This window comes from Odocoileus virginianus, chromosome 11, assembly GCF_023699985.2.
Source record: "Odocoileus virginianus isolate 20LAN1187 ecotype Illinois chromosome 11, Ovbor_1.2, whole genome shotgun sequence".
Taxonomy (NCBI): Eukaryota; Metazoa; Chordata; class Mammalia; order Artiodactyla; family Cervidae; genus Odocoileus; species Odocoileus virginianus.
Window position 1 is genome coordinate 38,168,748 of NC_069684.1, and position 72,089 is coordinate 38,240,836.

A 72,089-nucleotide genomic window follows, 5' to 3' on the forward strand; every position below is an offset into this window, starting at 1 on the left:
GTTGACCCAGCATCACTTCCAATGAAGTTCTTATGGAAGTTTCTCCCCTCCCACCCACCAACTGACCCTTCTCCCCTTTTTGAACCTATAGGAACACTAATAGCTGTTATTTATTAGGTATATATTATATGCTGTTTTTCCCCCAGTATTTATCAATAAAACTCATTTGTCAAAGAGAAAACCACAGACCTCAGGTTTCATCACTTGTGCTAAAGCCTGTGATGCTAAACCTAGACTTAAAATCTGACTTAGTTGCAGTTCTGACCTTCCCAAGAGATGTAACCTTAATTGATCAGCTTGAAATCTTCTGGACAGGACCAATGAGGTAATCTGTCATATGGGCCCGCTCTACTCCCTGCCCCCAACCAAGATCAGACAATCTATACAATAAAGACCCTGCTTCCCAAAAAGATGTCTTGACCCCAAATATAACTTTTTTTCCTTTTTAAAAATATATTTTGAACACATTTATTTATTTGTTCTTGGCTGTACTGGGTCTTCGTTGCTACATGGGCTTTTCTCTAGTTGCAGAGAGCTGGGGCTTCTCTCTAGTTTGAGTGTGCAGGCTTCTCATTATGGTGGCTTCTCTTGTTGTGGGGCACAGGCTCTAGGGCCCATGGTCCAGGGATTGAACCCATGTCTCCTTCATTGGCAGGCAGATTCTTTACCACTGAGCATCCAGGGAAGCTCCTTTCCTTTCCTTTTACTAATGACTTCCTTGCCCCAGCCTTCTCTCTACAAAAGCCTCCCACTTTGTACCACTCCTCAGGAGCCCCTTATAATTTTTATTTTATATTTTAAAACACCTAGTCTTTTTCTTTTGGCTGCACAGTGTGGCATGTGGGATCTTGGTTCCCTGACCAGAGATCGAACCCATGCCACCTGCATTGGAAGTGTGGAGTCTTAACCACTGGACCACCAGGGAAGTCCCCCTTCTAATTTTTAGATGCCTGAATCATGAATCGGTGAAGTAAGTCAATTAGATCTTCAAATTTATTAGGTTCAATTTTGTTCTCATAATAATTTAATGCTTGCAACAACCCAGTGAAAGAGGTGGGCACAAACCCAATTTACAGATATAGAAATGGATGACAGGTGAAATAACTCGTCTAAATCTTCCATCAGATTGAGAGTTTTTCAAGGGTCTGGGTTGGGCTGGCTTCGTGGGCCTGTGACCTGTGCGTCACATGAGGTCCCACACTTGGTTGAATGCTTGACTATTACCATCTTTAAATTCTTAATAGTTTCTAAACAAGGAAAATAAATTTTACATTTTTCACTTAGCCCTCTAAATGATGCAGCCAGTCCTGTGTCTGGCTCCGGACACCTTGTACAACTTCTTCTCTGTGCCCATTGAAGACAGCTATCAGAATACCAGAGACGATTTACTGCATGTGTTCATCTGCACGTTGGGCTCCATCCCCAGCCTGGGGACCACGAACGGCCTAGGTGGTGTCTTAACCACCCAGCACAGGATCTAGCACAGTGGATAAGTGAAGGAAATGTTTGTTGTGCAAACTGACTAATGGTCTAACATAATAGATTCAGCTCTAGAAAAGGAATATACAGAAACTTCAGTTGCATAGAGCCAAGAGACCAGAAGGGGGCGCACTCACGCCCTGCAATGACCGCAGAGCACAATAGGAAGAGGAAACTCTGCTTTCCTGGTGCCAAATCCGCCGGTGAAAAGCCACGGGCTCTTCATTTATAATGCATGTGTGCTAAGTCACTTCAGTGGCCTCTGACTCTTTGTGACCCCATGGACTGTCCATGGGGATTCTCCAGGCAAGAATACTGGAGTGGGTTGCCATGCCCTCCTCCAGAGGATCTTCCCAACCCAGGGATCGAACCTGTGTCTCTTACATCTCCTGCATTGGCAGGTAGGTTCTTTACCACCAGCGCCACCTGGAAAGCCCCACTCCCAGCTTCCTTTTCCCTTCTATGAAAGTATCTCCTTCCCTTGCAGTGGGGGGACCTGCATGTCGCCCACCAAGCTTGCAGGGGTTGACTTGCAGTTCTCTGCTCATCCTGAATAAACCATTTTTGCTGGAGGAATAGCTGATAGTCTGTTTGTTTTGGGTCAACACAACCGAGATGAAAGAGGGCCAGGTGCCCAAGATGGAGGTTTCCCCCAAGGCTGTCCTGGCAGCTGAGGAGCAGCTCATCACGTTCTACCTCCTTCCTGCCCTCAGATTCAGACTTTCAAATTAGCCCCTTGTCTGTGACTGTGGCAGCTTGGGGAGGAGGGGGAGGAGAACCAGCTGGAAAGAAAGGCTTCACCGCTGAAGGAAACAAAGACCTCTGTTGTGGGCAGGGGAAGGTGTGGGGCAGGGAAGTGCCTGCTGCTTTGCGTAAAAACTCAGTTCACCTAAACCAGTCACTCTCCAAAGGCTGCCTGGATTCAGAAAGCCCGGTCATTCCTCAAGGACTCACACAGATGGTCCTTTCAGAAGGTGCAGAAGCCACCTGGAGAATTCCTGGAGAGCAGCCAGTCCCTCCTCATTTCTACCCACCCCTCAAGCCCCAGTTGAATGCCACCTCTTCCCAGAGTCCCTCCTCCACGCTGCCCCCCCAACACCCTGCCGCCCCAGATTGTCCCCAGGCAGAGTAGTTCATCCCAAACTGTGTGTTCACACGTTGGGTTTCTAATGAATTTAAAAGTATGGTTTGGGGTTCCCTTATAAGAACTGATCCTCAAGATTGTGAGAACATAAGGATTATTAATCAACATACTCTATCTGTATTCTCCATCTTTGAAACCTCAGTCCCTCATTCCCTCTGGATTTTTACTCAATGTCACCTCCTCAGTGAGGCCTTCCTGGAAGCCCCTTGACCCTGTGACATCACCTCGCTCTCATTTTGCACCCCCTTCACCCTCTATCTCCCTCTCTTCCTCGTTTTCCTCATTAGCAATTCTCATCTGACTTATTGTATTTAAATTACTGCTTGTTTAGCATCTGTGTCCCTCCTTTGGGTATCAGCTCCCTGACCACGGGAATTTGTCTGCTCATCACTGTTGTGTCTCAGGACCAGAACAGGGCCCAGACCCTAGTAAGTGTTCCATAAATATTTATGGGGTGGGCTTATTCCCATTTTACAGGTAAGAAAACTAAGGCTTGGGAAAGTCAAGTCACCAGGCCATGTGGCTGGTGAGGGGCAGTCAGTCTTTCATTAGAAATCCACAGGGCTTCAAAAGGTTAAAAATGGCATTTCCAGATGACCCAGAAATTCCAGTTCTGGGCATATACCCAAGATAAATGAAAACATACATGCTAAGTTACTTCAGTCCTGTCTGATTCTTTGTGATCCCATGGACCATAGCCCACCAGACTCCTCTGTCCCTGGGATTCTCCAGGCAAGAACACTGGAGTGGGTTGCTATGCCCTCCTCCAGGGGATCTTCCTGACCCAGGGATCAAACCCACATCTCTTATGTCTCCTGCATTGGCAGACAGGTTCTTACCACCAGTGCCACCTATGTCCACACAAAACTTTTATATGAATGTATGTAGCAGCACTATTCGCAATAGCCAAAAAGTAGAAGCTGAAGTCTATCAGTGGATAAATGGATAAAACAAATGTGGTGTGTCCATACAATACAACAGTGTGCAGCTATAAAAAGAAATAAAATACTGATACATAATGCTACAACATAGGTGAATCTTAAAAACATTATGCCAGAGTAAAAGAACCCAGACATTCTTCAAAAGTGACAGTTGGGTTTTTTGGTCTCTTTGTATCTTTTTGTCCAGAATTTGCCCCAATCACACATGTGGGAAGTTATTTTCAGTCCTATACAGTTTCTTCCTATTTTGTTGCTCAAGGAGAGGTGTGTCCAAGTGCAAGCGCTGCAGCAAAGGGTCCCAGGGTCCCACATTCCCAACCTGTCTCATTCCTTGCTGAGAGACTCTGCATCCTTATTCTTATGGGATAAGGCACTGAAGGTCTCTTCTTCTGAGACTTCTTCCTGCTGATCAGGGGTCACAGACTTAGCCTACCCTATGTGTATAGAAGTCCCTTGCTGACTCTTCCAAGGACCTATAGTGACCAGGGTCACTTTCTGCTGGGATGCTCTGAATTCCTTGAGCCACCATGAGCCTTACTTCAAACTGTTGGAGCTGGCCTGATCCCTGGACATACCCATACTCTAACCTGATATAAAGAACAAACTTGCCCCCTGACCGCAGGAAGTGAGCAAGCAAGGGAACCTGTTGTTTACTCTCATTGCCACCTCCCCCAGTAAAGGCTTGTCTGGGGAAAAAAAAGAAGTCAGACACTAAAGACCACATATTATATGATTTCATTTGTATGAAATGTCCGAGGTAAGAAAAACCATACTGATAGAAACTGGCTTAGTGGTTGCTGGAGATGGGGAGGAGGCTGAGTGGAGTGACTGCTAGTGGCACAGGGTTGGTGGTGGCGGCGGGTGATGAAAATGTTCTATAAAGTTGATTGTGTTGATGGTCGCACAACTCTGTGAATATGCTAAACACCACTAAATCATATACTCTAGGTGAGTTAGAGTTAGACCATGGATGTGAGAGTTAGACCATGAAGAAGGCTGAGCACTGAAGAATTGATGCTCTTGAACTGTGGTGCTACAGAAAACTTTTGAGAGTCCCTTGGACTGCAAGAAGATCAAACCAGAAGATCCTAAAGGAAATCAACCGTGAATATTTGTGGGAAGGACTGATGCCTTCAGCATGTACTTTGGCCATCTGATGTGATGAGCCGACTCACCAGAAAAGACCCCAATGCTGGGAAATATTGTGGGCAGAAGGAAAACAGGGAGACAGAGGATGAGATGGTTGGATGGCATCACTGACTCAATGCACATAATTCTGAGCAAACTCTGGGAGATAGTGAAGGACAGAGGAGCCTGACGTCATACAGTCTATGGTTCACAAAGAGTTGGACATGACTTAGCAACTGAACAACAACAACAAGATGAATTGTATGGCATGTGAATAAGTGAAAGTTGCTCAGTCGTGTCCAAGTCTTTGCGACCCTGTGGACTATACATTCCATTGAATTTTCCAGGCCAGAAAATGGAGTGGGTAGCCTTTCCTTTCTCTAGGGGATCTTCCCAACCCAGGGATTGAACCCAGGTAGCCCGCATTGCAGACAGATTCTTTACCAGCTGAGCCACCAGGGAAGCCCAAGAATACTGGAGTGGGTAGCCTATCCCTTCTCCAGCAGATCTTTTTGATCCAGGAATTGAACTGAGGTCTCCTGCACTGCAGGCAGATTCTTTACCAACTGAGTTATCAGGGAAGCCCACATCTCAATAAACTGTTATTTAAAAGAGAAAAACCCCATGGGGGTCTCCATACCGGGTTGTTGGAGGGATAAGCTGTCCAATGAAAGCAGGCATGGATCCTGCCCTCTCTCCTCATTAGCAGTGGGGAGGCAGAAAGAAGTCATTGGTCACAGAAACAAATTCACATTTGTGGAGATGTCCCAAAGGAGGAGGAGATGCAGGGTTCAGAGTGCAGGGCAGGTAAGTGGGAGTTTGCCCAGGGCAAAGTAAGAGTTCCTATGCTTTGGCCACCTGATGTGAAGAGCTGTCTCACTGAAAAAGACCCTGATGCTGGGAAAGATTGAGGGCAGGAGAAGATGGGGGGAACAGAGTCTGAGATGGCTGGATGGCATCGCTGACTCAACAGACATGAGTTTGAGCAAACTCTTGGAGGTAGTGAAGGACAGGGAAGCCTGGCGTGCTACGGTCCATGGGGTCGCAGAGTCGGACGTGACTGAGCAACTGAACAAAAACAAAGTAGGTGAGTTTGGGGAAAGTTTACTGGAGGAGAGGAGAGCACCTAGGCTCCCTGTCCCCAACACTCACAAGGCCTGGGCCATACTGTCACCAGGATACTGTGGAAGCGAGTCTTGTGTACTTGAAGCTCCACCTGGGGCAGGCAGGAGCCCCTCCACAGGGGTTGGTGTTCATGAGGATGTTTTCTTGTATTGTATTGCTTAGTCACTAAGTCGTGTCCGACTCTTTGTGACACTATGGACTGTAGCCTTCCAGGCTTCTCTGTCCACAGGATTTTCCAGGCAAGAATACTGGAATGAGAGGCCATTTCCTTCTCCAGGGGGTCTTCCCGACCCTGGGATGGAACCTGCATCTCCTGTATTGGCAGGCGGATTCTTTACCACAGAGCCACCTGAGGACGCCTTATGCTTTTTAAAACCCTGGGTGGTAGCCAGACTGGTTCAAATTCTGCTGTAGTGAGTTGAAAGGTAGCTCCCTCAAAAGATATGCTGGACTTCCATGGTGGTCCAGTAGATAAGGATCTGCCTGCCCATGCAGGGCACATGGGTTCGATCTCTGGTCCAGGAAGATTCCACATACCATGGAGCAACTAAGCCCGTGTGTCACAACCCCTCAGCCCATGAGCCTAATGAGCCTGTGTGCTGCAGCTACTGAAGCTCAAGTGCCTAGAGCCTGAGCTCGGCAACAAGAGAAGCCATCACAATGAGAAGCCCACACACTGCAACGAGACAGTAGCCCCGGCTTTCCACAACTAGAGAAAGCCTGTTCACAGCTACAAAGACCCAGAGCAACCAAAAATAAAGAAAGAAAGAAAAGAAAAAAATCCAGCACAGCCAAAAGTAAAGAAAGAAAAGCTGTGTTCACATCCTAATGGAGATTACACTAAGAATCTAGATCACTCTAGATTACCCAAAGGACTCTGAATCCAAAGACATGTCGTTATAAGAGAAGAGAGACACAGAGAAGAGGATAAAGGCCTATGAGGGCAGAAGCAGAGACTGGCATGAGATGACCACAGCCAAGGCCCACATGGAGCTTCCAGAAGCTGCAAGAGGTGGGGAGCGAGTCTCCTCTCCAGCCGTCAGAGTGAGGGTGGCCCGGTCCATACCTTGACCTTGGCACTTCTGGCCCCTAGAATGGTGAGAATCAATTTCTGTCATTTTGAGTCATGTTGGTGGGAATTTGTTAGAGCAGCTCCAGGAAATAACTCCACCTGCCTTCTGCATTTTCCAGCTGCCTTACCGGGAACACATTTCCTAATGCTCTGAGGCTTGGGTTCCTCAGTTTTGCAATGGAGACATCAAAAGTGCCTACGCCAGAGGGTGTGTGGGAACTTGGTGAAATGATGTGGGTAAAGTTCCCAGAGAAAGGCTTGGCATTCTCCCTTAGTACCTCTCACTTGGCCGCAACCACACTTCTGTCTCCTTGCAGGGTCACAAAAGAACTTTAGAAGCCCCCGTGCCAGCCTCCATGCATGCCCTGTCATACCTGGCAGAGGACCTGGATTCATTAAGGACCTGGGACTATTAACGTTGTGATGTAGGAAATGCTGCTAATGACCCTTTGTGATATCATTTTTAACACTATTAAAAGGGATAGCAGGATCTCACAAAGGTCAGACCACAGACACTAGATTCAGACTCTCTGAGTTTAGATTCCTGCTCTGTGACCTTGGGCAAATTTCTTAAACTCTCTGTGCCTCAGTTTCCTGACCTGTAAAATGGGTAGGATATTCATCATGCTCCTACCCTTCAGTATTTGTAAATGCCTAGACCGGTGCTAGAAGATGCTGAGTGGTGGTTAACTAAAGGTCAGACTCAATTAGGAGGACATTCCTTTGAATCTGAAAACTAACCAAGTTTCCACTTGAGGCAAAACTGCGTCTTTGCTGCTTTCCCTGACCCTGCCTCCAAGTGGAGGATCGCCTCCAAGTGGAGAGCTCTCAGGCAGCACGTTACTCAGGATTTTCCCAGGCAACACTTCTGAAGGCTGGGAGGGTGGATGCATGCCTTGGCCCTTGGCCCTGTGTGCCTGGGTTTCTCTCTGGAAGACGTATCCAGCTTCGCACTGTGAGCCCTCTCAGGCCACGACAGAAATGCTGCATCAACCCAAATAACACATCACAGGGCCTGTTTTCTCAAGGGCCCTGCCCTCCGAATTCTTGGAATGCTTGGCTAATGGGAGTATCTCCCTAGGGCTCTGGGTCAGCTGGGCTGATTCACCCAGCAGGTGGCTCGGGCTGCAGTCTGATGGGATGTGGACTTTCCCATTGTCTCGTGAGGCTAGGTGCATCCTAGTGGGGCTCAGGCCCTGAGATGGGAGGGGCCCTGAGCCCTTCAGGGGGGCACCTAGTGCCTCTCACATGATCTGGGTACATTTCAGTCTCCCTGAACTCATTTTCTCACTGGTAAAATGGGGTTCCTAGCATTTACCAAAGAGCATGGGGTAGAATTTGGGGCCACTGCCTTGCCGTGCTCGATGTCCCCAAGAGACGGAGTGTGATCCAAGCCCAGTCCAGATGCTGTGTCCTCACGGCTCATGGGAACTTCCGGTGGCTGAGTACTGGAGCCATTGGTTTGCCACTCAGAGTGCCCTCTATTGTTTTTCCTCTCTGGAGTCCTATTTCAGAAACTTGGTTCAAAACTCTGCTGTGACCAGTGATGTTCCACATGCCTCCAGATTTCAAATTCTAGAAAGGCACCCATCCATCTGTTCAGGTGTGTTGAGCAAACCTCTGAGCACACACTGGCCTTGGGAGGCAGGGTGGCCCTGGAGGGTGAGCCTTCTTCTACCTGTCTGTCCATCGGTCCATTTGTCTGCCAGTCTGTCTATCCATGGTGGATTAGATGGGCTGAGTCCTCCTGCTTCCTGGCTCTGTAAACACAGGCAAGTTAGGTAATCTTGTGTTCATCTATATGGGGATGACCCCAGTACCTATCTCTTAGGTGGTGACTGGCATTAATAAAATTTGCACAGGTTAGGGACTTAACAGGCTTCTCCGGTGGCACAGATGGTAAAGAATCCTTCTGCAGCGTGGAGGACCTGGCTTCGATCCCTGGGTTGGGAAGATCCCCTGGAGAAGGGAATGGAGACCCACTCCATATGCTTGCCTGGAGAATCCCATGGACAGAGGAGCTTGACGGGGTATAGTCCATGGGGTTGGAAAGAGTCAGACATGACTGAGCAACTAAGCCCAGCACAGCAAGGGACTTAGCTGTGCCAGCTCACGGTAGGCACTAAACCAGTGTTGGACCGTACTTATTACTGGTTCTGGTATTGCTGTTCTTATTAGGACGTTATTGGAACTTGCACGAAATTAACACCCAGCCTCACATGCTTGGCAGAAACTTCTTCACCTTTGGCAGTGATCCTGGGAAGGTGTTGAAGTCTTGCACCAGAGTCTATTTCATGTTTGTGCACTTATCTCAGTTGGCTTTTCATAGGGCACCAGTTTGGCAGGTCTCAGTAAGTGGCAACGATTTCACAGCTGCATTATTGCCTTGAGCACCTAGAGTTTCAGCCACAAGCAGCTCCACAGAATGTGCCCAACAGCATGTGCTTGTTAATCTCCTCTGCCTTTGGAATTTCAGGATGACTTTGAATACTCACAACATTGTCCTCACAGCTCCCTGGGATCTGAAGCCCTCTTTCTGCCAAGATAAATCCATTGTCTCACTGAAGTCACCTGGGGTGAAGGGCTTGGGAAGAGAATGGTCTGGGAGTTAAAACCCCAAAGCTCTGAGCTCTCCTTGTCCTGTTTGTGCCCCAGAGATCCTCTATCAGGAAGAAGGAATGATACTGGTTAAGCTTGTGGACTCAAGATTAAACTGCTTAAATCAACCCCCTGCTCCAGTGCTTGTTAGTCTAGGGCTTCCCCTTTTTGAGTCTCAGTTTCCTGGTCTGTAAAATGGGGATAATGATGCTACATTAATTGTGGGCTTCGGTTAAAGAGTGAATGTGATAATATTCCTAAAGCACATGGTGTCTGGCACACAGTAGGAGTGCAGCAAATATGATTATTCTCCAGTAAGTTTGACCCCTCCCCTTTCCCCTCTGGGTATATGACCCGGCCGAGGTTTTGCACTCTGTCTGCTGATCCCTCTGGATGTAGTTTCTTCCCTTTTCTACTTCCTGACTTCTCTTCTCTGGGAGGGAGTTTGCCAGATGAGAATCAATACCTGTGCCAGTGTTGTCAAGAGTAGACTCCAGTAGCATTCTCCTCCCGGGCCTTTCACCACCCACAACTGTTAAACCCCTCTGCTTGCACGTTGGAGGTTATTTGTGCGTCTAGTTAACTACATCCAAACTCAAGTGATTGGTACAGGAGCTCAGAAAAGTAGGAGTGTAAGAACAATGTTTCCCATTGCATTTTGCTGTATTTGATACAACAAGGCACCCTTATGCCCACTTTACAGATGAGGAAATTAGGCACAGAGGGGTTTAGCAGCTTGCTCAAAGTCTCAAATAGGGTCAGAGGAGGAGCCCGACACAAACCCCATGCTCTATCCCCAGACCTCTCCTTAATAAACACCAGGTTACACCGAGTGGCCTCTGCTCTCTGACAGCAGGACTGTGGGCCATTATGAGGATTTGCTGGGAGAACCCAAGTCCACTTGTGATTCAGTTCTGGTCACATTAACACATGCTCAGTAGAACTTAACCCTATAATGACAATAATACTGCTTTTGTCTGTTTCCTGACCCACCAACTTGCAATAATGTAGGAGCATCAGTCACAGGACCTGTATATTTTAGATGTTTACTCTTCCTCTCCAACCCACTTCAGTTGATAGTAAAACCCAAGAGAAATGGGCAGGTGTTGGAAGCCTGATTGTAATGCAGAGTTGCAGGTTCCCATTAAGTATAAGAAAATCATAAAATTCTTTTCTTTTTTAAAAAAAAATTATTTACTTATTTATTTTTGGCTGTGCTGGGCCTTGGTTGCTGTGTGGACTTTCTCTAGTTGCGGCAAGTGGGGGCTACTCTCTAGTTGCGAAGCACATGCTCTAGGGTGAGAAGGCTTCCGTAATTGCAGCACATGAGTTCAGTAGTTGCAGCTCCTGGGCCCTAGAGCACAGGCTCAATAGTTGTGGCACATGGGCTTAGTTGTTCCACAGCATGTGGAATTGTCCTGGGCCAGGGATTGAACCCACGTCTCCTGCACTGACAGGTAGAATCTGTACCACTGAGCTACCAGGGAAGCCCCATAAAATTCTTTCTTGATTATAAGAGTTATAATCCTGTGGTTATTGTAGTACAGTCGGAAAGAAACAAAAACAGAAACATGCCATCTGATGGAGTCAGTTTAGGTCCCAGGGTTTCAGAGTCGGAATGGGAGGTCAGGTCCACCTGGTCATTCAGGTCAGAGTGAGGGTTGGAGGCTGGGCATGGAGTGGGTGCATATAGGGGAATGGAAGGGGCTACAGACTGTGGGAGGCCACAGAGGGGGTGGGAGCGGCAGGACCCTCCTCCTCATCCACTGTACTCCAAGAAGTTTCTGAACTCAAAAGATGCTGACAGTGACTGGGTTTCATGTGGCAGAAATCGCTGGAGGCTGAGGCAGAGCTAAGTCTGGACGACACGACCCAACACAGGCAGGAGGACTAGAAAGAAGCAGAAGGAAAAGTCAAGGTTTTAGGAAGTAGGGGTTTTACCCTGAATTGGGTGCTGGCTCTCAGGAAGCTGGGTGATTCTTAATAAACCTTATTATTATTATTATTTTTTAATAAACCTTATTAAGAAGCAGAGAGGCTAGACAGAAACTAAAGCTATACTTGCCTAAGCAGCAGCCGTCACTCATGTGAGCCATGATTGGTCATATTGTGCCTTGGACAATGTTCATATTTTGTCTGTTCAGATGTGATTATGAAAGAGTTTAAAAAATTTTTAATTATTAAAATTTTATTTATTTATTTTTATTAGTCCATCATGGTCACCAAGTGGCTTTGTCTAATGTTGTTTTGTTGTTCAGTTGCTCAGTCATGTCTGACTCTATATGACCCCATAGACAGAATCATGTCAGGCTTCCCTGTCCATCACCAATTGCAGGAGCTTGCTCAAACTCACGACCATAGAGTCGGTGATGCCATCCAGCCATCTCATCCTCTGTCGTCCCTTTCTCCTCCTGCCCTCAATCTTTCCCAGCATCAGGGTCTTTTCGAATCAGTTGGCTCTTTGTATCAGGTGGCAAAGGTACTGGAGCTTCAGCTTCAGCATCAATCCTTCCAATGAATATGTAGGGTTGATTTCCTTTAGGATTGATTGGTTTGATCTCCTTGCAGTCTAAGGGACTAAGACTCTTCTTCAGCACCACAGTTTGAAAGCATCAATTCTTCGGCACTCAGCCTTCTTCATGGTCCAACTCTCACATCGGTATGTGACTACTGGAAAAACCATAGCTTTGACTATATGGACCTTTGTAGGCAAAGTGATTCTGCTTTTTAATACGCTGTCTAGTTTGTCATTTGTGTTAGTTGCTCAGTCATGTCTGGCTCTTTGCAACCCCATGGACTGTAGCCCGCCAGGCTCCTCTGTCCATGGAATTCTCCAGGCAAGAATACTGGAGTGGGTTTCCATTTCCTTCTCCAGGGGATCTTTCCGACCCAGGAGTCGAACCTGGGTCTCCTGCATTGCAGGTAGATTCTTTACTGTCTGAGCTGCCAGGGAGCCCCTGATGCTCTGATGGCATACTGTAGACAGACTGTGGCCAGAGGACGAGGTCAGTGTCCTGGCACTCTTCTGCCACATCCATGCGTCACGCGCTGTGAAGCTCTGGTGGACTCCAGTATTTTGTCCTAAATTTTAAGATCCCATGAAGTCTCTAGTTAATGGCTAGTTGGGAAGAAATGAGGTTTGTCATAGTTTTTATCTAATTTGATGTTCTACTAAATTGTTAATGTTCACCAGGAAAATACCAAGGTGTAGGTGACAGTGCCCAAGGTCAGTTCCCGGAGGTCAGGTCTGGTTTTCTTTCTCAGAAGTGAGGTATAGACACTTCCAGAAATCAGAAGGAGCCTTTGGCACCCACATGCACTGGAAGGTAGATGGCAGCTGGTGGAACCCAGCTCTCCAAGGGGTGGGCCCAGTCTTTACACCTGGATGAGAAGCAGAAGTCTGTAAGGAAAGAAACAGAAATTGGTCCTAAGCCCACCCTGCAGTGGCAAAGGTCTGTGCAAACTCCGAGTCAGCTGCCCTGGATGAAAATCCTAGCTCTTAGTCGCTATGTGCCATCTTTGACGGAGTTACTTAAACCCTTCTATGCTTCAGTTTCTTCATCTGTAAAATGACGATAGGGTTCATAAGACTGTGAAGTTTATCGAGATAGAGTGTATAAAGTGCCTGGTATATGGCGAGCATTGAAGTGAGTGCTCTGTGTAATTCGGTCTCCTGGGGTTTGGCTAAGTGATATATCAAGACTGTCTCATTTGTGGACTTTCATGGTGGTCCAGTGGTTGGTAATCCACTTGCCAACCCAGGGACACAGTTTCGATCCCTGGTCTGGGAAGATTCCATATGCCTTGGGGCCCGTGTGCCGCAACTACTGAAGCCATGCCCTAGAGCCTGTGCTCTGCAACAAGAGAAGCCACTGCAATGAGAAGCCCACGCACGGCAACTAGAGAGTAGTCTCTGCTGGCAACAACTAGAGAAAAGCGTGCACGCAGGAATGAAGACCCAGCACAGCCAAAAATAAATAAAATGAAATGCCTTGTTTGCTCACACATTCCCCAATCCTGGCATGATAGTTGGCACAGAGCAGACACTCAGTAAAATTTTTTTGAATGAGTGAGGGCATTTGCCTAAGTAATACTTCAACCTTTTGAAGAACTTTTGTCTCTTAAATGACATAAATAATAAATTACCATTACTGACAATTTATTATTGTCAGAAAGTGAAGGCATGTATTTAGTTTTTCACTGTTATTGAGCATTTAGGTTATTTCCTATTTCTCTTGTCATACATTACACAGTGCTGTGTGCATCCTTCAAGGACCACATATGCAGTCCAGCTTCCCTGGTCCCCACTGCTTCCTACAGTCTCCAGTGCTGAGGTCATGGACTGCTGCTACTTTCATCATAGGTGTGTTGTGCTTTTTGTTAAATAAATGTTGCTCTGCATCGACTCTGTCAAAAATGGTAACATAAAAGGATGCAGAAAGTTGTCCCTTCCTAGAAATTTGGGAGTTAAGCAAGCTCCTCAATGAAGCTGATGAGCACCTTGCATGCAGAGTATGCAACTGTGCAAAGTGTTCTTGTCCTGTACCCACTCACCTTGCTTGAAGGCATATCACCCTTCTTTATCTGCAGGATTTGAGCAAGCATGCTTCATCTAGTCCGTGTGGGAGCACACCTGTAGAACCAACAGCTGGTTGAAGAAGCAGAACGTGTCCAGCCTTCAGAAGCCAGTGCTGTGCACCTTCAGGGTTTAATATCATAGACTAGTCTCATCTCTTTGAACTTTATGGAAGTGGAAACATACCGTGTGCATTCTTTTGTGTAAATGTGTTTTGGAGGTTCGTCCATATTGTTGTTGTAGTTTTTCCGTTTTCATTGCTGTGTAATATTCTATGGTATGGATCTATGGGAGTTATTCATTTTACTCCGGATAAACACTTTGAATTTTGTTTCTATTTTTGACCTATTACAAGTGATGTCTTTATGGAACATTTTTATGTCATTTGCTCATCACATGGATACTTTCTAATAGTTGTATTTCTAGGAATGTAATTGAGACTGTTCTGCTTTAAAAGATTTTGCCAGATGGTTTTCCAAAGTGCTTAAGTGTCTTTAAAGTTGTTTTTTTTTCTCCCCATACTGCACAGCTTGTAGGATCTCAGTTCCTTAACTAGGGATTGAGCTCAGAATCCTAACTACTGGATTGTGAGGGAACTGTCTGTTAGAAGTCTTTTAACACTGGACATTCACTTAGTTTTGAGTGTTCTTAGTGTGCTTGTTTCATGGATAAGAAAACTGAGGCTCAGAGAGGTGCGTTAATTTATCTTAGGTCACACAGCTGGTCTAGGTTGAAGCTGAACCCAGAGACTTCACTCTTCAACACCACACGATACTGTTTCTCATGGAGTTCCACACCAAACAGTGTAGTGTCTGGGACACAGGAGGAGCTTAGTGAGTGTTGAATAAATGGGTCAATGAAAGAATGAATCCCCCAAAGAAAGGGCTGAGGGGTCCTATTAATCTACTTTTCAGGAGAGTGGTTGATTTTTAGGAGATGACAGTTTAGAGGCCCTGAAGTGCTACCATTGCTTCTGCTTCAAACTTTTGAAGAACTTTTGTCTCTTAAATTGCATAAATAATAAATTGTCATTACTGAAGAATTAGAAAAATTGCTAAGTAAAAAAAATTCCTTTCAAGCTTCACCACCCAGATATAGCTACTGTGAACATATGACTAGTTATTTCCATGTGCTGTTGTTGTTTAGTCCCTCAGTTGTGTCTGACTCCATGGACTATAGCCTATCAGGCTCCTCTGCCCATGGAATTCTCCAGGCAAGATTACTGGAGTGGGTTGATATTTCCTTCTCCAGGGAATCTTCCTGACCCAGGGATCAAACCCAGGTCTCCTGCATTGCAGGCAGGCTCTTTACCCTCTGAGCCACCAGGGAAACCCCTGATTCAGGGGGTGCAGCCTCAGGATGACTTTTTTCCCTAGGGCACTCTGACATCCTCTGATCTCTCTGCTAAGTTATCTGCTTCTGCTGGTGTCATATCTAACTCTTAGCCTAATTACGAGATAGGCTGCTTTGTTTTCAGTAATGTTCTGGGGGCTAAATTGCTCCACAAACTCCTCTAGGCCCAGCTCCTGAGGAGTGCTTGGCTTCCCCAGAGCTCAGATCCTGCGACATGTGTGGTTTTATCAGCTCCAACTCCTGCTGTTCAGAGGGCTTCTCCTGCAGTAGCTTCCCTTTCAGGCCCCTTGGGTGGTTTCATTGCAGAGTGCCTTCTGCCAGACACTTCCCTGTGAACAAAGGCCTTTCCCTGGCACCCAGGAGGATAGAGTTCCAGCAAGATTTTTGGGTGAGGGTTGGGGTAGATGCCAGCCAGTCCTGCTGGTATAGCAGCAGAGCAACTATTAGCCAATTCAACAAGGCCCTCTTGTTAGCAATTTCTGGACCTCAAGCCAAAGCGGCAAGAGGTGGGTTTTTCATTGGGTGTGCTATCTCAGCCCTGGGGTAAGAGTTGTTCCTTATACCTGCAATTATTTTGAGCTTTCTTTACTTCTTGCCCATCAACCTCGTATGACTCCTATACCCTGTTATGGTTCATGCGCATGGGTGCTATTCACTTCAGTCGTGTCTGACTCTTTGTGACCCGCTGGACTGCAGGCCCCTGGGCTCCTCTGTACATGGGATTCTTCAGGCAAGTATACTGGAGTGGGTTGCGATTTCCTTCTCCAGGGGAATCTTCCCAACCCAGGGATCGAACCTGCCAGGCGGTCTGCAGGATACTGCAGTGTGAGTACCTAGAACTAGGAAGCAGAGTCCTTCTCTCCTGAGATGTCTCACAGTACTCTTTCTTGAAAATGCTTTGCTGCCAATGGACAAAGGAAAGATGTTGAAACGTCCAGCCCATTTTCAAAGAGCAGGCAAAAATTGTGAGTTTGGAGCTAAGAGGCAATGCACCGACAACTGGCAAAAACTCAAATGTAATTTAGCAGCAGAAAAGGTAAAAAATTGTGGTATATTCATGCAATGGAATGCTATACCAGAATGAGAATGAATGAACTGATACATACAGCACAAAGATTACACACAACACAGTGTTCAAAGAAAGAAGCTGGATATAAAGGAACACTGCATAATTCCATTTATACAAAATTCAGAAACCAGACAAATGAGTCTTGGCTGTTAAAGAAGGATCGTAGTTACCTCTGTTGGGTGTAGTAACTGGGGGAGGGGGCATGGTGATGGGGAGAAGAGGCTCTTTATCCCGGTGCTGGTTACCTGGGTGTGTTAGTCTTGTAAGAATTCCTCAAGCTGATCCTTATGAATGAAGCACATTTTTGTATGCCTATGTATGCATATATTTATTTATTATAGCTCAGCAAAATTGACTTGACAAATGAGAGGATGTTTACACACCCATGCTTACTGCAGCACTATTCGCAATTCCTCAGTTAGGTTCTCTAATTACCCCTTCTTACAGAAGAAGGGGTTTCCCTGGTAGCTCAGATGGTAAAAGATCTGCCTGTAATGCAGGAGACCAGGGTTCAATATCTGGGTCAGGAAGTTTCTCTGGAGGAGGGCATGGCAAGCCACTCCAGTATTCTTCCCCCGGAGAATCCCCATGGACAGAGGAGCCTGGAGGGCTATAGTCTATAGGGTCACACAGAGTTAGACATGACTGAAGTGACATGCGTGCATGCACAGGAAAGGAAACCGACATGCAGAGAATGGACATAACTGATCTAAGTCTACAGAGCCAATAAGTGGAAAAGTCAGGATTCAACCCAGGAGGGCTTGCCTCTGAGTGGGTCCTTTTACCTTTGGGCTGTGTTGCTTCTCCTAAGGTAAACTGGAACATCAAAGTGGGGCCAGGACAACCAACTGGTGTACGATGCATTTTGCCCACCCTGACCAGATGCCCATGAGGAAGACTGGCCACATGTGTCCTGTTTTATAGTGAAAAGATCAGGCCACAGCCTCCTATGCAGCCTGTAGGAGACCCCTCCCTTGGGACCCAGGTGCTGGTGCTGTTTAAGCCTGATCTTTACTGAGAATTTGGGAAGCGCCTCTCCTAATACTACCGCCCCGATAGGCGGAATTGGTTTTCTTGGTCCCTGTATTCCCTGAGGAAGTCAGTCACTCTGGCTCCCATTGGTCATGCCGTGACTGGCTCAAGTCACAAGTCAAAGTTAATCCAAGAGTGGGATGGAGGACAAGCCCATATGACTGGCTCAGGTCCTGCCGAGCACCAGTCCCAAGCTCCTCACAACCTTGGGAACATGGTTGTCCTATGGCTGGTGCTTCCAGCCGCACTAGGCTCCTTTCTCCTGGGGGTCTTTGTCTGGGCTGTCTTTGAGCACTTCCTCACCACTGATGTCCCCTCTGCTCTACGACATCTTGCCAAGTTCCAATTTCTGCACTGCATATTTGTCTACGTGGTCACTTTGGTGAGTTGGCACTCAGTCCTCTCATGGATTGGAGTGAGCTTTCTCTCTCTCTTTCTTCCTCTCTCTAGGTCCCTTGGAGGGATAGGAGGGCCTGTCCTTCTTTCATTTGCCTTCCCTCTCTGTCTTCAGACTCTCCCTAGAAAGACAGACTTTGCTACACAGTGAGCTCTCCAAGTCTGCAGGTGCTGCATCTGTGGATGGGGGGTCAACTATAAGAGATTGAGCATCTGAAGATGTTGGTATCATGCGGGTCCTGGAACCAATCCTTCATGGACACTGAAGGACAGATGGACGATAGTCCTCTCTTTTGTGTGTGCTATTCTGTTTCTCTCCCTCTTCCCTTCCCGTCCTTCCTCTCACCCACCCTCCCTCTTTTTCCTTCCTCCAGCAGCATTTACTGAATGCCAATCAGCGGGCTCGTTTCTGAGACTTCCCAAACTATCCCAGTCCCAGCCCCTCCCCTGAAATGGCTCGGAGCCTGACAGAATGAACTTGCTTCAGCTTTAGCGTCTTCCACTTCACAGCACACAGGTGTCCCCCACCCCCAGCAAAGATTGCAAGCACCTGGAAGGCAGGGCCCACCTTATCCATCCCAGGACCTGGTGCCTAGCACATGCTTAGTTACTATTTGCTGATCAGTCACCAGGGAATTCACCCAATATTTCAGAGTGGCCACCCCAGCTGGGCTCACTCTGAGCAGGGGTTTGAGATTTGGGATGAAATGGCACATGCCTAGAGCAGCAGATTTGGGAATAGTTTGGCATCTAGTAAGAGGCAGGACGGAGAAGGCAATGGCACCCCACTCCAGTACTCTTGCCTGGAAAATCCCATGGACGGAGGAGCCTGGTAGGCTGCAGTCCATGGGGTCGCTAAGAGTCAGACAAAACTGAGCGACTTCACTTTCACTTTTCCTTTCATGCTTTGGAGAAGGAAATGGCAACCCACTCCAATGTTCTTGCCTGGAGAATCCCAGGGACGGGGAAGCCTGGTGGGCTGCCGTCTATGGGGTCGCACAGAGTTGGACATGACTGAAGCTATTTAGCAGCAGCATCAGCAGCAGCAGCAAGAGGCAGGCAACTTGATTTAATTATGATGTCCCAACCATGGGTGGAGATCAAACAGTTCAGACTGATGACCTGCGGGGAGAACAACTGTTGAAGGAAGTGAGGAGGCCATGCTCAGCTCTGAGAGCTACTCCCTGGCTATGTGATTTTGGGCAATTTACTTCACCCCTCTGTGCCTTAGTTTCATTATCGGTGAAGGGGGAATAATTGTGTTTCTTCCATCATGTTGGTAAGAAGATTAAGATACCAGGTGACAAAGATTTGGTGATATTTGGCAAATAATGGGCTTCCCAGGTGGCCCGATGGTAAAGAATCTGCCTGCCAACCCAGGAGATGTGGGTTTGATCCCTGGGTGGAGAAGGTCCCCTGGAGTAGGAAATGGCAACCCACTCCGGTATTCTTGCCCGGGAAATTCTCTGGACAGAGGATCCTAGCGGGCTACAGTCCATGGGATTGCAAGAGGTCAGACGTGACTGAGCACTGAGCACATTTGGTTAATAAGTAAAGAGTGTTTCTTGTGTTGTTGGACTGTTTCACCAAGGATACAGATGACTTTCAGAGAAATGAACAAGTCTAGTTTATAATTAGGTGAACGCTACTGTCCCAAGGAGACAGGCTGAGGAAGTGGTATGCACATCTCTCTTATTAATCCTGGTCATGCACTTTGCTGGAGGTCAGGTCGTCTCAAGCCAGCAGCTGCAATCTGTATGGAATTTCAGGCTGTTCTGAGGCCCTTGGACTGAAAATGATGTCCAAGTGGCCCAGAAAACCTGCGATCTTTCCAACCTTCAGTGATTCTCCTCAGGCGCAGCCCACAAGCCAAGCATCTTGTGATGACAGCTGCTCCTGGGAGGCTCTGAGATGGGTCTGAGCTTGGCTATGGAGGGTGAATTCAGCTTGTGAAGTTCCATCCTGGTCCCCCTAGCCGTGAGCCCTCCTAGAACAGACTGCTCATCATAGGTGAGAATGATGAGCACGGCAATATCCAAGTGGTTCATTTGATTCCAGAAGACAGATAGATACAGAAGTCACATGAATATTAAGGAGAAGGAGGCAAAAACCTAAAAGACTCTACAGCCCAGAAATCAGGTGCCTAGTTTTGTAGTCAGATAACTTTGGGTCTGAGCACTGAATCTCCACTTGCTAGTTTTGTGGACTAATGTCTTTGAGGCTCTATTTTCTCCTCTAAAGTGGTGAGGGTAGCTGGAAATGCTTTTTATAGGGGTGAGGTGGGGAGTGAGTGAGAAATGCATTTAAGGTGCAGGATAGAGTGCTGGGTGCTTAGAAAGGGCTCTGTAAAAATAGCTTATTAGTAGTATATATATAAAATCTTTGAAGGCAAAGACACAGCATTTGCTAAAATCGTTATCAATTTGAAGGCTGTTATGAATGACTTCATAATATGAATGGAGAAGGAAATGGCAACCCACTCCAGAATTCTTACCTGGAAAAATCCATGGATGAATTTTCCATGGTTGGAGGAGCCTGGTGGGCTACAGTCCATGGGGTCGAAAAGAGTCAGACACCTGCTGCTTGGGCTTCACATTGTGGTGTCTTCTCTTGCTGTGGAGCATGGGCCCCAGGGCTCTCAGGCTTCAGTAGCTGCAGTGTGCAGGCTTAGTTGCCCTGAGGCATGAGGAATCTTCCTGGACCAGGGATTGATCCCGTGTCTCCTGCATTGGCAGGTGGATTTCTATCTACCACACTACCAGGGAAGTCCTGATACATTCTTACAAATAATACTAGAAATAATATTAGATGGGCCAAATATTTGTTTGATTTTTCCAGACAATGTGCAAAAATAATATACAATAATTACAGTATTTATATATACATATAATATATAAAATATATATAATATATAATATATATTATATAATTTTATAATTATATAATATAAATTTATATAAATATATATATATTATACATCATATATTATTATTATATATTATTAGATACATTAGATATATATTATGTATACAATACAATATGTATACTATATATACTATATAATAATATCTAATATATCTAATAATAATAATATGTAATGTATAATAATATATAGCAATATATAATATAATACAATATGCTGTATATAATATATAATAATCATAATATATTAATATTATATAACAATATAATATAATTAATAATATATAATTATCAATTATGTATTGCATTATTATATTATATATTATATATATTATATGATATATACTATATATTATTTACATTATACATATTATATTATATACATTATTATATAACTATTATATAATATATATTATATAATATATATTATATATTATATAATATTATATCATATTAATTTACTTATAATTATTTATTATATTATGTATATTATATATTATATATTATAATATATAATTTATTTATATATATTTATATAATATAGAATTTATATATATTAATATAATATAATGTAATATAATTATAATATATAATACATCATGATATATAAATATATTATATATATACTATAGTATATATGTAATATATAATGTAATATATAATATATAATAATATATGATAATATAATTATATATTATTAAATATAATATAATATTTTATATCAATATATTAATATATATCAATACAAACATATATTATAATATATAATATATAGAAATATATAATATATAATATATTATATATTTTATAAAATATATGAAATATAATATAATATATAATAATATATATATATTATAATATATAATATACATAATATATTAGCATATTATATATATTATGTATATTACATTATATTATATACTATATACTATATTATATATTATGATGTATATGTATTATGATGTACATATACATTTTGATGTATTATATATTATAATTATATTATATTAATAATATTAATATAATATATATTATATTGTATTATATAATATATGTTGTATTATATACTATAATTATTATAAATTATAAATATAATTATAAATTTATATTTTTAAGTGTATATTGTATTTGTTAATTTGTAAATGTGTATATATATATATAACTAAAAAATTTATAAATAAGGTTATAAATTATATAACATAATTATATTATAAATATAATTGTATATGTTATATTATATATAATAATATAAATATAATAATATATCTAATATATATTAATATATAATATTCATATAATATAATAACATGCAAACAATATAATATAAATATAGGATATGTATGCACTTATATATTTATATAAATATAAATTATATAAACATTATATATTTATATAAATATAAAGCCTAATATTAAATATTATATATTCATAATACTATAAATAATAATAGTAATCAATCTTCCTAAATTGCCTCTGTCCTAAATGGCTAGCTCTGGCAAATGTGAACTCATTGTTGGAGAAAACAATTGAAACCAGACTTTCCTGGTAGCCCAGTGGGCTAAGTATCCACCTTATAATGCAGGGGACCTGGTTTTATCCCTGGCAGGATGATCCCACAGCCACAGAGCAACTAAGCCCGTGTGCCACAACTACTGAGCCTGCGCTCAGAGCCCATGCCGCACCACAGGAGGCGTCAGCACAATGAGAAGTCCGCACGGCAACTAGAGAGTAGCCCCTGCTCTCTGCAGCCAGAGAAAGTCCGTGCACAGCAACGAAGACCCAGCACAGCCAAATAAATATTTAAAAAACCCAACAAAAACAATTTAACTTCCTGGCCGTATCTAGTGACCTTTCAGAATGTGGTGCTAAGAGATGTTTATCACCACCTTGCATTGTTCAAAAGTCCTGAACCATTTACACTTCAAGATGTGGAATGGGTTCCTCAGATGTGGGCCAAGGGAAAGGAGGCCCTCCTCACAGCCCTGGTAACCTTGCTCTCCTCCAACTCAAGCAGAAAAGTAGTGGTTTTGATGGGAGTTCCCTTTTGAGAAACCTAAGCCTTGGCAGTGGGGTAGCTGGCGTGGGGGTGGGGATGTCTCCATGGAGGGAATGTACTGGGGCATCCCACAGACCTTGGGCAAGGAGGTCACACCAGTGGGTGTGACCTCACACTTGCCAGAACCCACCAGTGGCGCACTCCCCATGGGTGGTCACATCTGATTCCCAAGCTTCATCCTTGGCGACTGTAGACCTGATTCTTCAATTTTACAAACGAGGAACATTGAAGCTCAGAGAAGGGAACGCTTGAGGTCTCTCAGTGAGATAGCAGTAGGTAGAGCTAAGTCTTGAATTCAAATCTGCTTGATTCCAGAGGCCACACTGTTTCTAGTTTAGTGGTTGAGAACATAACATTCTGTATCTTACTCATTGATGGGCATGGCACTTGACCTTGGTATGCCTCACTTGCCCTATCTGCAAAATGGAGCTGATAATTGTGCTTGACTTGGAAGGGTTGCTGAACAGTTAGAGCCAGTTAATAACCTAAATCCGTTGGACCAGGATGGGCATGTTATAGGTGACTGGTGTCAGCTGTTCTTACTGTGTTCACTATTATCATCCTGTGCTGTTTTCTTCCTGACACAGACACATATTCCATGTGAGGTCCACAGAAGAGATGATGCGACATGGTTGAAATGCATTTATTACGTGTGACACAATACCATGTAACTACAACAACTACATCTCATTAAATATTTCACTGTCTGTTTGCTTATAACCAGTGACCATATTAGTTTAAAAACAATGGACTTCTTTTCACATTTGGCATATAGATGGCCCTTGTGCCATTGATCCCTCCTCCTGAGCCCATGGGCTTCCCTGATAGGTCATTTGGTAAAGAATCCACCTGCAATGCAGGAGATCCCAGTTTGATTCCTGGGTTGGGAAGATCTGCTATAGAAGGAATAGACTACCCACTCCAGTATTCTTGGGCTTTCCTTGTGGCTTGGCTGGTAAAGAAACTGTCTGCAATGTGGGAGATCTGGGTGCGAACCCTAGGTTGGGAAGATCCCCTGGAGAAAGGAAAGGCTACTTACTCCAGTATTCTGGCCTGGAGAATTCAATGGACTGTATAGCCCATGGAGTCTCAAAGAGTCAAACACAACTGAGCGACTTTCACTTCTTTCCTGAACCCATGGCAGACATCCTTAATTGGTCTTATTACTTTTTTCTGTTGAACACAAATGTGGCTTAAGCATCTGTCCTAACCCAGGGAGGCAATGATGGTGTTAACCCAGGTGTTAACCTGTCTCTGCCGTCTCAAGCTGGGGGCCAAAGACAGCAAGGTTGCCAGTCATCTTGCCTTGGACGTTGGCTTTGATGAGCTCAGTGCCCAACCACTCAGCCCAAATGTGGGCGAGCTCTTTGACAAATTCATACCACTCTTCAACCGAGAGCTTTTGGGAGGAAATTCTGCAAACCCAACCCTTTTTCTGGACACACTCTCCAGAGCCTGTCGCTTCCTGATGAGCCCTGGGGCCATGCTTGGAGGCACATGAGAAACTGCAAGAACATTCTAGCAGTTACAAGGAGCAGGAGTCATCTATAATTCAGAGACCCTAACCTCCCTAATCTCTCCCTCTCTTTCTCTTACCTCTAACAGGGGAAAATATTTGAGAAGATAGGGGTTTGCTCCCTGCCCAGATTTCTCCAGTCTTTGCAGAACAGCGTGAGAATCAAGGAGGACCCTGCGCTTGTGGTAACCAACCTGCATTTTGGGACCATACCGGTCAGGCTGTTACAGCCCAAAGCAGCCTCCCCCAACCCCCGGCGAGGCATCATTTTCTTTCACGGAGGAGGTGCCTTAATGGGGAGCCTGGGTAAGATCCTCCACGGTGGCTTTATAAAGGAAGAGCCTCATCCACACACACAGCTTTGCCCCCCACCCCTCCCATGGTAACCTTGTTGGAGTTTCTCCAAGAAATCACAAATGGGTTGCCATTTCCTTCTCCAGAAAGAAATCGGCAGTTGGAGATTTTTATTGGAGTCCAGACTATGGACTTTGGGCTCAAGTCAGCAGACGGTGTGGAAATGTTCTTTTTTATACTGTGATAGTCTAGGTCAAGGAGAGTGTGGTGAAGTGGCTGGGGAGGTGAGGGGGGTGGGATGGCATTTATGGCCCTGCAGTAGTGACTCTGCCCCCTCCCCCTGCTCACCACTCACAGCCATTGCTAGTCCTGTCTGTTCTTCCCCCACAATATTTCTCAAATGCACACGTTTCTCGCAGGCTCTGCAAGATCATTGTGATCTTTCTCTTGCCACATCCCTTTACTCCCACATCTCAGCAACTGCTGTCCCCGTCACTCCTGGCCCTTCACGGTCTCATCCTCACCCAGTAGCCAGAAGGAGCTCATAAAAGTAAAGTTGGAACTTGTCTGTCTTGCACTGAAACCCTTCCTGTGGCTTTCTAGTTTTTTTTTTTTTTTTTAAATAATGTTATTTATTTTTGGCTGTGCTGAGTCTTCTTTGGTGCTCGGGCTTTTCTCTAGCTTTGGTGAGTAGGGGCTACTCTCTAGTTGTGGTGCGTGGGCTTATTGCAGTGGCTTCTTGTTACGGCTCTCTGGCTCTCGAGCACAGGCTCAATGCCTGTGGCACACAGGATTCGTTGCTCAACGACATGCAGGATCTTCCCGGACCAGGGATCGAACCCATATCTCCTGCATTGGCAGGTGGATTCTTTACCACTAAGCCACCAGGGAAGCCCTAGGGTCTTTTCAAAAAATAAATTGATTTATCATTTTTGTCTGTGCTAGGTCTCCATTGCTGTGTGCGGGGCTTTCTCTAGTTGCAGCAAGCGGGGGCCACTCTGCTGCAGTGTGCAGGCTTCTTCCTGAGGTGGCTCCTCTTGTTTCAGAGCACAGACTCTAGGGCACTTGGGCCTCAGTAGTTGTGGCACATGGGCTTAGTTGCCCCGTGGCATGTGGGATGTTGGTTCCCCGACCAGGGCCTGAAGCCACATCCCTGCATTGGAAGGCAGATTCTTACCACTGGACCACTAGGCAAGACCCCTCCAGGGTCTTTAGATGAAACCTGAACTCCCCCCAGAAGCTGGTGCTGGCCCTTCAGACCTCTCCTGCCTGCCCACCTGGGCCTCCTGCCTGCCCAGAGTGATCACTGCGGTAGCCACGCTGCCTATGCTGCTGACACTCCAGGCTCCTTCTCTCTGAATCACCCGCACTTGCTGTTCCCCGGCCTCCAGAGTTGTCTCTCCACATGCCCTCACTTTGCAGGACTGCTGACTCCCTCTTCATTCTTCCAGTTCGATCTCAAAGGTCCCTCCCCAGAGTGGCCTCCTGGACATCTCTGAAAAACTCTCCCTGCCCACTCTAGTGCCCTGCCCTATGCCTGGTGTCCATCCATCCTTGACATCATCCTTTAACATTTTCTTGATGGCAGTTGTCACAATCTGAATGAATCTCCTTCCTCCAGGTGTTTCCTTATTTACTGTCTGCATTCCCCAACTAAGAATGGGAAGTCTGAGAGTGCAAGAAAGACTTTTGTTTGCTTGTTGCAGGACCCCAGGGCCAGACCCATGGTTTTATTTTTTGAATGAATGTATAAGCATGAGATCTCTTTAAGAAAATTGGATACAGTAAGGGAACATTTCATGCAAGGATGGGCACAATAAAGGACAGAAATGATAAGGGCCTAACAGAAGCAGAAGAGATTAAGAAGAAGTGGTTAGAATACAAAGAAGAAGTATATAGAAAAGGTCTTAATGACCTGGATAGCCATGGTGGTATGGTCACTCACCTGGAGCCAAATATCCTGGAGTATGAAGTCAAGTGGGCCCTACAGAGTATTACTACAAACAAAGCTAGTGGAGATGATGGGAAATTCTAGCTGAGTTATTTAAAATTCTAAAAGATGATGCTGTTAAAGTGTTGCATGCAAATTTGGATAATTCAGCAGTGGCCACAGGACTGGAAAATGTCAGTTTTCATTCCAATCCCGAAGAAGGGCCATGCCAAAGAATGTTCAAACTACTAGACAGTTGTGCTCATTTCACATGCTAGCAAGCTATTGCTCAAAATCCTCCAAGCTAGGCTTCGATAGTATGTGAACCAAGAACTTTCAGATGTACAAGCTGTGTTTAAAAAAGGCAGAGTAACCAGAGATCAAACTGCCAACATCCCTTGGATCATAGAAAAAGCAAGAGAATTCCAGAAAGACATCTACTTCTGCTTCATTGACTACACTAAAGCCTTTGACTGTGTGGATCACAACAAACTGTGGAAAATTCTTAAAAAGATGGGAATACCAGACCATCTGGTATTACCTGTCTGGTATTACCTGTCTCTTGAGAAACCTATATGTGGGTCAAGAAGAAACAGAACTGGACATGGAACAATGGACTTGTTCAAAATTGGGAAAGGAGTACATCAAGGCTATATATTGTCACCCTGCTTATTTTACTTATATGCAGAGTATATCTTGGAAAATGTCTGGCTGGATGAATCATAAGCTGGAATCAAGATTGCTGGTAGAAATATCAACAATCTCAGATACACAGATGATACCACTCTAATGGCAGAAAGTGAAGAGGAACTAAAGGGTTTCTTGATGGTAGTGAAAGAAAAGAAGGAAAAAGCTGGCTTAAAACTCAATGTTCAATAAACTAAGATCATGGCATCTGGTCCCATCATTTCATGGCAAGTAGAAGGGGAAGAATTGGAAGCAGTGACAGGTCTTATTTTCCTGGGCTCCAAAATCACTGCAGATGTTGACTGCAGCCATGAAAATAAAAGATGTTTGCTCCTTGGAAGGAAAGTTATGACAAACCTAGATAGTGTATTAAAAAGCAGCAACATCACTTTTCTGACAAGGGTCCATATAGTCAAAACTATGGCTTTTCCAGCCGTCATGCACTGGATGTGAGAGGTGGACCATAAGGAAGGCTGAGTGCTGAAGAACTGATGCTTTCAAATTCTCCAGGTGCTGGAGAAGAGTCTTGAGAATCCTTTGGGCTGCAATGAGATCAAATCAGTTAATCCTGGAGGAAATCAGCCTTGAACACTCACTGGAAAGACTGATGCTGAAGCTGAAGCTCCAATATTTTGACCACTTGATGAGAAGAGCTGACTCACTGGAAAAGACCCTGATGCTGGGAGATTGAAGGCGAGAGAAGGGGGTGACAGAGGATGAGATGGTTATATAGCATCACCAGCTCAGTGGATATGAATTTGAGCAAACTCGGGGAGATAGTGGAGGACAGAAGGGCCTGGTGTATGACAGTCCTTGGGGGTCCCAAAATGTCAAACACAGCTTAGGGACTGAACAACAACAATGAGCACATGAATACATAGATGGATGGATGGGTGAATAACTGGGTAAAGGGATATAAACTAACCAACACTCGGGAGGATGGAGAGATGGTCACACAGGAGAAAACTTGCCCTTGTGAAGAGCTGAGCGGTCCCATTACATGTTCCCTGAGATTAGGCTGTACTGCCACCTGGTGGTAGAATATAATATCTGAACTTGCTGCCTGGATGCTCTCCCCTTCTCTGAAGTTAACTGTATTTACTTTGTGGGACTTCCCTGGTGGCTCAGTGGTAAGGAATCTGCCTGCAATGCAGGAGACACTGGAGATGAGGATTCAGTCCCCGGGTTAGGAAGATCCCCTGAAGGGAACGCAACCTGGCAACCAACGCCAGTGTCCTTGCCCGGAGAATTCCCTGGGCAGAGAAGCCTGGCGGGCTGTAGTCTCTGGTGAGCACACACGCACACATCTTCGTCCTGGCCCTCTTGTCCACGATCACTCCTCCCTTTCAGAGGCCTCTGGGAGCACTCCATTTTTTGTCTGCAACTGTTCCTCTTCCTCTGTGGAGGAATGACATTACTTCCAACAGTAACACCAGGACTCACTCAGCAAATATTTTTTTAAGGACCTACTACGTGTCAGACCCTCTTTGAGGCCCAGGGAACATTGTGGAGCACAAGAAAGGTCCTCACAGAGCTTACCCAAACAATGGGGCTGAGCAGTGAAAGAAAAACAAGCGTATGTGTGCTCAGTCGTGTCCGACTCTTTGTGACCCCATGGGCTGTAGCCCGCTAGGCTCCTCTGTCCATGGGATTCTCCAGGCAAGAATACTGGAGTGGGTTGCTATTTCCTCCTCCAGGGGATCTTTCCCACCCAAGGATCGGACCCTTGTCTCCTGCATTGGCAGGCGGATTCTTTACCGCTGAGACACCTGGGAAGCCCATACATACATACATACATATATATAATTATTAATTATTATTCACATTCCAGAGCAGATGTGCCCACCTTCCCTTATCTTGGCTTTGTCGATTTCAAAGCACCAAGCCTTCCAACTCCAAGGTTTCCCCTCCCATCAAAGGAAACACTGTGGCTGGTGAGCCCCAAGGCATACCTGCTCCCTGACATTCAAGAGACTTGGGTGGATTCAGCTGTCTGATTTTAAGCTTTTTCTGTTGTCCAGGCAGAGGTGGCCAGAGTCACTTCAAGGGAAGCAAGAACAGGAAGAGAGGGAGCTGTCACACCTAGCGCCAGCATTGCTTGCAGCTCTCCCTGTGAGCTGGGGGGCAGCGCTGGGCCCCGTGGGCACCAGGCCTTGTACAGGCTACTCACAGGCAGCTGCTGCTGTGCGGGTTTTTGTCTTGCAGACCTATACCACAGCCTGCGTGGTTCTCTAGTCCGGGAGACTGACTCTGTGTTGCTGGCGGTTGGGTGAGTTGCGGGAAAAAGTTAGTGGGTGGTACCTGGTGGCAGAAGGTAGAGGTGAGGCCCCAGATGATTTGCTGAACAGAGGTCCTAACCCTGGGGAGACATTCTTGCACATGCATCCGTGGAGACCGGCACGTCTCCATGTGAAGACGTAGCATTCAAAACAGCCTAAACTGGAAGCGACCCAAATGCCCATCCACGGGGAGAACACGAATCAACTGTGGCGCTGTTGGTGTTACAGTGCACAGCCATTAAGGTGTTATGGGATGTGGTGTAGCTGTTCAAACAAGGGAACCAGAAGGCACACCCATATGTGGATGAATCTTGGCAGTATAAAATTTAGTGGGAACATTTTCAAAAAATTATGTAAAGCAAGATACTCTGTCTACAGAATGAAAAACAATTAAAATCAGAGCAATACTTTTAAGGAATATGCATAGGCACAATGAAATTATGTAGAAAGGAAAGAAAAAGAATGGTGGTTATGTGATTCAAGGTAACCATTCCCTCAAATGGGGGAGGCAGTGAGATGGGATGGTGGTGGGGGTATTATGGGGTTGGCTGAAGATTCTGAAGGTTCTGGTTAATATCCTGGCTGTTCTTTGGGGCAATGATGCTTCTCGCATTGTTAAAACAAATAACTAACGAACTTGTGAACTAACTAGTTAGCTAATTAACTCCCAGCCATGAAGGGACTAATGTTGGGAGCGTCTCAAGGAAGCCATAACTCTGGGCACCTGGGGTTCTTTGAAAATAGGAGAGGGCTTTTGAGTGAATGGAAGGGGCTGTGGGGACCACTCACCAGAATTCTGGTTCTTAATCCAATAGATCACAAGTCACAGGGAAACAGTTTAGAGAATGCAAGTGAGAGAATCTAAAAACTACCCCTTTAGATTCAACCTCTAAAAAAAGCCCCCTCAAAAAAAGCAACTTCCTCAGCATCTCTGGTTTTCTTGATGAGATGGAGGAAGATAGCATCTTTCCAGTCCTCATCATTGTACCTCCCAAACAGCTGAGCCTCATGTCTGACATTCTACCATTAGAGTTTCCACCAGACTCTACATCTCTGAGGTCTTAGTGATAATAAAAACATCCCTTGAACACATAAAGGTGTTAATAAGCACCTCCGTTAATACCTTGTAGGAAATTGCTGAGGATATTGTTATTCTTGGGCTTCCCAGGTGGCACTAGTGCTAAAGAATCTGCCTGCCAACGCATTTCAGCCCAGTTCAGTTCAGTTGAGTCACTCAATTGTGTCCCACTCTTTGCAACTCCATGGATTGCAACACACCAGGCTTCCCTGTCCATCACCAACTCCTGGAGTTTACTCAAACTCATGTCCATCGAGTTGGTGATGCCATCCAAACATCTCATCCTCTGTTGTCCCCTTCTCCTCCCACTTTCAGTCTTTCCCAGCATCAGGGTCTTTTCAAATGAGTCAGTTCTTTGCATCAGGTGGACAAAGTATTGGAGTTTCAGCTTCAGCATTAGTCCTTCCAATGAATATTCAGGACTGATTTCCTTTAGGATGGACTGGTTGGATCTCCTTGCAGTCCAAGGGACTCTCAAGAGTCTTCTCCAAGACCACAGTTCAAAAGCATCAATTCTTTGGCACTCAGATTTCTTTATAGTTCAACTCTCATATCCATACATGACTACTGGAAAAAACCATTGCCTTGACTAGATGGACCTTTGTTGGCGAAATAATGTCTTTGCTTTTTAATATGCTCTCTAGGTTAGTCATTGTTTTTCTTCCAAGGAGCAAGCGTCTTTTAATTTCATGGCTGCAGTTACCATCTGCAGTAATTTTGGAGCCCAAGAAAATAAAGTCTGTCATTATTCCCATTGTTTCCCCATCTATTTCCCATGAAGGGATGGAACCAGATGCCATGATCTTAGTTTTCTGAAGGTTGAGTTTTAAGCCAACTTTTTCACTCTCCTCATTCACTTTCATCAAGAGGCTTTTTAGTTCTTCACTTTCTGCCATAAGGGTGGTGTCATCTGCATATCTGAGGTTATTGATATAATCTCTGGATTGGGAAGATCCCCTGGAGGAGGAAATGGCAATCCACTCCAGTATTCTTGCCTGGGAAATCCCATGGCCAGAGGAGCCTGGAGGGCTACAGTCTATGTGTTGGAGAATTGGAAATGACTAAGCACACTATTGTACTGTATATTGTATTGTTATTCTAGACAGCTGTAAAGACTTGGCATAAAGGTTTTGATAGCTAGGCTGGTGGAGGAAGAAAGGCAAGCAAGGTTCTTCAGGTTGCCAGGGGCTGCAGGTAGATGGTGCCTGGGGGGAAAAGCCCTGAGAACACTAAGGGAGAAATGATCATGGTCTGGGTGCTCCCTGATTTTTTGTCAAGACATAATGGAATTTCTTAAGTAAGATCCTGGAAAATCTGTATTTGAAAGATCTGTCTTTCAACCATTTGGCTCTGCAGAGCTTTCATACCTGATGGTGGGTGGGCAAGAGAGAGTCCAAGGAGGTGTAGGCATTTCCGTTTCCTACTAGCAGGTCTGGGATTCTGCAAAAGAAAGCATATGCTAGTTCATGACATCAAGTTTGTATGTTTGACATTTGATGAGTTGCATTCACTTCTAGGGGCTTCCCTGGCGGCTCAGTGGTAAAGAATCCGCCTGCAGCGCACGAGACCCAGGTTTGATCCCTGGGTTGGGAAGATCCCCTGGAGGAGAGCATGGCAATCCACTTCAGTACTCTTGCCTAGAGAATCCCATGGACAGAGAAGCCTGACAGGCTGCAGTCCATGGGGTCACATAGATTCAGACACCACTGAAATGACTAAGCAGCTGCAGCATTCACTTCTAGACATGGCAAAGTGGAAGCTGAAGCTTGCGCTTGCTGCTTACAGGTGCTGGCGCCATCTCACCGTGAGGACTCCACAGAGGCGCATGTGTTTTGCCCACATTTAAGTGGGAACCCATGCTGATAACATTGAATTATTGATCACGATATTGCTTATTGCGGAAATGTGGCAAAGTTATAAGCAATCAACCCATCCTACTCTTTCTTTTTTAAAAAAATATATTCATTTATTTGGCTGCACCAGATTCTAGTTGTGGCATGTGGAATCTATTTCCCTGACCAGGGATGGAACCTAGACTCCCTGAACTGGGAGTATGGAGTCTTAACCACTGGACCACGAGGGCAGTCCCCAAATTGTATTCTTAAAAATGATGCTTTAGGAAACCTTTTATAGGAAATAAAATTCAAGGTCAAATAGAAGGCAGTGGTTTTCAAACTGTTCCGTAGAGCAGTAGGGTTTTCCTCATTGTCTCAGAGGTGGGCCCAGAGGTCAAAGAAGAAGAATCAGGGATTCAGGTGTCTTATCTTTGGGCAAAACAGAACAACTGCATTTACCTATTTTATTTGGTGGAGCTCCAGGTATCATTTTAATAAAAAAAATAATATTTTTTTGCTGTTGTTCTAAATAAGTTTGAAAGCCACTAGTCTAAGGTGTCATTTTTCCTTGTGGAATTCTCAATTTAATCTTACAAGTAAAATTTTTTTTTTTTTTTGATGCTTTTAAGTGATAGGTTGCAAGAACTGAAAAGACAACTAGCAACAGCCTCAAATAGAAATTTAAGATAACAACCATATTTTAAATAAGCTTTCTAATCCAAGTTTAGCTAAGCTGTTAACTGGTTTAGCCAAGTTGTTTCAATTTTTAAAATGTATTCCTTTCTGTTATTCCAGTCTTGATTCATACATTAGTTAGCTTGTGTTAGACCCGGGTTCCATCCCTGGGTGAGGAAGATCCCCCGGAGAAGGAAATGGCAACCTACTCCAGTACTCTTGCCTGGAAAATTCCATGGATGAAGGAACCTTGTAGGCTACAGTCCATGGGGTTGCGAAGAGTCAGACACGTCTGAGCAACTTCACTTTCACTTTACTATTTTTAGAAGTTCACCTGCTCTACCAGCTTGATTGAACTATAATGATGTGTGCATTCTGTCAATTTAAGCTGTTCAACATGTTGGTTTGATATACTTACATACTGCAATATGACTGCTACCATCATATCACATAATTAGCATTTCTTTTTATGGTGAGAACCTTTAAGATCTACTCTGTTAGCAACTTTCAATTATATAAAATATTGATGTTAACTATAGTCAGTATCCTGTACCTTAGATCCCCAGGACTTGTTAATCTTATAACTGAAAGTTTGTATTATTTGACCAGCATCTCATTTGCCTCACCACCCCCGGAGTCCCTGGTAACCACTTCTCAGCTCTCTGTCTCTCTGAGTTTTGGTTTCTTTAGATTCTATGTATAAGTGATATCATACAGTGTTTGTCTTTCTCTGTCTGACTTATTTCACTCAATGTAACATCCTGGTTTCATCCAAGTTGTTGCAAATGGCAGGATTTCCTTCTTTCTTACCACTAAACAATGTTTCAATTTATATGGAACATCTAGAAGTTCATTTTAAAGCTCCTTCTCTTTGTCCTTGAATTCCCCTTAGGAGACACACTTTGGGGGCTTAGACAAATCCCCAGGATGCTGATCATCAACTTCTGGCACCTGGGTCTGCCACAGCCCCAGTTATGTCTGTTTTCTGACTGCCTACTTTCTCTACACCTTCACTGTCAGAACACTTCCCAAACCCCTTCTTTCCTTCCTGCAGCCCCAGAAAAAAAGGCAACTCTGAGTCATTGGTGGGAACAAACCTTGGTCCATTAGATTTTTCTTTTTAAAATAATTCTACCTGAAAGAAACTTGCCCTTGACTTTCCTTTTGGTTTCTCCTATCCTTTTCTTTCATGAGTGGCAGCAGCTTCATTGGCCTTTCTTGACACTGCTGGTCGTTTTGCTTCTGATGTGAATAGCTTTCTAAGTTACATGTTTTTTTCCTTGTTGTTCAAATCTTTTATTTTTACATTTTTTTTTTAATTGGAGGAAAATTGCTTTACAGTGTTGTGTTGATTTCTGCCATACAACAACTTGACTCAGTCATAGTTACATACAACCCCTCCGTCTTGAGCCCCCATCCCGCGCCTCTAGGTCATCACGGAGTGCCAGGTGGGCTCTGGCACCGTGTAGCATAAGTTGCACATTCTTGTATGGAGCGTCTCCATCTGTGGAAAGTAGACAGAGCATAGTTGTGGAATCAAGGATCCCTGCCCGTAAGTTAAGGAAAGGTTCTTCACATCCTCAAATGCAAAAAGTGGGGATAAGCACCCTTACCTCAGAGGGCCATTCTGAAGGTTTAATTAGAAACACCATTGCAAGGGGGAGTGGAAAGTAACGTGGCTTCCCAGCGACCCCCGTTCACACGGCTGTGCTTCTGTTCCCCGCTTGCTCAGGTACCGCAAGCTTCCTGATCACCATTACTATACCCTTTCCTATGATTGCCTGAATGCCTCCATTCACTTCCTGAAGACCCTGGAAACATATGGGGTGGATTCCTCCCAGGTTGTGCTCTGTGGAGACAGCCCTGGGGCAGGAATAGTGGCCTTGATTTCCCAGACCTTGGAGGGCAGGTTAGATCTTCCTCAAATCCGGGCCCAGGTCCTGATTTATCCCCTCCTGCAACTCATCAATTTTCAGCTGCCATCCTTTCACCAGAACTCACGCATCCCATTCCTCACCCAGAAGTTAATGATAACTTCTGTGTTTATTTTTTTATTTTTTCCATTTATTTTTATTAGTTGGAGGCTAATTACTTTACATCATTGCAGTGGTTTTTGTCATACACTGAAATGAATTAGCCATGGATTTACATGTATTCCCCATCCCGGTCCCCCCTCCCACAACTTCTGTGTTTAAATACCTGCTTATCGACTTCTCCTGCTGGGATGCCATCATGAGTGGGGCTTTTATTCCCCCTGAAGTCTGGAAGAAGTACCGGAAGTGGCTTAGCACTGACAACCTACCCAACAGGTTCAAGAAGACAGGCTGCCAACCTGTGTTTCCTGCCCCTTTTAATGAGGCTGCCTGTCTAGAAAATAAACACTTGTTGGATGTGGAATATTCACCCCTTTTAAAGGATGATGAGATCATAGCCCATCTTCTGGAGGCCTTCCTGGTGAGCTGTGAGAATGATATCCTCCGTGATGATGCCTTGTTCTATAGGAAGCGCTTGGAGGACCGGGGGTCCCTGTGACGTGGTACCATGTGGAGGATGGCTTTCATGGATCACTGTTATTTTTTGATAAGAAGTCATTCTCTTTCCCATGCTCCCTGAAAATTATGAATGCTGTAGTCTGTTACATAAAGAGCATACTGTAAGGTTGGGGGTCTGAGTAGGGCATAGCCAGTATAGACTCTGCTACAAGCTGAGTCCTTTGATGAATTGCATATTAATTGATTAAGGAGATGCTCAGTGTTTACACTGCAAGGGAAGGATGAGAAGGAAGCTAAGAACAGTCATGCTTAGTATTTGAGAAAATCCCAACTGTTTCCTCTCAGTGCCAACAGTGTTCAATTCTGGATTTAGCAACATTATCTAACCTTCTCATTCAGGTGAAATAAATACTCAATGGAGAAAAAAAAATGCCTTTGAAGTTTCTCAACACTCTTAACACACAAGACCTCTGCTGAATGAATGTTGACAACTGTCCATGATGGGTCTATACCTATAATGCTGAAGTACTGCTTGGGGCTAACATCTCCTTTGGAGGAGGGGGCAACTAATTGTTCCCAGGGCCAAAGGTTCATCAGTCAAATTCCAACAGTTGGTTTACAGATTGATTCCAGTTGGCCTGAGAGATGCTATTGCAACAAAACTGCCCTCAGTGTAACCACATTTGGTCTGGACTAAAGGGACATTTTAGAGGAGCTCATGAGAAAGGGAGAGGTGAGAAGAGACGAGAGGAAGGCAGTGAGGAAAAGGGTGGGCTCTGGGGGTGGGGGGCTTCTCCCGGGCTTAAGTCTTAGATCCAAATTCCAAAATTAGGTCACTAGCTACCAAGAGGCAGGGTCTTAGAGCCAGGGCTGTCTTGGGAATCTCTGAATGCCATGTGAGATATTGAAACTGCATTTCCTAAAGCAGTAAGATGTCAGCCTTCTTTCTCTAGTGAACTTATATCTTGGTCTCACTTTTACAAAGAATCTTGCCTTCACTTAGCCCACACCACTTTTTCTGTTTGCATGGAATAGGAAGATAATATTTGTATTGCATGTTGGGGGCAGTCTACATTAGTTTGGGTCTGTGTTTCTAGCCATATCTGTAATAGCACTGGGCCTCCCTGCTGTCTGCTCCCATCCAAGGGCTAAAGTTGGAGGGTCTCTCTTCTCTGCAGCCATAGCATCTCTTGATGTCAAGGACCTCACCTATGCCTGATGGAGGTAGGAGTCTTATTGGTGTCTTGGATCCTTGCAAAGGGGGCAGATATCTACCTAGGCAGTTTTGGACTAGGCTCCTAGGAGCATGGACAGGTATCATGATCCATGTGCTATATGTAAGCAGCTTTGATGGAGAAGTATGTTAATTACCTACTGCTGTGTAACAACACTACCATGAACTCAGTGGCTTAAACAACACAGATTTATTATCTTACAGTTTCTATGGATCAGGACACTGAGAATGGACACTTAGCTGCAATTAATGTGTCGGGGTTGTCATTTCTTCTGAGGCTCAGGTGGTGAGGAATCTGTTTAAGTTTAGTCAGCTTGTTGGAAGAATTCAGTTCCTCGAAGTTGAAGACAGAGAGCTTTGGTTTCCTGCTAGCTATTGGCTAGAGGCCACTATTGGCTTCTAGAAGCCACTCACAGTTTCTTTTGCACGTGAGTTTTCCCCAAATGGCTGCTTTCTACCTTTTTTTTTTTTAAAGATTTATTTATATATTTTTTGGCTATGAAGGGTCTTTGTTGCTGCATACAGGCTTTCTCTAGTTGTGGCAAGCTACTCTTCATTGCTGTGTGCAGGCCTCTCATTGCGGTGGTTTCTCTTGTTGCAGAGCACAGGCTCTAGGTGCGTGGGTTCAGTACTTGCTGCTCTCGGGCTCCAGATCACAGGCTCAGTATTTGTGGCACATGGGCTTAGTTGCTCCAAGCATGTGGGATCTTGCAGATCAGGGATGGTACCCATGTCCCTTGCATTGCAAAGCAAATTCTTAACCACTGGACCACCAGGGAGGGTCTGCTTTCTTCCTTAAAGTGAGCAAAGGGGAAAGACTTTAGCAAGATAGCCATTAAATTCTAAAGTAATGTAATCACAAAAGTTATCACATGTACGCTGTGACCTTTGCCTCATTCCGTTGTGTGCGTGTCCTCAGTTACTCAGTCATGTCTGACTCTTTGTGGCCCCATGTATTGTAGCCCGTCAGGCTCCTCTGTCCATGGAATCTTTCAGGCAAGAATATTGGAGCAGGTTGACATTTCCTACTCTAGATGATCTTCCTGACCCAGGGATCAAACCTGCGCCTCCTAAGTCTCCTGCACTGGCAGGTGGATCTGCAGCGCTTTGGAACCCCCCACCACTTATTCTGTTGCTCAGTAATGTCCTACTCTTTGACCCCATGGACTGTATCCTGTCAGGCTCCTCTGTCCATGGGGATTCTCCAGGCAAGAATACTGGAGTGGTTTGCCATGCCCTCCTCCAGGGGATCTTCTCAACCCAGGGATTGAACCCAGGTCTCCCACCTTGCAGACGGATTCTTTACTGTCTGAGCCAGCAAGGAAACCCAAGAATACTCAAGTGGGTAGCCTATTTCTTCTCCAGGTGAACTTCCTGACCCAGGAATCAACCAGCGCCTCCTGCATTGCAGGCAGATTCTTTACCAGCTGAGCTACCAGAGAAGCCCCCTTATTCTGTTGCTGCTGCTAAGTCACTTCAGTCGTGTCCGACTCTGTGCGACCCCATCCCTGGGATTCTCCAGGCAAGAATACTGGAGTGGGTTGCCATTTCCTTCTCCAATGCATAAAAGTGAAAAGTGAAAGTGAAGTCGCTCAGTCGTGTCTGACTCGTAGTGACCCCATGGACTGCAGCCTACCAGGCTCCTCCGTCCATGGGATTTTCCAGGCAAGAGTACTGGAGTGGGGTGCCATTGTCTTCTCCGCCTTATTCTGTTAGTTAGAAGCAAATCATAGGTCTTGCCTATACAAGGGGATCACACAAGCATGTGAACACCAGGGGGTAGAGAGCTTGGGGGACCCTGTAGAGTCTGTCTACCACTAAAGGTATATCCCGAAGGGGACGGGAAGAACAGTCAGCACAACTTCTCTGCCTAAGAAATACAGGGTGCTATGCAGCCACTGGCTGAGTTTCTGGCGCTAGTGGTGACAGTCCTGGACTGTATCTTAAGACTCTTCCCCATAGGGTTCCCCAGGAGAGGTCCTCATTTCTCCCTGGTCCTAATTCGCCACCACATAACTATCATTTGGTTCCCTAGTGGGCAATAATTTGGACCTGTCTTTAGTCTATTCCTAGTCTATTTTTATGATGAACTCTATACTCTTGTGTTAATCAGGGTCCAATCAGGAGAAGGAAATCATACCACTAGTATTTTTTTTTTGCAAGTATTTATTAATTAACTTCAAGAAAATAAAATCTTCTGAAGACATTTTGTGCCTTTAAGTATCTACCCCCAAATTACAACCAGGAACACTTAAAGGATATTGTGGGTATACAAAAGATCCAGATAGCTAAACACATAACAACAGAACATTTGATAAGTAAAAAGTCAAAATTATTGATTTTGTCGGGCCAGTTTATTTCTCTTCCTTGGTTCTTGTCTCATTGCAACAAAAATCTAGAGCAGTGGGTTGAAAGGTTTAAAATAACAGACAAGTTACAGCTCAGTTCTGCTCAAGCAGACAAATCTTTTATTAGACAGACACTTCTGAGACATGGGAGCAGGCTGACCCCAACAAGTCCGACTCCTCCCTCTTGGTTTCCCCCTTTTTATAAGTTTCTTTCTCTTGGTTATGCCCTGTGCCTAATAGGGTTTATACCCACTACCAGTCAATGAAAGGGAATGCAAATGGACACACACTCAAGGCCAATTCACAATTGCAAATTATATAGCAGCAGGCGGTGTTGTATATGTCTTCCCATAATTCAGTCTGTTATAATCAGAAGTAGAATATTCATGAGGGCTTCCCTGATACCTCAGTTGGTAAAGAATCTGCCTGCAATGCAGGAGACCTTGGTTCAATTCTTGGGTCGGAAAGACCTGCTGGAGAAGCGATAGGCTACCCACTCCAGTATTCTTGGGTTTCCCTATGGCTCAGTTGGTAAAGAATCTGCCTGCAATGTGGGAGACCTCAGTTCAATCCCTGGGTTGGAAAGATTCCCTGGAGAAGGGAAACGCTACCCATTCCAGAGAATTCCATGGACTATACAGTCCATGGGGTCACAAAGAGGCTGGACACAACTGAGCGACCTTCCCTTAATGGGCTCCTAGATGCCTGAGGTTACTCGAGAAGCTCCTTGGTTATTTTGCATCCACTGTGTGCCTAGAGAGCATATACAGAAGTTGGAAAAGCCTCTGTGGTTATTTTGTAGTTTATCTGTGAGCTCTCCTGGATGTGTCTGGGATGGGTTTTAGAGATCATCCCTTTCAGCCAGGCCACCTCTCATTGTTCTACCTAACAATTTGTTTAGGGGCTGGGCAAAGACACTGCTCTTCTAGTCTAGTGTGAGTGATATTCACTCAGTCATGTTCGACTCTTTATGACCCCATGGACTGGAGCCCATCAGGCTCCTCTGTCCTTGGAATTCTCCATGCAAGAATACTGGAGTGGGCTTCCATTTCCTTCTAGTCTAACCAGATCATTAAAAAGAAAATTTGTTGTTGTTCTTGGAGTATAGTTGATTTACAATGTAGTGTTATTTTCTGTGTGTGTGTGTGTTTGTGTGTGTGCTCAATCGTGTTTGTCTCTTTGTGACCCCACAGACTGTAGCCGACCAGGCTCCTCTGTCCATGAAATTATCCAGCAAGAATACTGGAGTGGGTTGCCATTTTCTTCTCCAAGGGATCTTCCCGACCCAGGGGTCAAATCCACGTCTCTTTTGTCTCCTGCATTGGCAGGCAGATTCTTTACCAACTGCGTTTCTGTTGTGCAGCAAAGTAAATCAGTTATTCATGTAAATATAGCCACTCTTTTGCAGATTCTTTTCCCATGTAGGTCGTTACAGAATATTTGGTAGAGTTCCTGTGCTGTATGCTGTTAAGTCACTTCAGTCGTGTCCAACTTTGTGTGACCCCATAGACGGCAGCCCACGAGGCTCCCCCGTCCCTGGGATTCTCCAGGCAAGAACACCGGAGTGGGTTGCCATTTCCTTCTCCAATGCATGAAAGTGAAAAGTGAAAGTGAAGTTGCTCAGTTGTGTCCCACTCTTAGCGACCCCATGGACTGCAGTATAGTAGGACCTTATTAATTATCTGTTTTATATGTAGAGTGTATATATGTCAATCCCAGTCTCCCAATTTATCCCTCTCTCTTTTTCCCCCTGGTAACCATAAGGTTGTTTTCTACATCTGTGACTCTATTTCTATTTTGTAGATAAATTTATTTATAGCATTAAAAAAAAGATTCCACATATAAGTGATATCATATGATATTTGTCTCTCTCTGTCTGACTTTCTTCACTCAGTATGACAATCTCTAGGTCAAGCCTTGTTGCGGCAAATGGTATTATTTCATTCTTTTTTTATGGCTCAGTAATATTCCTTTGTATACATGTACCACACCTTCTTAATCTACTCTTCTGTTGATGGGTATTTAAGTTGCTTCCATGTCCTGGCTATTATAAATAGTGCTGCAATGAACATTGGGGTTCATGTATTTTTTGAATTATATTTTTCTCAGGATATCAAAAAAGAAAGAATATATAAAAATTGTGGGACAACTATAAAAAGTATAACATATATGTAACAGGAATACCAGAAGGATAAGAAAGAAAGGAAGAAACACAATAGTTGAAAAAAAAATTTTCCCCAAATATGTCAGACACCAAACCACAGATCCAGCAAGATTAGAGAACACCAAGCAGGATAAATGCCCCAAACATACACCTAGACAGATCATAGTCAAACTTCAGAAAATCAAATTTAAAGGAAAAATCTTTGAAGAAGGCAGAGGGTGAAAATGCCTTACTTATAGAGGAGCAAAGATAGGAAGTACATCTGATTTCTCTGAAGAAATCATGTAAACAAGGGGAGAATGCATTAAAATATTTAAAGAATTAAGAGAAAAAAACCCCATCCACCTAGAATTCCATACTCTGTGAAATTACCTTTCAAAGGTGAAGGAGAAATAAAGACTTTCTCAGACCAAAAAAAAAAAAAAAAAAGACAGGATTTGTTGCTTATAGACCTGCCTTGTAAGAAATGTTAAAAGAAGTTTTTTGTTTGTTTGTTTTTGTTTTTTATTTTTGAGAGAAGAAAAATTATACATGTAAGAAACTCAGATCTACATATAGAAAGGGAGAGACTTGCAGAATGAATAAGTGAGGGTAAAATGCCTAGTTTTCTTATTCATAGTTGATCTAACTGATAACAATTTGTTCAAAATAAAAAAAGTGATAATATATTTAATTACATATGCATATTTGTAAGTGAAATGAATGACAGCGGTGATACAAGGGTAGATAGAGCGTAATTAGAAACATTTGTAAGGCGCTTGCCCCTGGAACATTCACCAAGATGGCACACATCCTGGGCCATAAAACACACCTTAACAAGTTTAAAAGAATAGAAATCATACACTGACTGCTTTCAGACCACAATGGAATTAAACTATAAATCAGCGACAGAAAGATAGCTGGAAAGTCCCCAAATACTTGGAGATTAAAGACACATTTCTAAAGAATATCTGAGAACAGTGGAACAATGGCAGTGAATGTAATATATGTGTGATGGGAACACCAGAAGGAAAAAGAGAGGGAAGGAAGCAAAATTTGAAGCAATAATGACTAAAAAATTTTCCAAAATCCTTTGACATGGATCAAAGGATCAATCTCAAGACAGATTTTTAAAGTACTTTGAAATAAATGAAAATAGCAATACAATTTATCAAATATATGTGATGCAGTGAAAACGGTGCTTAGAGGGGAATTTATACAATCGAATATGCAATATTAGAAAAGAGGACCTAAAATCAATAATCTAAGGTTCTGCCTTTGGATACTAGAAAAGGAAGAGGGAATTAAATCCGAGGTAAGAAGAAAAAAAGAAATAATAAAAATTAGAGCAAAATAAATGAAATTGAAAGTAGGCGATCAACAGAGAAAATGAAAACTAGTTCTTTGAAAAGATCAATAAAATAAACAAGGCCCCAGCCACACTAAGAAAAAAAGAGGTAAGACGCAAATTCCTAACATCAGAAAAGAAAGGGGATATTATTACACATTCCATTGACACTAAAAGGATAATCAAGGAATGTTTTGGACAACTATGGGCTTCCCTTATGGCTCAGTGGTAAAGAATCTGCCTGCAATGCAGGAGATACAGAAGATGCCTGTTCGATCCCTGGGTCAGGAAGATCCCTTAAAGAATGAAATGGCAACCCACTCCAATATTCATGTCTAGGAAATCTCATGGACAGAGGAGCCTGGTGAGATATTGTCCCTGGGGTTGCAAAGAGTTGGACATAACTTAGCAACTAAACAACAACAACAAATAAATAACTATATGCTGACAAATTTGATAACCTGATGAAATGAATCAAATTCCTTTAAAGATGTAAGCTGCCATAACTCACACAAAGAGAAATAGAAAAATAGACTATCTGAACAGGCTAATATCAATTAAAGAAATTGAATTAACTTAATAACATTTCAAATAGAAAGCCCCAAGATAAGATGGCTTTACTGGTGAATTTTATACAACATTTAAGTAACAAGTTATACTGTTCACTACAATCTCTTCCAGAAGATAGAAGCACAAGAAATGCTTCCTGTTATTCTGTGAAGCCAACATTACACAAGAAATAGTTCCTAAGTTATTCTGTGAAGCCAGCATTACCCTAATACCAAAACCAGATAAAGACATTACAAAAATCCCCCTAATTCCCCCCAAACAACTACTATCTCTTATGAACTCAGATGAAAAAATCCTCTACAAAATATAAAATTGAATCCAAAAATGTGTAAAAAGAATTATACACCAGAATTGAGAAGGATTTTTCCTAGATAGAGGCTTGTTCAACATCCAAAAGTAAATTATTATAATCCATTACATAGCAGGATAAATAAGAGAAATCACATGATCATATCAATAGGTGCATAAAAAGCATTTGACAAAATCTAACACTCATTCATGAAAAAAGACCCAGCAAACTAGGAGTGGAGGATAACATCTTGTAGATCTTGATGAAGATCTTAAAAATATCTATGTCTAACATCACACTTAATGGTGAGAAACTTGAAACTTTCTTGGTAAGATCTGAAAAAGCCAAGAATATCTCACCATGGCTACTTGACATTGTACTGGAAGTCCTAAAGCAAATGCATTATGATGATAAAAAGGAGATAAAAGGGACATAAATTGGGAAGGAAGAGACAGAACTCTCTTTGTGCACAGATGCCGTGATCCTCTATGTAGAAGATGTGAAAAAACTAACTGAAAAAACCTGGAACTAATAAGGAATTACAGCAAAATTTCAGGATAAACATTAATATACAAAAGTCAATTGCTTTCCTATACATCACCATGAACAAAGAGGAATTTGAAATAAAAAGTATACTACACTTTAAATTACTCCCCCCAGATGAGATACTTAAATATGAAAATAACAAAATATGGACCAAATCTATCTGAGGAAAACTTCAAAACTCTGATGAAAGATGTCAAAGAGCAAAATAAATGGAGAGAGCTATTCCATGTTCATGAATAGAAAGACTCAATATTTTCAAGATACCAGTTATTTCCAACTTGATCTATAGGTTCAAGGACAACTCCAAAAAAAGTATAAGCAAGTTACTCTGTGGATGTCAACAAATTGATTTTGAATTTTATATGAAGAGGCAAAAGTCACAGAATAGCCAACACAGTGGGCTTCCTCAGTGGTTCAGTGGTAAAGAATCTGCCTGCAATGCAGGGCTGCAGGAGAGGCGAGTTCGATCCCTGGGCTGGGAAGATCCCCTGGAGGAGGTCATGGCAATCCACTCCAGTATTCTTGCCAGGATAATCCCGTGGACTGAGGAACCTCCTAAGCTGCAGTCCATGGGGTCACAAAACAGCTGGACACGACTAAGAGCATGCACGTGCGCGCGCGCACGCGCACACACACACACACACACACACACAGACTCACATACACCCCCACACAGGAAACTAAGATCCCACATGCCCTGTGGTGTGGAAACAAACAAACAAACAAAAAAGTGTACAGTAAAGGTCTTTGAATTGAGCAAGGTATCTTAGGTTTTCTGACAGCATCCATGAAATGCGGGCAGGCTAATTTGTTAATTTGAGAGTAGGATAAAATCTCAGACCTATTTCACACTTCTTAACATGCCCTCTACATATTTCTCCTTTGCCATCTCTAACAATGTTAATATTTGTCAGTAGAGGGCACTGGAGGAATAGTGAAAAAGGATGAGTCCTTTCCTGGATCCAGTGTGCTCCTGTGGCCAGACTTCGCAGTTTCTGGCTTTTCTAGCACTGGGCTCCTGAAGCAGTTTCTCCAGCAAAGGGGTTCTGCAGTGAATGGTTTTTCCAGTGGCTGGCTCCCACGGAACATAGCAGCCATCACACCCAAGTGGACAGCAGATCCTTTGTTACAATTCAGGCAGTTTACAGCAGGATGCTACTAACAAGGCACTTGCCCATGGTTTTCTTCCATGGCACTCCTTCCAGTTAAGCTAAAGCTATGGCTCTAAAGCAAAGTCTGGATCTTGCCTTAGGGGCAATGGTGGTGGTTTAATTGCTAAGTCGTGTCCGACTCTTGTGACTTCACGGACTTTAGCCTGCCGGGCTCCTCTGTCCATGGAATTCTCAAGACAAGAATACTTGCCTTAGCAGTAGCAGTTGCTCATTACATTTGGGATTCCTTGTCTCTGTCTCCTGGTTGGACCCCGACTATGTGTGGGTTTTCATGTACGCTCAGTCGTGTCTGACTCTTTGCGACCCCATGGACTGTAGCCTGCCAGGCTCCGCTGGATATCATTGATGGGATTATCCTGGCAAGAATACTGGAGTGGGTTGCCATTTCCTCCTTCAGGGGATCTTCCCGACCCAGGGATCAAACCTGTGTCTTCTGTGGCTCCCACATTGGCAGGCGGATTCTTTACCGCTGAACCACCTGGGAAGCCCTGACTAACCCTTATTAACACAGCATATGAAGTATTACCTGCTGCTTTCTGCCTAGATGGTTAAATCAGTACAATGTCATCAATGTAGTGGATCAGTGTGACGTTGGATGAAATGTCATGATCATGATCTCTGCACACTGTACACTTTTGCAATATCTATCTATCTATCCTCAGGCTATGTGCTTTCCTGCAAAAGTAGATTCAACAAAGCCCTGAAGGGAGACCATAAAAGTATACTGTTGACCCTACCAGATAAAGGCAAATGGATCCCTTACAAATCACTATGGAGAAAAGGTTGCATCCACCCCAGGGGCTGCATTGAGATGCTCCAGTACAGAAGTACAGCTGGGAGAGCAGCTGCAGTTGGAGTCACTGCATGAGTAAGTTTAGGATCATCCATTCCCCCAAATCTTTCCGGGTTTGTGAGTTTAACTGGGGTGTGATAGGTGCTTCTTTCATGTCTTTTATGACTCCAGTTCCCTGTGGGATGTGGTTTACTATCTTGAAAGGGAGATGAAGGCCCAAGACCTTCCAATGAGCCTTTCCTATCCCTTGAACCTCTCTCTTTGGTCAGAGAGCCAACATGAGGACTCTGTCAGTTTCCTAGGATGTTCATTCCAATCAAACATTCAGGAATCAGGGATACAAGTGCCCGAGTCTGTGGACCAATGGGGCTCGCTGAGAGCTGGACTTGAGGCAAGGCTTTATCCGTCAACCGGTCACAGTGGACCCCCACTTTGTGTGGGGGACCAAAGTAGTGTTTTTGGTCGACATGAAGAAGCATTGGTATTGGTGCTTAGGGCGGGAAGATAGTGGCCCCTGGGGTGTGACAGCTGGATCCGGGTTCGGGTGGGGGCGGGTGTTGATCAGGAGGCAGAAGGAGAAGGGGGAGTGATGAGTCAGAACCTTTATTTTGGTTCCCATGGGAAGGAACAGGTCAGGCCAGGTGAGCAGGTTTAGAATGGGCTATTTTGAATAATTTCAGTGGCCTCTGGGGCATAGGGGCTTCCCCTAGTTGTTTGGTACCCAGCCCTGGGGGTGGAGGGTGGGGGGCAGTAGGATTGTGGTCCAGAGCCAGAAGCTGTTTTGAGGAGGTGGTTGGGGGTGTGGGCTCTGGATGGGCTGGTTTGCATCTGAAAACTCGCTCACAGGGGAGTGTTCACCATCTTTTGGAATTGGCTGATTCTGGGGCTGGGCTCCCTATTGGGTCAGCAGGCCCCAGATGTCAAAGCATCAGCATACAGAAAATAAAATACCTGGTTAATATAGAAGTAAGAAGCAATCCCTTAATCTGAGAATATCAAGTCAGTGGGACAGGAAAGGTGAGAATGGGGTAGTGGAATGCATCACCAGGGTTTGCTCCTTCTTACTCAGGCCTGAACTCGGCTCTCTCATCTCTGATTTTACAACTGAGTAAAGAGTCACAGACCCTCTGATGTAACTTTTACAAGGTTTCCCAATCTCCCATGCTTTTCACCCCTGTAGCCATCTCCTGACCAGGATGGTGTGATTTAGCATGCCTCCCCTGGGGACAAGGTAAGAGGACTCCACTCCTGCAGGGACAGGATCTCCCCAGGTATGAATCTGACACTTCACATGGGGTCACTTTGAATCTGCCAAAACCTCTGCCTGTTAGAGAGAGACAAACCTTGGAGACACCCTACAAATGATAAGGTCAGGGATCTGCAGGGGAGAGAGTTATACCAAGGCTTCTCATTTCTCCAGGTGACAGTTTTCCTTGGCTCATTATCAAGGAAACAAGACAACAATAGCCTTTTATCCAATAAACATAGATCAGGCTTCCCAAGTGGAGCTAGTGGTAAAGAAAGTGAAAGTGAGAATCGCTCAGTCATGTCCAACTCTTTGCGACCCCGTGGTCTATACAGTCCATGGAATTCTCCAGGCCAGAATACTGGAGTGGGTAGCCTTTCCCTTCTCCAGGGATTTTCCCAACCCAGGGATCAAACCCAGGTCTCCCCCATTGCAGGCAGATTCTTTACTAGCTGAGCCACAAGGGAAGCCCAAGAATACTGGAGTGGGTATCCTATCCCTTCTCCAGGGGATCTTCCCGACCCAGGAATAGAACCGGGGTCTCCGGCATTGCAGGCAGATTCTTTACCAACTGTGTTAGAACCCACCTGCAAATGCAGGAGATGTAAGAGACACGGGTTCAATCCCTGATTTGGAAGATCCCCTGGAGGAGGGCATGGCAATCCACTCCAGTATTCTTGCCTGGAGAATCCCATGCACAGAAGGGCCTGGTGAGCTACAGTCCATGGGGTTGCAATGGGTCAGACACAACTGAAGTGACTTAGCATGCATGTATAGATCAGGCACCTGTTCTTTGCAGGGGCACTCTGCTGAATGTAGGGCACAGTGAAGGGTTATCTGGAAATAAGTGGCAAGAAGGCCGAGGCCCCAACAGCCCAATCCTGGGACTAGGCTTAGGAAATCCTCTGTCCTCAGGACAACCTGAGAAAGAAAGTGAAAACACGGACCATTTTCCTAGGGTTTTTTTTTTTTTTTTTAATGAAAATGAAGTTGCATATTTCCTGAGCCAAGGTCAGTGCTAAATGCAATCCTCACAAAGTTTCCAGGATATGAATGTAAAGCAGTCGAGTTGTTTATCATCTGACAAATATGTATAGAGCCTATACTCTGGGCCAGACCCTGCTCAAGGTAATAGGGATACAGTGGTGAATGAAAAGGATACAAGTCTCATGGAGCTTACCTGCTTGTGGTAGATGGACAACTAATAGATGCTCTCCAAAGCCAGCTAAGGGAGACCATGGACCATGTGCTGGGTGGGGCAGGGTGCTGTGGAAGAGAAAAGGCAGGCAGGGGAATGCAAATATGTGACCTGGAACGGCCTTGATGAGGAGTGGCACTTCAAGGAATTGCCAGAGGAGGTGAGGGAGTGAGGCTCATGAGCATCTTGGGGGAAGAGTGGTCCAGAAGCCACATGTGTGTTTGGGGGACAGCAAAGAGGCCAGCGTGGCTAGGACAGAGTAGGTAGGGGACAGGGAAGGAATGATGAGAGGGTGGAGAATTGTGTAGGGCCCTAAGGCTATACTAGGCTTGCATGGTAGGTCAGTTGGTAAAGAATCTGCTGCAGTGCAGGAGACCTGGGTTTGATCCCTGGGTTGGGAAGATCCCCTGGAGAAGGAAATGGGAACCCACTTCAGTATTCTTGCCTGGAGAATTCCATGGACAGAGGAGCTTGGTGGACTACAGTCCATGGGGTTGTAAGAGTCAGACATGACTTAGTAACTAAACCACTACCACCTGAGTATATCTAAGGTATTTGGTGTTTCCTTGAGTGAGATGGGAAACCACATGAAAAGTTCATGCTCATACACAGTGGCTCACTGACTCTTTGTGACCCCATGGACTGCAGTCAGGTCCATTTAGTTATTAATTAAATAAATATTAAAAAAAAAGAAGAATAAATCTCGGGAAAGGCAACTAACCTTTGCAGAATGTATTCAATTAGAATTTCCATAAATAAACCTATTCAATCCACTTAGAAACCCTTCAAGATGCATTTAATTATTCCCTTTGTTGATGAAGGAACAAGATGAAGCATATAATCTTTAGCTACAGCCACATAGCTTCAGGCAGTAGTAGGAGTTGAATGTGTGTCTTTCCATCCGTGAAGTCTATTCTGTGCTTAGTCACTCAGTCGTGTCCGACTCTTTGTGACCCCATGGACATAGCCCTCCAGGCTCCTCTGTCCATGGGATTCTCCAGGCAAGAATATTGGAGTAGGTGTGTTCCATGCCCTCCTCCAGGGGATCTTTCCAACCCAGGGATTGAACCCAGGTCTCTCGCATTGTAGGCAGATTCTTTACCTTCTGAGCCACCAGGAAGCCCAAAGTCTGTACTACAAGGGGCCTAAGTCGAGGGAAAATTCTGAGTCTGCCACCGGACTGTGCTATGGACCCTGTGTGCAGGATGGAGCCTGTGAAGGCAGAAGTGCCAATGATCTAGGAGAGTCAGTGTGTGTGTGTGTGTGTGTGTGTGTGTATGCTCAGTCCTGCCTGACTCTTTGCAACCCGATGGACTGTAGCCTGCCAGGTTCCTCTGTCCACGGAATTTTCCAGACAAGAAGACTGGAGCGGGTTGCCATTTCCTGCTCCAGAGGATCTTCCTGACTCAGAGGTCGAACATGAGTGTCTTGTATCTCCTGCATTGGCAGGCATGTTCTTTATCACTTGCGCCACCTATTTGACTATGGATCTAGAAAAACAGTGGCATCCCACAAAGTGTTGCAGGGAGAAACCGATTCTGACTCCATGTTGGAGCTGTTTCTTTGACTTGCTTTTTGTTGCTTTTGTTATTATAATCACACGGCCTGCCTCAGATAATCCTGCCTCTCTGCCTGACTGTTCAAGTGCCTTTGTTCAGACTCCTGTCCACTTGTAGATGGCAGGAAGGAAGAAATTAACACATCCCCTGCCTGAGGCTTGCCATTCTAGGAGAGATTTTTAAGATTAATGACCTTTTTACTTTGTTTCCTCATGTTCTCTCATCTCTGATCTATAAAAGAATCTGGCATCCAAACCCTGATAAAATGATTATTTTGAGACTTTAGTCTGCCATCTTCTCTGGTCAGCCAGCTCTCTGAATAAAGTGGCATTCCTTGCCTAAACACTTGTATCCAATGCATTGGGGCTGTCCTGCGGCAAGCAGAGTGAGCTTGGATTCTGGTAACAAAATGTTTGTTGAATGAATGGATAATGAAACAAATGAAGATATCCAAGTACCTGGAAATTGATGTCCTGGATAGTCACAATTTAGAGCCAGCATCGGCTATGTGGGCCAAGGAGTTTTGTATAGAGACTAAGAGGAAATTCTACCCAGTAAGAAGAAATCATTCTCTTTACTTTGTTCACATCCACCTTACTTCTTAGAGCTTTAGGAGCAGCTTCTATTAAACACCTGCGAGAGAGGAAAACCAATTCAGAGCACCTCCAGAACAGCAGCTTTACCTGTGCAAAAGCCTCATCTTGATCTCAGGTGGCCTTGGCCTGCAGTGGCCTGGACTGGGGCTTGGGTGCCCAGCCAGGAATTGGGCTGGGTCACAGCAGTGAAAGCACTGGATCCTAGCCATTAGACCGGTGGTCAGTGACAAGGGCCCTGGCCATTCTGCTTTGCAGGAAAGAATTTCCACAGAGATGGAAAGTAGTGAAGTAAAGTATTTATTAGGAGGAAAAAGGGTACAGTATGCATGGATAGACACTTAGGCAGACTCAGAGGTACAGACCCTGAGTTGCTGAGTCACGCCCTCCTGTCAGTTTGAATTACTTTTATGGGGGCGTTTCTTCTGGATTTCCTTTGGCCAATCATGATTTGCCTGGTTCACAGTCCATATCTGATATATCTCAGGATCCTCCCATGTGCGCACACACCTCTCTTAGCCACAATGGATCCTACTGAAAAGGCGTTTGAGTAGAACATCCCTTGGCATAGCTCCTCTTTGACCTTCGAAGAGCCTTTCCTGCACACGTGTGGTCAGGTGTTCTCCTGACTTTCAGAACGAGAAATATGGGGTCTGGGCAGGGCCCAGCCTCCTCCCTTAATTGCTCTGCTATTCTTGTCTTAGAGTTTCAGTCAGCAGAGAAGGAATCTCTGGTTGCTTTACCATGGTGGAGAGGTGGTATCTGCCTCTTGCCTCAATCTGAAGCAGGCAGTACAAGCTGAGTGAAAAGAATCCTTCATCCTGCAACTAACTGACAGTCTCTCTCTGTCCTGCTTTCAAACAGGGACATGTTTTATTCTATTTACTTTTAAAATTTGTTTTTATTAGAGTATAGTTGCTTTTTACAATGTTGTGTTAGCTTCTACTGCACAGCAAAGTGAATCAGTCATATACATATATCTCTTCCCCTTTGGACTTCCCTCCCATTTAGTACGCCACAGAGCATTGAGTTCCCTGTGCTATACAGTATCTTCCCCTCAGTTGTCTATTTTATGCTGTTGTTATTGTTGTTTAGTTGTTTAGTCATGTCTGACTCTTTTGCGACGTCATGGACTGTAACCCACCAGGCTCCTCTGTCCGTGGGATTTCTCAGGCAAGAATACTGGAGTGAATTACCAATTCTTTCTCCAGGGGATCTTCCCAACCCAGGGATCAAACCAGTGTCTCCTTCATTGGCAGGTGGATTCTTTACCACTGAACCACCAGGGAAGCCTCTGTCTATTTTATACATAGTATCATTAGTGTATGTGTGTCAATTCCAAGCTCCTAATTTCTCCCACATCACCTATTCTCCCCTCGGTGTCCATATGTTTGTGCTCTATGCCTGTGTTTCTATTTCTGTTTTGCAAATAAGATGGTCTATACCATTTTTCTAAATTTCAAACAGGAATATATTTTAGAGAAATTGGGAATTCGCTTCATGCCCAGATTTGTCCATTTTGTACATGACAGTGTGAGAATAAAAAGGACCCTGCACTATACCCATGAGGCTGTTGACACCCAAGGTCACGTCTCCCAGACCCAGAGAAGGAACCTCTTCTATTTCAGAGAGGAGGGGGCACCCCGGAGCCTGGATAGGGTGCTTCCCTTACTCAGCTTCTTATAGAAAGAGCCTCACTTGCTGGCACGTAGTAGGTACTCAATAAGTATTTTTACAATAGGTGGAAAAGAGAATGAATGAACAGGATCGTCTCCCAGTTTATCCTCTTTACTGTCCATTGATTCAATTCCAGTGATGCCTTAATGGGATTAGGCCATCTAGGATTATTATTAACAGGTCCAAAATTCCTTATTTGCAACTCCAATATCCAGACTGTTGGGAAAACTGAGAATTTCTTCACAACTTGTTTGGTATTTATTTGACCTCAGCTTATTTATTGCAAAGAAGAGCCAATTCCGACTCCAGTTAGTTGTTTCTTTTACTTTAACCATTGCTTCTGGTTGCTTGTGTTCACTAAAAGGATACTGTTTATATACAATGGTCTGCCTCAGGGATCCCTGCCCCTCTGCCTGAATATTAAACCAAAGTGGCTTTGTTTGGGACCCTGTCCACCTGCGGATGGTTATAGGAAGGAAGAAATTAACACATCCCTCCCCAAGACTTCCCATTCGAGGAGATATTTGCAAGATTAATGACCTTTTCACTTTATCTTCTCACCTCCCCTATCTCTGTTCTATAAAAGAACCTGGCATTCAGACCCCCATAGGATGGTTATTTTGAGCCATTAGTCTGCCATCTTGGTCAGCTGACTTTAAAGTTGTATTTCTGTTGCTGGCCAAAATCTTGGCTTTCTCTGCCCACCAAAGCCAAATAAAAATTATGGAGACAGAGTTTGGAGGAAATAGAAAGGTGGCCTTAATTATCAACTGGTGGAGAGGGGAACACAGTAAGCTCATGCCTCAAGAATTGTGCCCCTCTGCATGAGAGGTCTAGGGGCTTATGTAAGAAGGGGGCTCACAGTCAGGAGTTGGTGATGAGGAACCAAGGCTCTTGTCAAAAACAGTTGTAGGCTGGCATCAGTAACCCAGTAATTCAGTCTGGCAGTTCAGTGGCTCTTTGACCCTGTTTCTAATATGTAACTACAAGTGGAAGGATGTTGTAAGGATAAACATCAGACACAGGATGTATTTTGCATAGAGTCAAAGGAAAATAGGTGCAAAGTGTAGCTCCTGCAGAGTTAGGGGGAAGAAAAGCATACTTAGTTATAGACGTTCAGAGTTAGAGGGTAGAAAAGCAAACTTAGTTACAGACATTCAGAGTTAGGAGCAGTTAAAGTGAAAAAAAAAAAAAAACTAAGAAAGTTTAGGTCTGTTCACTGTTCTCTTTATCTTCTTTATTCTCAGGAAAGGGAAAGAAAAAACTCATTTCTTTTTTTTCCTTTACACTGCAACACTTCTTGCCTTAATACCTTGTTTCTCAGTTAATTAACCTGTTGTGAAACGAGCAGAGCAAGCTTGGACTAGGTAAAAATTCATTTACATATTCAGATTGAAATTAGGATGAGGATACTTATTGCCCTGTTTAGTCTTTTATGTGAATGTTCTTAGGTTTGCTGCAGAAGTATTAATATGTGTAATGATGGTGGTGAAGTCACTAAGTTGTGTCTGACTCTTGTGACCCTGTGGATTGTAGCCTGCCAGGCTCCTCTGTCTATGGGATTTCCCAGGAAAGAATACTGGAGTGAGTTGCCATTTCCTTCTCCAGGGGATCTTCCCAACACAAGGATTGAACCTGAGTCTCCTGCACTGCAGGCAGATTCTTTACTGACTGAGCCACTAAGGAAGTCTGATATGTGTAACGGTTGAATTATTTGCCTGTGTCCTCCTGGGATGAGGTACTATATATACTATATATGCACCTCTTATTATGTCATAGCTATTAAATGAGCAGAAACACATACAAAATCACAATGAGCTATTACTATACTTTCATCATGTTAGTTAAAATAGAAAAATAGTGATAAAATCAAATGTTGCCAAGGATGCAGAGAAACTGGATTACTCATTCATTGCTGGTGGAAATGTAAAGTGTAGCCACTCTGGTAACAGAGGTCTTCAAAAACAGATACCTTCAAACATACAGCTATAAAAACCTGGACTTGCTGACAGAGTCAGAATTTGATGATTTTGGCTTTTGGATCTTTCTTCTCCCTGTCCCCATCAGCAATTAGCATAGTTAACTTTGAAATTCTAATCAGCTTTTAAACCTTTAACAATCAAGCTCTAAGCAGCTCTAGAACAGGCTGTGTCTTACGAATACAGAAAGTCCCCTACAAACAAACCTTCAAGCTGAGAACTTTCAAAGATGGAAACATGCATCTGGTTCCAACAAGGACATTGTGTCATTGTCAGGCATGCATGAAATTGCAATATGCCCTCTGTCTCCTATGGCTGATGATCCTTCAACTCCATCATCTCCCTCCTCGTCTCCTCCCTCCAGTCAGTAACTCGATGCCAGCCTCTGTATTATTGTTGTACTGTACTATTATACTTTTCAAGGTATTGTACTATAAGATTAAAAATGTTTATTTTTGTGCTTTTTTATGTATTATTTTCATGAAAAGTATTATGAATCTATTATAGTACAGTGCTATGTACATCGATTCTTGTTAGTTGGGTATCTAGGCTAATTTTGTTGGATTTACAAACTGGACTAACGAACACGCTCTCAGAGTGGAACTCCTGCGTATGTTGGGAACTTACTGTAGACCTTTTTCCTTTACCTAGTGTTGGTTCTTCCATCAGTTTGTATTATAACCATCATAGGTCTGATGTTAATTCTACACTCTCATTAATGAATGCAATGGAGCCCATTGAAGTTGTAAAATGTCTCCTGAAAGAGGAAGCCTAGATGTGGTTCTGCTCAGATGCTTATGCAAAAAGCTCAAAGGTAGACAATAAATAGAAGTTTTGACAGGAGAATGAAGCTATTTATTTTTGCCCTCTTTTCAACCATACAAATATTTATGAACTGCATGTGGTATGTCAGGTACTGTCCTGGTTCTAGGATATAGGGATGAGTCTACTGATTGTTATTGTTGTTCAGGCTCTGAGTCTTATCCGACTCTTTGTGATCCCATGGACTGCAGCATGCCAGGCTTCCCTGTTCTTCACTATCTCCCTGAGTTTGATCAGATTCATGTCAATTGAATCGATGATGCTATCTAACCATCTCGTCCTCTGTCACCCCTTCTCCTGCCTTCAATCTTTCCCAGCGTCTAGGTCTTTTCCAATAATTCAGCTCTTTGCATCAGGTGGCCAAAATATTGGATATTCAGTGTCAGCATCAGTCTTTCCAATTAATATTCAGGGTTGCTTTCCTTTAGGATTGACTAGTGTGATCTCCTTGTTGTCCAAGGGACTCTCAAGAGTCTTCTGCACCACAATTTGAAAGCATCAATTTTGGTGCTCAACCTTCTTTGTGGTCCAACTCTCATATCCATACATGGCTGATGGGAAGACCACAGCTTTGACTGTATGGACATTTGATGGCAAAGTGATATTTCTGCTTTTTAACACATTGTCTAGGTTTATCACAGTTTTCCTTCCAAAGAGCAAGTGTCTTTTTAATTTCATGACTACAGTCACCATCTACAGCTGTTTTGAAGCCCAAGAAAAGAAACTGTCACTGTTTCCACTTTTTCCCATTTTATTTGCCATGAAGTGATGGGACTGGATACCAAGATCTCAGTTTGCTTTTTTAAAAAATGTTGAGTCTATTATTGTTTGTTTTCCAGAGTCTACCATGAGCTAAGTGGTTATTAAGGAGTGTGACTCTCTACTTCTATTTATTGAGTAAGAGAGAGAGTGCTTTGGGTGAGATGCTGATGAGCTAGGAATGTGTGGGAGGGAAGAAAGGGCTCAGGTCTTCCTATCTGAGTTTCATGCTGAGTTGAACTGACCTCCATACCTTGGAGTCAACAACAGCAGACCAAAGCATCAAGAAAGGGAAATTAGGAAGGAATAGTTAGCTCAATTCAGAACAAGAAGAGTAAAGAGGAGGGATTTTTCCTACCTGACCATAACAACCTACTACAAAGGAAGGACATAGTCATACAAGCAACATGACACCAGTGTAGGAACTAATAGACCCATGGGGCAGAGTAAAGAGCTTAGAAAAAGACTTGATAGGTGACAGTGTGTGCATGTGCTAAGTCGTTTCAGTCATGTCTAACTCTATGTGACCCTATTGACTGTAGCCCACCAGACTCTCTGTCCATGGGATTTTCCAGGCAGAATACTGGAATGGGTTGCCATGCCCTCCTCCAGGGGATCATCCTGACCCAGGGATCAAACCCATGTCTCTTATGTATTCTGCATTGATCAGCAGATTCTTTACCACTGGGGCCACCTGGGAAGCCCCAATAGGTGATTGGTGGTTGTGGTGGTTTAGTTGCTCAGTTGTGTCCAACTCATGTGACCCCATGGACTATAGCCTGCCAGACTTAGAGGACAAACTTATGGTTGTTAGAGGGAAAGGATGGAGGAGGGGACAGTTAGGGAGTTTGGAATGGACATGTACACACTGCTGTATTTAAAATGAATAATCAACAAGTACTTACTGTATAGCACATGGAACTCTGCTAAACGTTATGTGGCAGCCTGGATGGGAGGGGAATTTTCAGGGGAATGGATACATATGTATGGTTGAGTACCTTTCTGTTCACCTGAGGCTATTACAACATTATTAATTGGCTATACCTCAATGCAAAATTAAAAGGTTTTTAAAAATTAAAAAAAATATTTAAAAGGTATACAGTAAGATAGTAACTGTATACCATATTAAAAAAAAGAGTAGGTAAATAAAACATTTGATGAAACAAATGTGGTATTAAGGAGTACTTTAAGAGTACCACTTAAAGAAAGAAAGTGATGCAAAGACTAAGTCAGAAGTCATGAGCATGCCATATGTACACAACAGCCATGCCATCCCAAACTGGTCACCCACTGGTAACACCTAGTATGGCCCCATTCTGGCCCTAGGTGTCATTTCCCAAAATATGCAGGTAGAATTCAGATATACAGTAGGCTAAAGGGTGAGCTACTGCTGTGGCCAGGTATACACGCTCCTGTGTCTCTCTGATGAAGCAAGTATATGAGTTGGTTCCAGACACCCTCTGTCTGGCGGAACCTCTCTGGTCTTCTTGACCACATTACAGAGGGGAAGGTGCATGCAGCAGAGAGAGAGGACATGTCAATATTGCATAATCCAGTATGGAGCAAGTATGAACTTTCCATCCCCTGGCACCTTACTTTGTGTGTGTGCTAAATCACTTTAGTCGTGTCTGACTCTTCATGACCTTATGGACTATGGGCAGCCAGGCTCCTCTGTCCATGGGATTCTCCAGGCAAGATTACTGGAGCAGGTTGCCATGCCCTCCTCCAGGGGATCTTCCCGGCCCAGGGATTGAACTTGTGTCTCTTATGTCTTCTGCATTGGCAGGTGGTTCTTTACCACTAGCGCCACCTGGGAAGCCTGGGAACCTTAATTTACATGGGCTAATTTACTCCCCAGACTTCTTGCTGCTTTTTTAAATGGACTTAAGCCTTGTAACGACTGAAGCGACTTAGCAGAAGCAGCAGCAGCAGCAGCAGCAGCAAGCCTTGTAATTAGGCCATCTTAATTTGGTCTGTGACCCCTTCTGTTCAGTGTCTTTCAAAATTCCTTACCTGGTAGTATTTGGGCCTATTATTGCCTCAGGGTAATAACCCACTGCACACATGGCTGATCTTAAAACTGTGATTTACAAACTTGTCTATGAACTTTTAAACTTGCCTTCTTTCTTATGCTGTGTGTTGTCCTTTAGTCACCTGGGTTCTCTCCATCAAAGTTGGCCCTTTCCTCAGGTGATGAAATTTTCTTTCCTCTATACACTGTCTCCTTTGCAAAAACTTATCTGTTTGTGTCTCATTCCATTTATCATCTTGATGCTGTTATCTCTAGTTTGAGGTTGTAGAGTCAACCTTCAAAAATGTGCTTCTTAGACATTTAAACCTGTTGTTTGGAGTACACTGCCACCAAGTGGCAATGGAAACTTAAGTGTCACTACGTCTATCCATCCATGAAGGAGTGAAGAAAGGGAGATGACAGGGGATCTAATGGTAGAGCCAGGAACACTTGGCCAGTAAGCGATTAGATAGCTACAGAGAAAGCAGTTGGCAATGAAAGCCCAAAGGCAAGGACCCAACACTTAAGCAGAAAAGAACTTTGATCTTCTATAAGTAAACATGGAAATGAATGCCCCTAGCTTCACCTTTTCCTTGACAGTTGTTTTTGATGATTATAGACCATGGGTTCAAGGCAGATGCTAAGTAGATAGACATCCTCTCTTTACTTCAACCAGACAACTGTGCTTTTCTGTTTTATACATCAAGGTGCCATATACGTTTTCATTTATTTAAAAGATTCTATAATTTTTAAAGGGACTGTTCAGTTCAGTTCAGTCACTCAGTCATGTCCAACTCTTTGTGATCCCACAGAATTCAGCACCCCAGGCTTCCCTGTCCTTCACCAACTCTTGGAGCTTGCTCAAACTCATGTCCATCGAGTCAGTGATGCCAGCCAACCATCTCATCATCTGTTGTCCCCTTCTCCTCCTGCCTTCAATCTTTCCCAGCATCAGGGTCTTTTCCAGTGAGTCAGGACTTCACATCAGGTGGCCAAAGTATTAGAGCTTCAGCTTCAGCATCAGTCCTTCCAATGAATATTCAGGACTGATTTCCTTTAGGATGGACTGGTTTGATCTCCTTGCAGTCCAAGGAAATTGTGAGAGTCTTCTCCAGGACCACAGTTCAAAAGCATCAATTCTTCAGTGCTCAGCTTTATGATCCAACTCTCACATCCATACGTGATTACTGGAAAATTCGTAGCTTTGACTAGATGGACTTTGTTGGCAAAGTGATGTCTCTGCTTTCTAATACACTGTCTAGATTTGTCATAACTTTCCTTCCAAGGAGCAAGCATCTTTTAATTTCATGGCTGCAGTTGTCATTTTCGGTGATTTTGGAGCCCCAGAAAATAAAGTCTGTCACTATTTCTACTGTTTCCCCATCTATTTGCCATGAAGTGATGGGACCAGATGCCATGATCTTAGTTTTTTGAATGTTGAATTTTAAGCCAGGTTTTTCACTCACTCCTTTCACTTTCATCAAGAAGGTCCTTGGTTCATCTTCACTTTCTGCTGTATTCCCAGGTGGCTCAGTGGTAAAGAATCCACCTGCCAATGCGGGAGAGACAAGAGACTCGAGTTCAATCCCTGGGTTGGGAAGATCTCCTGGAGAAGGAAATGGCAACCCACTCCTGTATTCTTGCCTGGGGAATTCCATGGAGAGAGAAGCCGGGAGGGCTATAATCCATGTAGTCTCAAAGAGTCAGATTTGACTGATCGACAGAGCACGATTTCTTCTGCCATAAGTGTGGTGTCTTCCTTAAGGGACTGTAACTATGTTTCAAATGCTTCTCAGAAGTTGTCTCTTCCATACTTGAGAAAATTACAAATACTATCTTATCCATATTGACTCAATTCTGTGGAGGGTGGCCTACTGGACAGGGAGAAGGAGAGGCAAAGAGTTTGGAGACTGAAAATGAAGGAGAGGACATGAAAGACCCCCAATAACAACAAGAAAGTGCTAGAAGAAGGAGCTAAGCGTAAGGACAAGCACCGTGGGCGGTCCTGCACTCTTCCATTTGAATGAACATAGAGTTTTAGGCACACATAAAACTCCCTGGAGTTTGTTTGGTTTCACCAGTATAGCACAATAAAGACCCTAATGAATTCAAGGGAAAGTCCAAGTTAAATGATGATGTCAGTAATGATGAAGCTACTACATTGATGACTCTGACACTTAACTGAACATGTACAATGAATTAGGCATTGCTTTCTTATCCTAAATTAGATCCCCAGAACTAACCATCTACCTCCCATGGTGGAGGCCTAGTGATCAGGGCCAACAAACGACATGCTTCTGGTTCAAAGAATGACTTAACAAACGTGTCTTTCTTCAAAGAAAATAGGCAAGGACAAATGTCAGAAGAAGAACTGTTTGGCCTGAGCAAATGAAGAAGCCTAACCAGTCCCAAGTCAGAGGGTGATGGATGGCTCTAATGGATATCCTAAATGGCTAGGCGAGCCCCAGGCAAGCTGGCCAAAACCTAGGAGGAAACAGTGCTGTCCAAGTTAAGAGGTAGGTTTGGGGCAGCAAATGTCTTCATGAAACTAGGTGTTGTCAAGTTAAGGGGAAAATGTTAACTCATGGGACCACATCTGTAAAGGATTTGTAATTAAAATCAAAAGCTGCCAGTGACTGATTCAAAATCATTGCCACATATTCCTTGGCAGGAAAGTGTCTAGTCCAGGAGACACCTCCAGGCACTGTGTCCAACTCCAAAACTTGAAAAGGTATCCCTGACTTGGGATGGCTCCATGTGTACCAACTGTTCAGGATCCTGCTAGAATGGGAGCTTTCACAGGACAAAGGAGTTTTTGTTGTTGTTGTCTGCTTCATTCACTAAGGTGCATCCCATGTGATAGGATAATCCCTTGCGGGTGACATGTGTTCAATACGCATTATTGAGCCAAGTAGATCATTGCCCAAGGTCACCTGTGTTTTACAGTAAAACTAGGACTTGACTGTTGCCCTGCATGGATAGTGCTGCCAGCATATTTTTCTACTGTGTCACATCTCAGTATGGATTTGCCAGCAAAGATGTTCTGCTGCTGAGCGCCTATTATTTCAATCAACATTATTGGTTGCTTTGCTTATTTATTAATGTAGTCTTTGGTAGATTATTAGCCCATCTCACCATTGCCAGTTATTCTTTTAAGCAGCCATGGAGCTGTCTATGTGGTTAACCCATCTACCATCCTTAAAAGTAGGGAGACAGGGAATTGCCTCCAGACATCCTTCTGCCTCCATCCTTATGAAAGCATCCCCCTGTGGCTGAAGAGATGAAGTGCAGAAGGAATGGGCAGCAGAAACTCGCTTCTGGTCCTACCTTTACCACTCATGGCTCAGAGGACCCTTAAGTCCCCAGATCACAGACACCTTCTGGGAAAAAATGGTACTTAGACCAAGCAGTTTCTGAGAGTCTATGATTCATCGCCCCCTATCCTGATGCAATCCCATTCATGTGCCCCAGGTTCCCATCCAAAGCTGGCCATCCTGCTCAGAGCCTCCTGACCCTCACGAAACTCAGCTTCCTGCTTGCTACATCTAGAGAATGTTTTCATCTGGAGTCCATGCTCACAGCTGGAAAAGGAAATGGCAACTCACTCCAGTATTCTTACCTAGAGAATCCTGTGGACAGAGGAGCCTGGTGGGTTGCTGTCCATAGGGTTGCACAGAGTCAGACACGACTGAAGCGACTTAGCTAGCATGTATGCATGCATGCCTCCTCACAGCAAACCATCATCCATCCTTACATGGTCTCCTGTTTGTTTTACCTGTTTGTTCCCTTTTACTTCTGCAATCCCCATTTCTATTTCCTCTCCCATAGACACTTGCCCAAGTATGTTTGGTATATATCCATGTATATATATGCCTTATAAAACACATTGTATTGTTTGTGTGTTTTTATTTATCCATGGCTGTGTAAGGTTTTCATTGCTGCACACAGGCTTTCTCTAACTGCAGCAAGGGGACTTCTCATTGCAGTGGCTTCTCTTGTTGTAGAACACAGGCTTTGGAGTACGTGGGCTCAGTAGTTGTGGCACATGGGCTAAGTTGCTCCAGGGCATGTGGGATCTTCCCAGACCAGGGATTGAATCCATGTTCCCTGAATTGGCAGGTGGATTCCTAACCACTGGACCATCAGGGAAGTCCTATTTTTTAATTAGCATTAATTTTATGTTGTTGTTTTCACTTTGTTATATTTTTTAACTGTCACTGAGTTTTTTTTTTTTTTTTTAATCTCTTTGACTGTGTCATGTCTTAGTTGCAGCAGGTAGGATCTTCATTTCATCATGCAGAATCTTTTCAATTTGGTGTATGGACTCCCTAGTTGTGGAGTGCAGGCTCAGTAGTTGTGACTCACAGGCTTAACTGGTCCATGGCCTGTGGGATCTCTGTTTCCCGACCATGGATCAGGCCCTTATCCATTGCGTTGAAAGGCAGATTCTTAGCCACTGGAGCACAAGAGAAGTCCCTGACTATTGTTTTAATTTACATTTTTTATTTAAAATGATTTGAGTATTTTTTCATATACACATAGCATTTATATTTTCATTCTGTGAGTCATCCATGACATCTTTTACCCATTTTTAGGCAGGTGTGTTCTGTCTTTTCTGATGAGTTTCAGGAATCCCTTATGTACCCTGGACAACTCCTGTTATTTTCAGACATCAATGTTTTTTTCTCTGAGACTATTATCTTTCTAATGACTTTTCTATGGTGTCTCTTTTGAGCAGAAATTCTCCATTTCTATGTATCCAGTCAATACCATTTTTCACCCTGTGGTTTATCCTTTTCTGTGTTTTATTCAAGTTGTTTGCCAATTCTATACCGTAGAAATATCCTTTTATATTTTCTTCTAGTAAGTTTATGGTTTCACCTCTCCTATTTTCATTCTTAGGCTATCTGGATTCCACCTCTACACAAAGTATTTATAGTGTAAAGTGCTAGCCAACCTTTATTTCTACCCATGTCTTGAATGAGATGTCCCAATGATATCCCCATCTTTTCCTCATTGATTTAGGGTACCACCAATCACCTATCACCTGGAGAAGGAAATGGCAGGTATGTGAGTCTCTTTCTGTTTTGTAAGTTCATTTGTATCATTTCTTTGCAGATCCCACATATAAGGAATGTCATACAGTATTTCTCCTGTTTGACTTAATTTGCTCAATATGACAGTCTCTAGGTCCATCCCTGTTGCTACAAACGGCATTATTTCATTCTTTTTTAATGGCTGAGTAATATTCTATTGTATATATGTATTGCACTGTCTTTATCCATTTCTCTGTCGGTGCTTCCATGTCCTGGCTTTGTAAACTTACTGTATAACTTAATGCATGATATAGTTTCTTTCTCTGTCTCCAAACTCCCTGTTTACCCATGATCCGTATTTGATACTTCCTATGTGTTTTGTCTACGTCTTGAGCTACCAGCTTATTTTACTTCTATGCTTAACACTTATTATGGGTTTCATTAATCCTGCTTTTCTTTCTTTTTTTTTAGGATTAGACTTTATTCTTAAATAATTAAGCAAGCACCCATTACCGCAGACTTCTGCTTTCCCATCTTTACAATGAGTAAGATGTGGCTAGCCACATTTTTTCCTATCCACTTTTTTTTTTTTGCTACATTTTTCACTCAGGAATTCAGCTTCAGGTATTTTCAAGAACCACATGATTGGAAATCATTGAAATGTGAGTAGGTCAAGAGAAGCAAAGGGAGAGATACTCGGTGGTTGCTGTAAGCTTTGTGATACGTGGACTGTGGCAATTTGTTTAGGGAGGGATGAATTTTGCCTTGGAGTCAGATTCAAACTGACTTGGATTTAAACAAAATTGGATTTGACTTGAATTAGAACCTTGACTCTATCTGCCACTAATTGTGGCCAGACTGCTTAATTAAAAAATGCAGCTTCTTTTCTTTATCCGTTAAAAATAACACCAATAGTGTTTTTGTTTCTGGAACCCCCCTTATCCAATAGTCAAGGACTTCTTGGGACCTGGAGTAACATAGCAGAGACAGAGGCAATAGAACCCAAAGAGATTGGAGTCTGAATGTTTCAAAGGAAAGAACTTCACACAGATGTCATGTGTATTGGCTCCAGACTTTTTGAAACTCCATCCCCTCTCATTTCCACCAGCACCTGTATCCTACAACTGTTGTCGTTCAGCTGCCAAGTCATGTCTGACTCTTTGCAACCCCATGGACTGCAGCATGCCAGGCTCCCCTGTCCTTCACTATCTCCCAGAGTTTGCTCAGATTCATGTCCATTGAGTCAGTGATGCTATCTAAATATCTCATTCTCTGCATCCCTCTTCTCTCTTTGCCTTCAATCTTTCCTAGCACCAGGGTCTTTTCCAATGAGTCGGCTCTTTGCATCAGGTGGCCCAAGTATTGGAGCTTCAGCTTCAGCATCAGTCCTTCCAATGCATATTCAGAGTTGATTTCCTTTAGGATTGACTGGTTTGATCTCCTTGCTGTCCAAGGGACTCTTAAGAGTCTTCTCCAATGCCACAGTTTGAAAGCATCAGTTGTTTGGCACCCAACCTTCTTTATGGTCCAACTATCACATCCATACATAACTACTGGAAAAACCATAGCTTTGATTATATGGACCTTTGTTAGTGAAACAATGTCTCTACTTTTTAGTATGCCATCTAGGTTTATCTTAGCTTTTCTTCCAAGGAGCAAGCATCTTTTCATTTCATGGCTGCAGTTACTGTCTGCAATGGTTTTGGAGCCCAAGAATATAAAATCTGTCACTGCTTCCACTTTTCCCACTTCTATTTACCATGAAGTATTCTATAATACACACAACCAAAACAGCAAGAGAATGAATTTTCCATATGACCTTTTTAAAAGAAATGAATAAAGAGATATCTCAAGTAAATAAAGTCAGGAGACCCTGTGATGATAGCAGAAATCACTAGGAAGAAGAAAGACTCCTTTTCTCTTCTGGCAAAAAGCCATGAACTCTGTTTGCTATAGCCCTCCCAACTTCCCTTTCCCCACTATAAAAGTGCTCTCCTTCCCTGGCTGTGTGGAGACTTGCTTATGACTCACTGTGGTTGCAGACGCTGGATTGCAATTCCTTGCTAGTCTTCAATAAATCCACTTTTCCTGCAAGAAATAACTGGCAGTCTATTTATTTTAGGTCAACATTTTAATGGCCAGTATGGGGATCCAGAAAAGATCCAATGATTCTGTGGCTGGTGAGTAAACTTGTTCAGTACCCACCTTGAGCCCATTGTTGCTCCTGCTTTTTCCACTAACCCTGGAGTTGAAAACTTCATATTTCTCCTGAAGCTGAGCATCTAGCCTCTTTGTGTTTTGAAATTATCCAGGTTTAGACTTCGTCTTCTGGTTAAGGCTAGGATCTGTATGTGAGTACATGCTTGGCAATTTGGTCTGATTTTGAAATCAGACTGTTTCACTGGAACTGGCTAGCCTTTGACGCATTCCTTCAGAAACAGAGGCTGTTTCATTGGAACTGTGCCACTTCAGTCTTGGGCCCATTCATTTGGAATAGGGGCTGTTCTATGGGAACCGGGCTTAGAAAACTTTAGTCTGGCTCTGGGACCAAGCTGTTCCCTTATAACTGACTGGTATTAAGCCTGAAGTGTGTTTGAACAGTTGGAGTTGCACAATATTTTCCCTATTTTAATTGTTTAAACTGAGATTAAGCTATTTAATCTATTTGAAAATTATTCTTTTACTGTAGAGAAAATCTGCTGAAAATGGGATCCCAATTATCTAAACATTTTGAGGGTACCCCCTCCCACAGTTACCCTTGTTATTGTTCAGTCACCAAGTCATATCCAACTCTTTGTGACTCCAAGGACTGCAGCATGCCAGGCTTCCCTGTCCTTCACTATCTCCTGGAGTTTGCTCAAACTCATGTCCATTGAATCAGTTATGTCATCCAAGCATCTCATCGTCTGTTGTCCCCTTCTCCTCCTCCCCTCAATTTTTCCCAGCATCAGGGTCTTTTCCATGAGTCTGCTCTTCATATCAGGTGACCAAAGTATTGGAGTTTCAGTTTCAGCATCAGTCCTTCCAATGTAAATTCAGGACTGATTTCCTTTAGGATTGACTGTTTGATCTCCCTGCAGTCCAAGGGACTCTCAAGAGTCTTCTCCAGTACCACATTTTGAAAGTATCAATTCTTTGGTACCCAGCCTTCTTTATGGTCCAACTATCACATCCATACATGACTACTGGAAAAGCCATAGCTTTAACTATATGGCTCTTTGTTGGCAAAGTGATGTCTCTGCTTTTTAATATGCTTTCTAGGTTTGTCATAGCTTTTCTTTCAAGGAGCAAGTGCCTTTTAACTTCTTGGCTGCCTATTATATATTTAATAACCACATTTCTAATGCACATTTCTAATTAAATGGACCAACCTAACATAGTCAATAGCCATTATGGAGAAATTTCCAAATCCTATAAACTTTTCTTAAAATTGAATTGGACACCATAATTCTAAAATTTCCAAAACTGAATGGAGTGCCTATTTAGATTGGTATTTTGAAAATTACAAACTTATCTAAAGCCTAAAATTGCCTTTATGCAAAATAAAGTTTTAAGATTACCTGAGAAAAACTAACAAAGATAAGTGGATCCTGAAGCCTCAGGCTGCTTCTTTAGCTTCTTTGTCTAAGGATCCATCTCTGGTGCCATCTTCTTTGTTTTCTATGCTGCCTAACCCTCCTCTATACCTTCAGTTTGGCTCAGATGGTAAAGCGTCTGTCTACAATGAGAGAGACATGTGTTCGATCCCTGGGTTGGAAAGAACCCCTGGAGCAGAAAATGGCAGCCCACTCCAGTACTATTGCCTGGAAAATCCCATGGATAGAGAAGCCTGGTAGGCTACAGTCCATGGGGTTGCAAAGAGTCAGACACGACTGAGCGACTCCTCTTTCTTTACTAACTCTCTCCCTGAACTTTTTATCTGAAATTCTCCCCTTTTGGGTTGCAAAGAGTCAGACACGACTGAGCGACTCCACTTTCTTTACTAACTCTCTCCCTGAACTTTTTATCTGAAATTCTTCCCACTTGCAGTTCACCTGAATTTATCAGAGACTGTCATTTAAAACAAAGACTTCTGAGGATCCAGAGGCTGAACTCTTGATTTCTTATACTCAGGACTAAAGTTGAGCTCTAGTCATGGTCACAGTTTTTCCCAAAGTAACCAAAGATCCTTGTAGATTTACTGAGGAATTTAATATAGTTATTCAGGTTTATCAACCTGGTTTCTCTGACATATACCAGCTAGTTTATACGCTTGTCAGTGAAGGCCAGCTCAAATAATGGATGAAAAGCACAAATGGGGATTTCCTGGTAAATCATGGTAAAGAATTTGCCTGACAATGCAGGAGACATGGGTTCAATCCCTGGTGAAAGAAGATCCCATATGCCTCGGAACAACTAAACCCATGCACCACAACAATTGAGCCTGTGCTTTAGAGCCCGGGAACCACTACTACTGAGTTCATGCACCACCACTACTGAAGTCCATGCACCCTAGAGCCTGTGGTCCACAACAAGAGAAGCCACTGCAATGAGAAGACCATGCACTGCAGCAAAGGGTAGCCCCTGCTCTCTGCAACAAGAGAAAAGCTCTCGCAGCAGCAAAGACCCAGCACAGCAATGAAGACCCAGCGAAGGCAAAGATAAATAGGTACATAAAATTATTAAAAAAAAGAAAACCACTAATGGTGAATATCATGAAAGGTCTAGAACTACAACCAAAAGACCCGCCCACTAACTTTTATGATAAGGCTCAAGCGACCTCACTGGGCAATTTCTGGGATTTTCCAAAGCCTGTGGATTGAAACAAAATTTAGACTTCCTCACAAAACTATGATGAGCCTGTTCATGGCAGATAACCTCTGCCTCCTCATGGTGATGTACAAGAGGCTTCTGCGGGTAACAGTGACTTCTCATGGTTCACTGATGGTTCTTATTTAAAAGAACAGTACTGGGCAAGGGATGTTATTATAGTTCCTTTTGATGTTGTTGAGGCTGCATCTTTACCTACGGCTACTTAAGCCCAGCAGGGTGAATTATACACTGCTATACAGGCTGAAGTGACTTAGCAGCAGCAGCATACAGGCTTGTGGGCTCCCCTGGTGGCTCCGTCAGTGGCAAAAGAACCCACCTATCAAAACAGGAGACTTGCAGGAGATACAGGTTTGATCCCTGGGTTGGGAAGAGCCCCTGGAGAAGGAAACGGCAACACACTCCAATATTCTTGCCTGGAAAATTCCATGGAGAGAGGAGCTGCTTGTCTACAGTCCAAGGGGTCCCAAAGAGTCGGACACAACTTAGTGACTAAATGGCGACAACAACAACAACAACAACAGCACAGGCTTTTACTTTAGTGAAGGACGAAGCTGCCAATGTTTATACTGATAGCAGTTATGATTTTGGAGTAACTCGGGATTTTGGAATATTGTGGAAACAACACGGTTTCCTTACTTCCAGAAGAAATAAAATTAAAAATGGTTTATTTGTTCAGGAATTATTAGATGTGATATTTTACTGACTGCTCTAGCCATTATTAAGATTCTGGCGAATTCTAAACTTGACTCTCTGAGAGCTAAGGGAATATGCCTTGCTGATATTTTCACAAGGAGTGCTATCTTTAAATGGATCGAGAGCAGGAAAACCTGTCATGGTGCAAAGTGTTATTTCTTCAAATGATAACTTAGAAAAACTGGCTAAAAAAGCCCAACAATTGACCTTAGAAAAGGAAAAATAAGATTGGAAATTCAATTGTTTGTTTGATAAAAAGAGAAAACTCAGGTTTGAACCAAAATAATCCACTCCTAACTCGTGACTCTAAAATTCCTATTTCTCACCATTGTATGTGCATTAAACCATTATTCTACTGACAAAATGATAGCATTCGTGAGTTAGTATTGCTGAGAGAACATTAAAAATGACTGCAAAATTGCCTACCTCACTTGTCTCACTTGTTCAACAATATAATCCAGGGATGGCTGTTTCTGCTACTCTTGGACATTTAAAATTGCTTACTTAACCATTCATTGTCTGGCAAAAAGATTTCATACAACTCATCTTATGAATATAAATATATTTTAGTCATCATCTGTACATTTTCATGCTAGACTGAGAAACCTTTCCTTACAGAGAGGCTATTGACTCTTCTGTGGCTAAAGTCTTCTCAGAAAAGATTATCCTTACTTGGGAGGTCCTCTCAAACTTCATAGTAAACGAGGAAACCATTTTATTTGTCAAATACTTCAACAAGTCTGCCCTGTTGGCCAGTTATCAATATTTTCAATGTGCTTCCCACCCTCGATCCTCTGGTTTAGTTTTATGCACGAATGGTGATATTCACACACTTGTCCTTTCCTCTAAGACCAGGAACAAGACAAGAATGTCCACTCTCTCCAGTTTTATTCAACATAGTTTTGGAAGTCCTAGTCATGGCAATCAGAGAAAAAAAAGAAATAGAATCCAGACTGGGAAAGAAGAAGTAAAACCATCACTGTTTGTGGATGACATGATACTATACATAGAAAGCAAGGAGATCATCAGTTAATTTGGTAGAGTTGCAGGATATAAAATTAATACACAGAAAATTTCTTGCATTCCTACACACTAACAATGAAAGATCAGAAAGAGAAATTAAGAAAACAGTCTCCTTTACTATCACATCAAAAATAATAAAATACCTAGGAATGAACCAACTAAGGAGTCAAAAGACCTGTACTCAGAAAACTATAAGGTGAAAGCAATCAAAGGTGACACAAACAGATGGAGAAATATATCATGTTCTTGGGTTGGAAGAGTCGATATTATCAAAATGACTATACTACCCAAAGTAATCTACAGAGCCAATGTAATTACTATCAAATTATCAATAGCTTTTTTTTTTCCCCCACAGAATTAGAACAAAAAATTTTACAACCTATATGGAAACACAAAATACCCTGAATAGCCCAAGCAATATTGAGAAAGAAGGATGGAGCTGGAGGAATCAGGCTCCTTGCCTTCAGATTATACTACAAAGCTACAGTAATCAAGACAGTATGGTACTGGCATGAAAACATAGATGAAATATAGACCAATAGAACAAGATATAAAATCCAGAGATAAACCCATGCACTTCTGGCCAACTAAAATATGACAAAGCAGGCAAAAATATACAGTGGAGAAAAGACAGTCTCTTCAATAACTGATGCTGGGAAAACTGGGTAGCTACATGTAAAAGAATGAAATTAGAACATCCTTCAGTACCATACACTAAAGTAAACTCAAAGTGGATTAAAGACCTAAATGTAAGGCTGGATACTACAAAAATTACTGGAAAACATAGGCAGAACACTCTCTGACATAAAGTGCAGCAAAATGTTTTCTGATCCATCTCTGAGAGTAAAGAAAATAAAAACAAAAATAAAAAAACTTGAAAGCTCTTGCACCACAAAGGAAACTCTAAATAAAATGAAAAACAAAACAAAACAAAACAAAACCCACAGAACTGGAGAAAATATTTGCAAATGAAGTGACAGACAAAGGATTAATCTTCAAAATATGCAAACAGTTCATGAAGCTCAATATCAAAAAAACAAACGGGACTTTCCCTGGTGGTCCACTGGGTAAGACTCCAAGCTCCCAATGCAGGGGGCCCAAGTTTGATCCCTGGTCAGGAAACTAGATCCCACAAGAATGCTTCAACTAAGGAGTCCACATGTCACAATGAAGATCATGCTAACTGGAACTAAGACCCAGTGCAGCCAAAACAAATAAATAAATAAAAACAAGTGTCACTTCTCTAGTACCTAGTGTAAAATCTTCCTTTTGTGGAGTTGTTTGAAACCAACAGTGTTTCTCATCTTTCAAAAACACAAAAAATTAATTTTGCATTTCATGTATTTTCAAGAAAACTATTATACCCTTAAGCCTGGGCTCAGTGGACAGCAGTCAAGGAGTCCACACACTTGGATGGGGAAAGAAATCACAGTGTTGTTTTCATCAATGTCTAATGGAAATTTAGAATTTCTTTCTGGTCCAAATGTGGGCCATGAACCATAGTGATATTACCTGTACATGGCACCTAGTTGTTGCAGGAAGGGAGATCCTTTTCAGGGCCAGAGAGTGGGCTCCTGTCTAACACTTGGAAATGAACTGTCTGAGCAGAAGCACATGCTGACAAGGCAAAAGACTTTTTTTTGGGAAGAGGTGCCCAGGCAGAGAGGGAAAGGGAACCCAGGAGAGCTACTCTGCCATGTGGCTCAAAGTCTCAGGTTTTATAGTAATGAGTTTTGTTTCCTGGTTGTCTCTGGCCAGTCATCTTGCTTGGCTCATGTTTAGTCTGACTCAGGGTACTTCCAGGTGACACATACATCTCTCAGCCAAGATGGATTTCGGCATGAGGAATTCTGGGAGGTAGGCAAGACATACCTTCTCCTCCCTCCTCCTTTTGTCCCCTCTTGAATTCTCCTAGTTTTCAGCGGCAGCACCACTGACCATTTCTGTCACTGGTTCTCTAACCTCACCATTCCTTATAGCTATGACAACGCTATTGTTGTTGTTCAGTTGCTAAGTCATGTCCGATTCTTTGCAACCCCATGGACTGCAGCACGCCAGGCTTCCCTGTCCTCCATTATCTTAGAGAGTTTGCTCAAATTCAAGTCCATTGAGTTCCTGATGCTATCTAACATCTCCTTCTCTGTTGCCCTCTTCTCCTTTTGCCTTCAATTTTTCCCAGCATCAGGGTCTTTTCCAATGGGTCATCTCCATATCAGGTGTCAAAATTATTGGAGCTTCAGCTTCAGCATCAGTCCTTTGAATGAATATTCAGGGTTGATTTCCTTTAGGACTGACTGGTTTGATCTCCTTGCAGTCCAAGGGGCTCTCCAGAGTCTTCTTCAGCATCACAGTTCAAAAGCATCAGTTCTTCAGCATTCAGCCTTCTTTATGACCACCTCTTCACCTATAAATATCCCAAGGTCCTCACCATCAGAGAGGCAGATCTGAAACTTGTTCTCCCTTCCTCTCACTTGGCTGCCTAGTGAATAAACTCTTTCTCTGTTTGCGGATTTCAGCATCTCAGTGCTTGGCTTGCTGGGCATTGGGCAAATGAACCTAGT

At 43.4% G+C, this 72,089-nt stretch overlaps 1 protein-coding gene across 1 annotated transcript; it reads left to right on the forward strand.

The window, feature by feature from the left end:
* Nucleotides 1-17,731: 17,731 nt before the first annotated feature.
* Nucleotides 17,732-35,842, forward strand: AADACL4 (arylacetamide deacetylase like 4). Its single transcript, XM_020900984.2, is given in 6 exon segments — nt 17,732-17,899; nt 24,497-24,713; nt 29,524-29,587; nt 34,918-35,217; nt 35,366-35,700; nt 35,703-35,842. Coding segments are annotated over 6 exon segments (1,224 nt in total).
* The last annotated feature ends 36,247 nt before the right edge of the window (nt 35,843-72,089 follow it).